Raw genomic sequence first — 72,089 nt, forward strand, 5'->3', positions numbered from 1 at the left:
ACTCAAGCAACATTGTATATGATATCAAGCATGCAGAAGAAAGCAGGCAGTGCTTCATAGTTCACAGCAATTCAGTTGAGGGAAAGTGCTGTTCTTATTGCAAAGTTTCAATTATCTAACAGTCAGCACAAAGAAGTGTTTCCAGTCTACAACAACAACAGAAGATCAAGGCAGTCTGACCTGCTGTTCTTGGCTTTTCACAAGGAAAAGCCATCCCCAAGTGGAGCCACTGTTAGCCTCCTATTGCAACAGGTGTTCATATTTCATGATTGACATTTTTACATGCCAAATATGTCATCTTTCATGCTGCAAGGTTCCATATTACCAGAAGAGGTCAAAGAAAAGGCCATGAAAGTGTGCTAGTCTAAATTCCACTACTGTATTCCAATTTTGATGAGTCATTCCATTTTTTATTAGTTTTTTCAGTTAAGGGAAGGCCAAACAGCTTAATCTTGGCCTCCCTAGGTTTCAATTTCTTGTTTTAGAATATAGAGAATGATATCTGTCCAAACAGCTTAATCTTGGCAGATTTATAGATAGGTAGAGAATCAAAGGAGCCCAACTGCTTAATCTGGGCCCTTGGCAGAAATAAGTGTAGATTTAGATAGCAGGGCAGTCAAAAAGAAAAAGGATAATCAGGGTCTTCAAGTCTAAGTGCACCCAAATCAAAAAGGAGAAAAAATGTTAGGAAGGTAGGCTGGGTAGGTAGCTGTGTGGTTGCAGAATCATGGCTTGTGATCCCTTTCAGGTTGTCAAGTGTCATATTTATTCAGATCACAAGTTGGAGGCAGTTTTTCATCTAGAGGAGCTCAAGCTGGACATGACTAACCTCCCCTTCTTCCTCTTTCCCCAAATCACTTACTAACTTCCCTGAAGAGGGCAAGATCTGCTTGAGCCTCTTAGTTTCATCATGTTTCATAAAACTTTTGCCTAAGTAAAGGTCCTCTTTGCTTAGGAGTACTGTTGTTCCACTCTCTGAGTCCTTATCCCCTTCAAATAGCCTAAGATTCATACACTTAGCACTTTCTTATCACTTGTCATATTAACTGCTAATTTTACTATGTAGCTCCCTATCTGTTTCCCCTTCCCCTATTAAAACTATTTATAAAATTCCCCTATGTACATATTCCCCATCCCCGGCACTATAGCCCTATTGTACAAGTTCTGGGAAATGATAGTCCATCCGGGGCTGTTCTTAGCCCATCCGTGTCCTAGCTGGAGTTGGTCTGATATCTAGTTAGACTAACAACCATTTCCTTTTAAATCCTAACCCTATAAAACCCACTTTTCGCCCTTATCCTAAAGTTTTGTTCATAAAACATTTAACCCCCGCTGGTGTATAAACCCAAAAAACCCACAAAACCAAAGTTTAAACCCCCTGTGATGCTGTATTAAGATTCAAATATTCGCGCGCGCCCTGGCTTTAACCCTCTGCCACCTCATCTATTCTGCCAGTCGTCTGATCGCCCGCGCCCAAGATCTACGGTGGGTGGGTCTTTTCACACGCCAACACGCCGAGGGTTAACGTCCGGGATTTTGGCGGTTTTCCTGTCGTACTCCCACCACGCGTCGCCCTCCCGGTTGTGGCGGAGCCCCCTCCTCCGAAACTGCCTCTGCTCAAAGGCGATGCGCCAGAAACCGGAAACTGCCTCCGCCCAGTGACGTCGTCCTACTGCGTCATCATCCTGCGTCGGCCTCCTGCCACCGTATTGCCAAGTCACCCTGGCACGTCGCTGCTGCCGTACTACCAAGTCATCATCCCTACCGTACATGCTGACGTCACCCGCCGTACATGCTGACGTCACCCTGCTGACGTCACCCTGCCACGTCACCACCGTACTGGGTCCCACCCGCTGACGTCATGCTGATGTCATCACTCAAAAAGGCGCGAAAGGCGAAATCGCTGCTTAGGAAGCCCGGAATCAGATTCTGAGGCAGTTTTTCATGCGCGATTAGTGCACGCTAGGCTACGGGAAATAGGCCGAAATGGAAAGCCCCTCACCGCTCGGCCTCCACAGGCCCGAAAGGCGCAAAATGACCAGAATTTCATCGCGCAACATTCATAAAGGGGGAAAGACAGTTTTTAAAAGCAACAGAGAGCCGAACAGAGACCATGAAAGATCGATGGGACAGTTTGGAGCATTCAGAAGACATGAAACGACCCAGTTCAATTGCGAAAGAGTATCAGAGGAAAGAGGAAGCGGCAAAGAGTATCAGTCAAATATTTTTAATGGAAACCTTCATTTCCCAAAGCAGCTTAACATTCAAGACCTCCATCAAAGTCAGCAAAGAAGTTAAGGCCATTTAAAGACTTATCTGGTCGGGATTAGTGCACATTAATGCCGCCGAACAGCAGCACAACTGACTTAGTGGTAGAGATAAAAGACAAATCACAGTTATTACAGAAGCACTGCACCAAGCCACCAGGACAGACATTAACTCATTTTTGATACAGCTGCCCTCAGCGCAGCTCAAAGATATTTTCTTGCATTAAATTTCTGGATAAGATTAGGTTAAAGTAATCATTTCCTTCAGACCTGTTTAGGTCAGCTGTAATAGATAATTTTGGATAGTTTTTCCTATTTATACCACCCTCTGTATTGTTTAAAGGGTTGGTTGATTGATAATCTTCATTAGAGACTCGCACTGTAGACTTAACATGTTTTCTTTAATCAAAGACTGCTGAAACCTTGGAGAACGAACTGTGTGCTCGGAATTAATGTTTTGAAGAAGTGAATGTGGAATTCTTGTGCTACAACATGAATCAATAAGTGCCTCCTACCTCTATTTTCATTGTTATGTGTTTATTTTATACATGTATCACCATCTAAATGGCAGAAAGGAAGATTAGCTTAGAACTTGTTTAACTGCACTCTATGCTCAATTTTTGCTGTTTATTTATGTTTTCATCTGAACTGAATTAGTTATGAATGTGAATTCCCTGTGGCTCATATTTACCCTAATTCACCCATGTTTGACAGTTATCTAGGGATTCTTTACTGCTCCTAGATAGAGTTCATTCATTTCTCCTCTGTTAAGCTGATTGAGAGATTCTTAGTTGCCTCTCATCCCTTAGCATTCATTCCATCCTTTTAAACCTGAAAAATTGTTTCATGTGCAGCTATCTTGCTCCATATTTCTCTCTTGTGACCAAGAAAACGCACCAGCAGTCCTCCTCCTTGACTCCATGCCCAATGGTTTGAAACACTCATACTATACCTGCCTCTTTACTTGAAAACATCAATCATCCCACCAAAATCAAAACAACCCTTGAACTCAATAACTAGCCTAAAATCATCTTCAACAAAGCTAAATCAGAAAGAGAGAGCCCTCTCTGATTGCAGGTGGGCTAGAACCTGCAGTCCAAAGATTGGTCTGTGGTTACCTCGGCCGTATCCTTTTGATGCTGACCAAGAGGACAACCTGAGTGATAACACTCAGTAAGGCTCTCTATGGTCTAAAATAGGCTCCAAGGGCCTGGTATTACCACCTTGACAAATATCTACACCAACAGGGTTTTTCGAAAGGGTCAGCAGATAGCAATCTATATACAAAGATTGACATTGATAAATTGCTAGTAATTGTTGTTTATGTTGATGATATCATTTTTGGTAGCAATGAAGAATCCATGAGTCAGAGTTTTGCTTCAGTAATGCAGCAAGAATTTGAAATGTCCTTGCTTGGTGAACTTACCTATTTTCTTGGTCTACAAGTTCAACAAAATAAAGATGGTATTTTTCTTTCACAAACCAAATATCTCAAGCAGATCTTGAAAAAGTATGGCATGGAAGATTCTAAACCTGTATTTACCCCAATGGTAATAGGATGTAGTCTCAACTCAAATGATGAATCAACAACAATACATCAACCAACTTACAGATCCATGATTGGCAGTCTGCTTTATTTAACAGGTACCTGACCTGACATCATGCATGTAGTAGGAATAGTTGGAAGATTCCAAGAAAATCCAAAGGAATCACACCTTCAGGCGGTCAAAAGGATTTTCAAATATCTTCAAGGAACACAGAACTTTGGTTTATGGTATCCTAGAGATACAGATCTTACTCTTCATGCATATAGAGATGCAAATTGGGTAGGAAGTGTTGATGACAAAAAAATTATTAGTGGTTGTGCATTCTATATGGGTTCTAGGTTAGTGTCTTGGTTCAACAAGAAACAAAGTTCAATTGCATTATCTACAGTTGAAGTAGAATATGTGACCGTTGCATCTTGTTGCACACAACTACTTTGGATTATGCAAACATTGCAAGACATTCAGATCACATGCACTCCACCCATCTCCATTCTATGTGATGATGCAAGTGCCATCAATGTTTCAAAGAATCTAGTCATGCACTCCAAGACCAAGCACATACCCATCAAATACCATTTTCTACGAGAACAAGTGCTTGAACAAAATGTAAAATTGGAATATGTTCCCTCCAAAGAACATGTTGTTGATATATTCACTAAACCACTGCCTAGAGAGACATTTGAATATCTCAGGCAAAAGCTAGGAGTTGTTGCTACATCATCCTACTACTAAATCAAACTTTTCAGAGAAAGGTGATTATACAGATGTTTCCTAAAGTGAAGTCATGTACACACGCGGGTTTCTGTGGGTCAAGGAGCGTATATGTTTTTCAGGCAAGAAAAACAGTGGGGCAGGCTCTGATATGGGTGCTTTGACTGATATTGATGATATGCTCTATTCATTGATTTTATCTAGATGCCTTGATCTTTGGCCTGTTAACAATGCACATGTAGCACCAGTTCAGGGGGAGCATTAGCCTTCATGTACATTTAGCGTTGTTGGCATTATGGTTGCTGAGTCCAGCTATAGCTTCAGATATTTATACCATTGGCTGCTCAAGTCATGTAAAAGTCTAGGGTGTGATATGTCTTCTCATACATTTGAATGGGTCCTCTTGGACAAATGATGTAATCCCCACTTTACATGGGATGGATGATGTAATATTTATTGTTTTTGTCATGTATAAACAATTGATATATCCCCACTTGGTTGGGAGATGGATGTATGTATGAGTCATTGGTGATAGGAAGGTCATTGGTGATGTATGTATAGAGTCATGTTATTCTTTTAGAAAATCCTTTTGTAGACTTTGCTTGTGCTTAGGGGGAGCATGGACTTAATCATGGGAGCTCAATCAGTACATTTCAGCATATCAGAGAATTCAACATGTACTCAAGGGGAGCATGACCAGCATAATGTATGTCAAAGGGGGAGCATGACCCTTTGCCCTTGATGTCAAAGGGGGAGAGTGACTTGGTGTTGTTGTTGCCATCAAGTCCAAAGGGGGCGATTGTTGGCATTATGATACAGGTGTTGTCCTTGATGGCAACTCACTCAAATGAAAGATCACAGTATAACAAGTTAACAGAAAAGAATTACAGATCAGACTACACAGAATGAAGAAAGAGAGGTATACGCAGGTTCACCTTGACCAAGTTGCGTATACACGCAGGTTCACTGACCACAAGTAGCGTATACGTACACACGCACTTTCACAGAAGGAAAAGCATGTATACCTTGGAAAACTAAGTTTTTGGTTTGAGGTATTTGGTCCATGGTATTTTGATCCATGGTATTGGTCCAAGGTATCTGGTCCGAGGTATTGACCCTAGCTATTTGGTCCAAGGTATTGGTCCTAAGTGGTTTTGTTACATGGTATTGAGAAATGCCTAAAACTATAAAAGGAGGAGAAGATCATTAGGCCAGGTGTGCAAGGATCGAATATCTAATGAAGTATGAGATCCAGTATGCAAGTTATTTGCTTATGGTGTTGTGCTTGATCTGAACCAAGGATGAACCTTAGCGGTTGATGAAGGATAAGATCTAATCATGGATCAAGATCTGAAGGCTTGAAATGAATTATCATTATGTGGTTTGATCATGTATAGTCTAGATCTGAATATTGATGCATGTGTTTTTCTGTAAATATTATGATCTAGGTATAACTGAAGTCTGGAATAGCTGCAGAATCATGAATTAATATTTGCAGATGTATACAATGGTTGGCTTTGAGAAAAGCACATATTCACGCAAGTTTGACACATGGAAGTAGCGTATACCTTATAAAGTATGTTTTAGTTGTTTCTGTTTGCTGTTGCAGAGTTCTGGGTTCTGGTTACTGTATTCTGGTGACAGTATTCTGAATGATCAGATTGATTGTGATTTAACGATGGGTTGTCAAAGTGATTGATTGATTCGGTTGTGGTTGATTCAGAAAGTGATGATTGAGTCTTAGTGATTGGTTGATGCAGATGACTGAATTGTAGTTATGATGTTGTTGATGGATCAAGTCTGAAAATTTATGAAACGTGGTCCTTGGAGGAAGAAAGAGGTTCGTAGCCTTCTGTACGTCACTGCCTACGTACTAGTAAACATATTGGCTAAGATAAGAGTTAGGGGGTTGTAGCTCCCTTCCAGTAGAAGCTAGAGAACGAGAGAAGGTTGTAACCTTCTGCAGGTAGAAGCCTGCGTACTGGTATAAGTCTGCACCAATACAAGATTGTAAACAAATTTTCTTATTATTAAAAGAAGATAGAGATGACAGTAGCAGGTGGTTTTCACCCACATTGGGTTTCCACCTTATACCTTAGTGTTCATGTGTGTTGCTTATGTGTGATGATTTATTCTTCTTTACTACACTGTCTAATAAATCTCTGATATACTAGTTAAAGTTCAATGCATGATACATTGGGTAAATCAAAAGTTCTCTACATATACGTTAGTTACTTTAAGTACAGTCGCGTATACACGCTAGTTCACTTACCTGAAGTAGCATATACAAATTTGTTTGGGAAATTAAATTATTGATCTGATAACACTGATTCACCTCCCCTCTCAGTATTATTTCCAACAAATGAAACATTTTGAAAGCCTTTCTATAGATAAATAAAGACCCAATATGATAATCATAACTTGACAATGTAGATTGCATGCACCCAACTAAATATGAATTTTGCATGCTTTTATTCATTGACAAATATCTCTTCCTTCTCTCTAATGCAAATTTGAAATCCATATGTTTCAAGAAATATTTTTGACAACATTCATTTGAAATGAGAGTGGTGATAGTACTTCTTCTTGTCAGATATTCTACTCTACCCCTTGTATAACTAGAACATCTTGCATTGATACGAAAAGGTCTGCTCCTACTCCTTGATACAATATTTCTTGGCAACACCTCCATAATTGGATCATCATTTGTATAAGCATTTTCATCATCATTAAGAGGAATGTTATCTACACTATGATCAGTTGTGCTTTTCAAATACCGACTTGGAGGATATTCATCATCTTCCCCTTCTTCAGTGCTACTGTCATAGTCCTTAAAATTGGGACTGAATGGAAAATTTGACTCAATGTTTATTGGATATTCTTCCTCATGTGCATTGTTAGTGCTGCTCTCATAGTCCATAGAATTAGGACTACGTCGAAAATGTGACTGTTTACTTACTAAAAATGCTACATCCTGTCCTTTGTCATTGCTACCTTTATAGTCATTAGGATTAGGACTAAGTGCTTCATCCTATTCTTCATCACTACTTCTCTCACAGTCCATAGGATTGGGACTAAGAGGACACCGTGACACTCCATTCTTTTGAAATTTTTCATCATGCTCTTCATCGCTATTGCTCTCATAGTCCATAAGATTAGGACTAAGTGGACACCGTGACACTCCATTCTTTTGAAATTTGTCATCGTGCTCTTCAGCACTGCTGGTCTCATAGTCTATTGGATTAGGAATAAGAGGACACTGTGACACTCCATCCTTTTGAAATTTTTCATCACACTCTTCATCACTGCTACTCTCATAGTCCTTAGAATTAGGACTAAGAGGACACCATGACACTCCATTCTTTTGAAATTCATCATCATGCTTTTCATCACTACTGCTCTCATAGTCCATAGAATTAGGACTAAGTGGAGATCGTGACACTCCATTAATTTGAAATTCGTCATCATGCTCTTCATCATTGCTTCTCTCATAGTCCTTAGAATTAGGACTAAGTGGACACCATGACATTCCATTCTTTTGAAATTCATCATCATGCTCTTCATCACTACTGCTCTCATAGTTCTTAGAATTAGGACTAAGTGGACACCGTGACACTCCATTCTTTTGAAATTTGTCATCATGCTCTTCATCACTGCTGCTCTCATAGTCCATTGGATTAGGACTAAGAGGATACCTGACACTCCATTCTTTTGAAATTTTTCATCACGCTCTTCATCACTGCTGCTCTCATAGTCCTTAGAATTAGGACTAAGAGGACACTGTCTAGTCAAATTAATATCTTAAATTGTTCTACATAAATTATCAATCCGGGTATCGTAAACTGATGAAGTGTGGTGCACCATATGTGCTTAGTTAACCTTTTTTCTTACTTCGTTGTTTTATAGTTTTTATCTTGTTTTGAGTTTTTTTCTTGTTGATCTCCTAAAGTGTCTAATGCAAATGGAAATCCTATTCTAAGGTATTAAGAATACTTTTAAAGGTCAAGTATGGATAGAGATTTCAAGACAAGGTTTATGTCCCTTATGGTAACTTCCAAAACTTAGCGCTTCAAAAGATCTCAAAACATGTTATTGATCAAATCAGTACTTGAACAAAAGTGTAAATATGTAGCTACTTAAATCAAACAAAAGATGAAATACTGATCATGAAATCACTGTCTCTGTTGTTTATCTAAATACAGAAATAAAAGTTAAGCTATTGCACTCAAACAAATCAAAAACTGCAAACTAATAAAAGTAAAATCAATTTACTTCATTCATAGTCCGATAGCTCGCCAAGTAGTCTAAGCTATGGCTTTAGGAGATAACGTCAATGATATGAAGAATTTGATATCTAATTGTAGAAAAATAAAGCTAAAATCAAATCACATCATTCATAGTTCGATAGCTCGCCAAGTAGTCTAAGCTATGGCTTTAGGAGATAACGTCAATGATATGAGGAATTTGATATCTAATTGCAGAAAAAATAAAGCTAAAATCAAATCACATCATTCATATTTCGATAGCTCGCCAAGTAGTCTAAGCTATGGCTTTAGGAGATAACGTCAATGATATGAGCATTTTGATATCTAATTGTAGAAAAGTAAAACTAAAATCAAATCACATCATTCATAGTCTGATAGCTCACCAGGTAGTCTAAGCTATGGCTTTAGGAGATAACGTCAATGATATGAGGAATTTGATATCTAAACGAACTAACAAAGCAAATGAATAAGACTGAAATCAAAGCATAATTGAAATTGAAAAGCTAAAAAGCAAAGTCAGCAGAGAGGAAAATATCATGTCACTATTTGATGCAAAAACATGTAAAGAAAAACTAATCTACAATCAACCGGTTGAACACACTTGCATGAATTAAAATTGCATGAATGGAAAATCTAATCTATCAAGCTTGAAAGCAATAAAATGACATAATGAAATCAAAGTAAAATTACAAAATAAAATCTACTCTACCTTACATTCTAATGTGCTCCATGACATCTACTTCACATCTCCTTCCATGTTGAGAACATCAAAGCTTTATTCAAATTCTTCAAAATTACAAAGTACAAAAAGCTTTCCAAAGCTTTTAAAAGCCATCAAGGAAGAACCACAAAGTCCAAGCTAAGCTAAGAATCACAAGCTAACAAGCTAAGCTCTAAACTCAAAAACTAACAAATGAAGGATAGAGATCTCCTATTTATACAAAAGGATGAGAAGCCATCTCATTAATGAGAGTCCATGAATCTCTCCCTCTACCTCTAGAGTCCTAATCAAAATAGGAACTGATAAGACACATGTCTTCTTAGAGTTTCAATACAATTAGGAGATGTGACACATATCCTCATGATTCCATGATTCTTTCCACTCAAATTCGAATTTGGCCTTAGAGTGCCACATAAGGGTCTTTTAGAAGCCTCCTTTTGACCTACACATGTCAACAATCTCAATTCACTTGTTAGGTATAAGCATATGCACATTATTTTCTAATCTTTAACCACAAATTCACTTAAAAAGGATAAGAATTAATAAAGTTTGGAAAAACATAAATGTGGCCTAATGATAATGAAAGTGGGATGAATGTAGTGACATAGTAGTGAAATGGAGGTGATATAATGGACATAATAGTGAAAGTGTAATGGAAATGAATGACATTTTCAAGACCCAATAGACACCATGACACTCCATTCTTTTGAAATTCAACATCATGCTCTTCATCACTGCTGCTCTCATAGTCCTTAGAATTAGGACTAGGATGACACCATGACACTCCATTCTTTTGAAAGTCGTCATCATGCTCTTCTTCACTGCTGCTCTCATAGTCCTTAGAATTAGGACTAAGTGGACACCGTGACACTCCATTCTTTTGAAATTCATCATCATGCTCTTCATCACTGCTACTCTTATAGTCCTTAGAATTAGGATTAAGTGGACACGGTGGCATTCCATTCTTTTGAAATTCATCATCATGCTTTTCATCACTACTGCTCTCATAGTCCATAGGATTAGGACTAAGTGGACACCGTGACACTCCATTATTTTTAAATTCGTCATCATGCTCTTCATCATTGCTACTCTCATAGTCCTTAGAACTAGGACTAAGTGGAATTTGTGACTCTTTATTTATTTGAAATTCTCCATCCCCTCTTTCATCAATGCTGCTCTCATAGTCCTTAGGATTAGGACTAAGTGGAAGAATTGACTTTCTATTCATAGTGGAAGAATTTATGTTATATTCATCAATATGATTAGAGTTGTTACGTGATGAAGATGTGATGTTGTACAAAGCGAAACTTCAATATCAGGAGAATCCATCCCTTTCAAATAGAAGAGGTTGAATGATACAAATGTAGACTCTCTTAAAGATATTATATAGCTTAGAGAATGAAATTTTCCCTCCAAAAAGTGTCGCCAAAATATTTCCCTCCAAAAATTTTGTTTTATGTATTTCCCTTCATTATTTTATTCTACAATTTATTGAAAAATGTTAACTAAATTTTTTTATGAAATAAATCTATAAATTTAAAATTGTAAACTAAAACTTTTACCTAAATTATTTTAATAGTTAAACTATATAATATTTACTAAACAATTGAATGTTTTTTTTAATATTACTAAACAGTAATACAAGGCGACTGTGAAGACATTGCTAAACTCATACCTAAAAGGGATTATGCCCTAGTTATTGCAGATATTCCCATGGTTTCAATATTCCAAACATTGACTATGATAGTGACCCTTATACTTATCAAGCTCTTAATAAAGTGGTTGCGAGATTTCTAGAAGTCACGTCATCACCATTATGAAAATTTGTGACATTTCATTTAGACACATAATTGGAAATGTTATTGTCAAGCTTCAAGGGGAAAACAAATTCAAGGATGCAGCTTACATGGTAAGACATTTAAAATGTATATTTGATTAATGTTAAAAAATTCATTTATGTACAAGAATTTAACTTTTACTATTTCATGTTACAGGCAAAAGTCAAATCTTCTTAACCGTGAAGATCAACTATTTATAAATGATTGTGAGTTCATCCATATTGATAGTTGGCAAAAGATGATAGCTATATGTCTATGATGTTTAATCGGGTAGATGGAAAGAGTCATAGGCAAACACTGACTTATGATGTTGTTGTGAGAAAACTAACATATGAAGACAAAGAAGCAAAAGGAGAGATAGTTAACATTTATCAAAAACCACAGTTATTGATTAACTATCTTATAGACATATGTTCAAATGAAGGAGATTGGATTCTGGATTTATTTTCTGGCTCAGGTAAGTTTTATTATATGGAATTGAATTTCAATATGTTATTTCTTAATTAATATGTCATTGTACTAATTTACTTCATTATTTGTTTTGTGCTTGATAATTAGGTACAACACTAGCATGTTGCCTTCAAAAAGGAAGAAATTGCATTGCAATTGAAAAAGATCCAATACATTGAAATTTCATTCAGCAAAGAATTAATGCTCTTCAATTTCTTCCAGATGCAATGCAAGAAATTGGGTTGAAGAAAGGGGACTTTATTGAATCACGTGTGGCAAAAAAGGTGAAAGAACCCCAACCACCATTACACGAAATGATTGGAAAGGCATACATTGGGAGATTTGCAGAGATAAAAGATCCATTAGAAGAGCAAAATGAGAAAAATGAAGTAGAAAATATTGTGGAAGAAGACAATGATGAAACTCTAGAGGACGAAGAGTTTGGATTACGTGACATTGTTAATTAAATTTAAGTTATACTTGGAAATCAAGCTCATTTTTTGTAATTATTAATTAGTTATACTTGTAATGTTTTGACTTTGACATTTTATGAGAAGAATATACACTCAGTTAAGGTTCTTACGCGTTCAATATTTGTATTATGTGATTTTCGCATTATTTTTTATGAATTAAAAAAAAGTGATTGCTATTATTTTTTTGACATGAAATTCATAAAAAAACTAGTATTTAACCATTTTTAGTTAAAAATTTCCTATAAAAATTGTGATTTTGACATGTCATTTCTAGCAAAAAAATTATCAAAATGTGTAGTTTTTTAGTTATATTTATGTTAAAAATGGTTATTTTTATGTCAATTGTAAAAAATTATTGTTTTTTAGAGACAATTATTTCATGTGGATTGAAAAATTAATTAACTATGTATAAATATGTAGAATATCAAAAATTCAAAATATCGACCTTCTTCTTTAAATATGCAAAACAATAAAAACCTCACTACAAAAAAAATTAAAATAAAATCAAGAAAATATGAAGAAGAAGACCACTTAAAAAATTATTAAATTTAGAAAATAATTATTTACATTTCATACATTAAAAAATTAAGTAAAAAAAAAAGGCCTTTTAAAAAAAGGGTCTAGTGTAGAATTACCACTTTTTTAAATCAGCATGAAAATCACTACCATTCTAAAATGCAATGTACATAAAAAAATTTATAGTGCCAAAAACTATGCTCTAAAAAAAACATGTGTGTTATGCATCACCCCTTGTTAAAATTGGTAACTAGGGAAAAACTCCATGTGGGTCATCTTATTCATGGCTGATAATATTTTTATTAGATTCCTCTCGCTGAAAGGTGCAGGATTGATCTAAATATCATCCGATTCCGATAAGTATTTATGAAGATATGAATTTATTTTGATTATGGAATAATTATCAAGATGACCAGCAACTCATGTAGGCTCAGAAGCCCAACAGTCGCATCTATTCAATCATCAATAGTTGTGTATAAATACAGAAGGTCTTTTCCACATTTGGACACACTCATCTGATCACATCTCTCTCTCTCTCCTGCGTAGAAAAGAGGCTCTTCTCCTACTACGCAGAAAGAGACTCTTCTCTCACATGTGCGGAAGGAAGGCACATAATTTAGGGCTGCAACTATAGATCAGAAGTTTGACCAGAGTTGACCATCTTTCTCTCTCTTTGAACTGCACTGTAGGTGGATATGACTCTCCTCTGAAGGCAGCATTATTTGGTGATGGAATCAAGCTGATCCGACGGTCGGTTTGCAAGATATTGTCTACCCTAGTTTGGTTGATTTAGGGTTTGCTGCTGCTGATGTAAATCAGATTTATGTACTATTTCTCTCTACTGAATTATTGAAGATAAAAGAAGATTTGATCAAAGGGTTTCCCCATATTGGGGATTGTCCCTGGCTAGCTACCACATCTTGTGTCTCTTGTCTTGGCTTGTTTTTTGTCAATCGTTTAATGTTCTATCTGTACTTTACTTTATGTACATGTGATTGCTAATCTATGGATAATAATAAGAAAGATAAGTAAACTACTATAAGCATAGAACATACCATAACTTAACATGGTATCAGAGCTGAGGTGAAGAAAAAGCCCGAGCAAGAGCAAGAGCAATCACCGAAGAGAAGATTGACAAGGCTATCCTAAAAGAACTATGGGGTCCTCAACACTCTTCCTTGCTGAAGACAAGCTCCGTGAGAAAGCTGATTATCACGAATGGAAGATGTCTATCGATCTAACCTTAGAAGATCAAGGAGTGTTGGACCATGTGAGAGGCAATATTGTTGAGCCTCCATTAAATGCGTCCACTGTTGCTAGGAACAAATGGAAAACCGGTGAAGTCAAAACAAAGAAGATCATCCGGGACTCTATCGACAAGCACTTGGTGGCCTACATCTCTGACCTGAACACCTCAAAGGAAATCTACAATAGACTGGTGAGTTTATTTAAAGTTAATGATGCAAATCAAGTTTAATTTCTTAGAAATAAGCTGAAGGAAATTAAGAAGGGCAAATATGAGAGTATGCAAGCATACTTCTTAAGAATCACCGAGATGAGGAACGATCTCCTATCTATTGGGGATACTATTATTGATTGGGAGATGGCACTCACGACTCTTGGAGGATTACCATCTGAATGGTATGCGTTCAAGACTACTCTCCTGAACAATAATTTAATTCCCGGTTTCGAGGAATTATGGCTAGATGCATTCAAAAAGAAACAAGGATAGAAGAGCAAGAAATGCCCATGCCTAAAGGCCCTCCTGCTGCCTTTTCTTCTCATGCTAAGAAAAGAAATAATTCCAAGACTAAATCAAAAAGAAAGGCTGGACATAAGGATGAAAGAAAAGGATGATGTTACATTTGCGATCAAGCGGGTCACTATGTGAGGGAGTGCCCTGATAGAAAGGACTCACACCGGGACGATGATCAAAATCCCTCTCATGGCAATCAAAGGAATGGCAAATCTAATAGCAAAGGTAAAAGGAGTGCTAGAAGTCAAGGACGAGGAAAATCATTCAAGAAGGCTAGAAATTCCAGGTATGAATCTAACATTGTTGACAATAAGCAGGATGAATATTATCTACCAGCTGCTCTATCTACCTCTGCTCCTTCAAACTCAATGGGAATTTGGCTCATTGATTGTGGTGCCTCAAGGCACTTCATTGGTTACAAAGAAGATCTCCATAATTTGATAGAGAAAGAAACTAACCTGGAAATTTTCCTTGGAGATAATATGAAATATCCCGTGAAAGGTGTAGGCAATGTCTCTCTTAAATTGAATCAAGGTAATACGATCCACTTACAAGATGTATTATATGTACCTGACCTCAAAAAGAACCTGGTGTCCATTTTGGCAATGGAAGACAAAGGCTACAAGGTGGCTTTCATCAATGACAAGGTAAGTGCATGGAAAAACAATATTAAAGATGCCTTCACTCTTGGGTTTCGGGTTGATTCATTATATCAGGTCGGAGGAAGTCCGCTAGGTGTCATGTATTGTGACACATCTCAAGCCTTGATCGAGAATCAAACTGAAAAGAAGATCAAAATCTTAAGGACTGATAATGGAACTAAATATGAATCTAATGAGTTTCATGACTTTTGTAAAGAGGTTGGCATTAAGAGGGAGACTACTACACCATATACTCCTAAACAGAATGGTGTGGTGGAAAGGAAGAATCGTACGATTGTGGAAGATGTCCATGCCAAGCTCCATGATCAAAGACTTTGAAGTTCCTTTGGGCCAAAGCTACAAGCACTACCGTATATGTACAAAACCAATGCCCTCATCAAGCATTGGGTTCCAAGACTCCTGAGGAAATGTTCACCGGTAAGAAACTTGACATATCTCATTTTAGAATTTTTGGAAGCCCTGTATATTTTCATGTGCCGAAAGAGAAAAGGAATAAATTGGGTGCATCTGGAAAGAAAGGAATCTTCGTGGGCTATGGTGATAATACTAAGGCTATAGAATCTATGTAGCCAGTCAAAGGGAAGTTGTGATTAGTCATGATGTCACATTTGACGAATATATGGCTCTCAACAAGGTGAACAATCTTCCTATAGTGAGGAGGTCTCAAGAACCTGACACCAGGGAACCGAAAGAAAAAGAATATGATGAGATATTTGCACCTATTGCCAGATATACCACCATTCGCTCAGTCATAGCCCTTGCAGCTTCACAAGGATGGAAACTACATCAGATGGATGTTAAGATCACGTTCTTGCATGATTCGATCAAAGAAGAGGTCTACGTGGAGCAACCCAAAGGATTTGAGATTTATGATTGAAAAACTCATGTATGCAGGTTGAAGAAGGCTCTCTATGGGCGGAAGCAAGCACCTCGAGCATGGTATGAGAGGACCGATAGGTACTTGATGAAGTTGGGATTCACTAGGAGTGAAGCTGATCCTAACCTTTACTTTTAAGGTTGAAGATGACAAACCTCTCATAGTCGTGTTGTATGTGGATGACCTCTTTCTAACAGGTGCAAAACATCTTATTCACAAATGTAAGAGGGAGTTGGCTTTTTAATTTGAAATGAAGGACCTAGGATTGATACACTATTTCCTAGGACTTGAAGTGTGGTAGAAGCCAAGGGAAATTTTCCTATCTCAGGGAAAATATGTGGTGAAGATATTGGAAAGATTTAGTATGGTAGACTACAAGTCTGTAACTACCCTGATGGAGCTTGACTTCAAGAAGTTAACCGATAGTGCTGCTGGACCTGTTTTATGAAATGCTACCGAGTATCGACAACTCATCAGAGCATTAATGTTCTTAGTGAACTCCCGTCTAGATATATGCTTTGCAGTCAACACATTAAGTCAACATATGGCTGAACCTCACCACATACATTGGATTGGTGCCAAGAATATGTTAAGCTATCTTCATGGCACAATTACATATGGGCTGAGATACACTGCCGAAGATGTGAGACTACTTGGATACACTGATGTTGATTGGGTAGGCAGTGTGGTGGATTGTAAGAGCACTTCCACATGTTGTTTCTCCTTGGGATCTGCTTCAATATCCTAGATGAGAAGGAAGCAGAAGTCAATGGCTTTGAGCACCGTCAAGGCAGAGTATATTGTTGCTAGCATGGTCTCCTGTGAGGCAGTATGGTTGCGGAAGCTCTTCAGTGAGCTGTTTGAATTTACACTAGATACCACCGTGATCTTATGTGACAACTAGAGTGGGATTCATTTGTCAAAGAATCCCATATTTCATGATCGCTCCAAGCATATCGATATCAGGTACCACTATATTCGAGATATGGTGCAGTGGGGAGCTATAAGGCTCCAACATATAGGTATAGATGAACAGGTCACCGACATTCTGACAAAGCCCCTAGGAAAGGTCAAATTTTTTACTTTTTGAGAATGACTTGGTGTTGTCTAGAAACCCTTTGATTAGGGTCCTGTATGATGTATTGAGCTCTGGGAGCTCCAGGGGGGCGCGGGGTACTTCTTGGAGCGACATATGACCACAGGGTGACTCACCATCCCCTGATGGTGTATGTGTATAGGGAAAAGGAATCAAACTTTCCCTGTGATACCCTGTGGCGACTATGTAGCAGGATGATTAGTTCTCCTGTGAGGTTTGGATGATGTGTTCTTTGTGGCGACTATGTAGCAAGATGATTAGTTCTCCTGTGAGGTCTGGATGATGTGTTCTCCATGATGATTGTGTAGCAGGATGATTAGTTCTCCTATGAGGCCTGGATGATGTGTTCTCCATGGCGATTGTGGATAGGATGATTCACTCTCCTGTGGACAGGATGATTCGCTCTCCTGTGGACAAGATGATTTGCTCTCTTGTGGGACAAGATGATTCACTCTCTTATGGGACAAGATGATTCACTCTCCTATGGACAGGATTGATTAGTTCTCCTGTCGAGGCATCCTACCCATGCAGTCTGGGACTCATGGGAAGTACCTATCATCTGATCAATGAGTAGGGAAATGAGGCAGGGGCCATAGTAGTACCGATGGATGCATCGATGTATCTACTGTACTCCCTATGCTAGGATGACCTTCATTAATCTGGGATCAATGATACTAGTCTGGGACTAGTGGTGGGAGTTGTACCCACTATGACCCTGACTTCGGGTCGGTTGAGACTGGTCTGGGACCAGTGGTACACACTTTGAGACTGACTTTGAGTTAGTGGAGGATGATACTGGTATGGGACCAGTGGTAGGAGTTGTACCCACTATAACACTGACTTCGGGTTGGTTCAGGACTAGTCTGGGACCAGTGTTACACGCTTTGAGAATGAATTTGAGTCAGTATGATACATCCTCGATCATTTCTTCTTCTTCATAATTCGTACAAAGAAGAGCAGAGCAGAACATAGCAGAGCAGAGCAGATCAGAACGGGGCAGAATAGAACAGAGCAGAGCAGAGCAGATCAAAACAGGGTAGAACAGAACAGAGAAACATAGGCAAGATAGAGCAGAGCAGAGCAGGGGTCAAGCTGTATAGGGTAGTGCATTTGCTGGATGAATAGTATCGACTGACATATGAATTGCTAATGGATTTCTCCCTAGTTGAGAGGGAGTGTTAAAATTGGAAACTAGGGCCAAACTCCATGTGGGTGATCTTATTCATGGCTGATAATATTTTTATTAGATTCCTCTTGTCGATAGGTGTAGGATTGATCTAAATATCATCCGATTCCGATAAGTATTTATGGAGATATGAATTTATTTTGATTATGGAATAATTATAAAGCCAACCAGCAACTCATGTAGGCTCAGAAGCCCAACAGTCGCATCTATTCAATCATCAACAGTTGTGTCTAAATACAGGAGGTATTTTCCTCATTTGGACACACTCATATCATCACATCTCTCTCTCTCTCTCTCTCTCCTACGCAGAAAAGAGGCTTTTCTCCTACTACGCAGAAAGAGACTCTTCTCTCACATGTGTGGAAAGAAGGTGCAGAATTTAGGGCTGCAACTGCAGATCGGAAGTTTGACCAGCATTGACCATCTTTCTCTCTCTTTGAACTACGCTGTAGATGGATCTGACTCTCCTCTGAAGGCTGCATTTTTTGGTGGTGGAATCAAGCCGATTCAACGACTGGTTTGCAAGATATTGTCTGCCCTAGTTTGGCTGGTCTAGGGTTTGCTACTGCTGATGTAAACCAGATTTAAGTACTATTTGTCTTTGTTGAATTATTGAAGATAAAAGAAGATTTGATCAAAGAGTTTCCCCATATTGGAGTTTGTCCTTGGCTAGCTACCACATCTTGTGTCTCTTGTCTTGGCTTGTTTTTTGTCGATCATTTAATGTTCTATCTGCACTTTAATTTATGTACATGTGATTGCTAATCTGTGGATAATAATAAGAAAGATAAGTAAACTACTATAAGCATAGAACATACCATAACTTAACACCCCTTTTCAAAATCGGGTCACTTTTTTGCTATCTCTATGAAACGGGTAATAGTATCAGTTCTTGTTTCAAAGTTTACATTGTTTATTTTCCACCTTTCTGTAATATGTAATTCTTTGAGCAAGAATAGAACATTCATAAATATGGTCTTAAAAGAGGAATCTTCATAATCCTAATAAGTTGGGCTCTAAAAAATAAACAATTTAATGTAGTGAATAAATCTTACATGGTATATTTCAGTGATTAAAATGGCAACTTTATTGTTAATCTCATTACAACAAAAATAAATTCAACCCTAACTAGTTGGGATCTAACAAATCAAGAATTTCATGTAGTAAAGTAAACTTACATGGTAGATCCCAATTATTTGCAATGACAACTTTATTCTTGATCTTATTACAACATAGATAAATTCAAGAGTCCATACATATTTCCTTATCCGAGACAAACTTTGAACACATTCCGAGATTTCATAGAAATATAATGATATGATTTACCTGTAGGATATGAGAAAGCTATCTACATCTAGCACCCGTCACTTGACAATAGTGTTATTTAGACACCATCTCATGGAATTAGAATCATGTATATAGATAATGTTATAGAGATACCTTGCAACACCTATTCAACACTACCTTCGAGCTTCAAATTCATCAATTGATTTACTTTAGCAGCAAATTCTAGTGGGATTTCATTAAATGCAAACCGACAAAATCCATTTATGATAGATGTCATTGCCTTCTCTGGATCTATCCCCCTCTGGAAATAGAATCACTGATATTCCCCAATTTTTGAGGTATTTGCTTCATGTTCAACATGGGCTATTGGTTTCTTCACGTGGAAAAGGTTGCAAATATTAGATGCATAATGGAAACAAGCATGCAATTCAAGGTTTCTCCTAAAGTCTCTTGGGTGAATTATAAAACACCATCTACTTAAAACATGATATACGGTAGTAACAAAAAGAAACCTAAGATCCCACTTAAGAATTCAAAATGTTGCAAATAGGAGATGTCTTAAACAATATCAACTATTTAATTGCATAATCACACTAAAATAGACAAATCTTTAAAATGCTGAAAAGAGTGAAAAAAATGGAGTTGGAATTTATATTTATGTTAGGGTAGATATAGCGATGTGAAATGTAACTTCTATCTAAAACATGTAAATGTAACTTCTATAGATACATGAAATGTAACTTCTATATAAAATAATGGAGTTGGAATATTATAGTTACGTTAGGGTAGATATAGCTTGTTAGGTCACTATAATACTAGTGATTCCCCCATTACTATTGTAATTGTAGCCCTTATGTTATTATTGTGCCCCTATTGTCCCCATATTGTTATTAGTGTGCCCCATAGAAGCCCATTATTTCTATTGTTGTGCCATTATATTATTATTGTTATGTCGCCTTTGATTATATTGTGACCCCTTAGACTCCTTTATATAGAAAGGAGGTTTAGTCATTTGTACCATCCAAGAATTGTTCATTTGTGTAATGTAAAGGAGGTTTCCCCCTCGAAGAGGTTGATTTTTAAGTTGTTGATCTATCATTTATATCTTTTTGTGAGCTGGTTCATAACATTTGGTATCAGAGCTTTGGATTCTAGTGTTTTGTTGCTCCAAACAAGTCATCATGGAATTTTCACTATAAATTTTTTTTCTGCGACGTTTCAGAAGAAAAAAAAATAAAAAATCATTTGAGCTGAAATATCAATGATCCTTGGGTCTAAATTCCAGATCTTGTATCACTATATTTTCATAGATATGATCTAAGGAAGTTAGGGTTTTTGCTGGCTCCCGAATTACATCCCAAACAAGTGACCTTGGGAAAATCGTCATAAATATCTCTGTGAGTATCAGATTGAAATTTCGTAAGCCGTTGCAGAAAGAGGATGGAATGTAGTTTTTTTTGCATCGTTTTCAGGTCCAAAGGTTGAAACAGTGACACGTGGCACATCGTACAAGTTTTCTCTACTAAAAAAGTGTATAATCAGGTCATCTTGGGAGATTGGGCATAACTCTTTCTTGGAGAATCCAATTTCAATCAGACTAGTGGTGTTGGAAAGAGGACTTAGAGTGATAGCACATTTATCAATTTCAGACCTTGGAGATCCTAAATTTCATAGATACATCAGATTCAATATCGATCTCCTACAAAGTGAAAAAAGGTGTGCAGTTTTAAAAAAAAAATCATAAGTTTGGTTTGAAAAATTAGTTTGAAGGAATTCAAAGGGAAGAGTGAAGAATAATTATCATTAATTGATGCCCTGAAGAAATAAAATGGAAACACTTAGTAAGAAACCTGAAATCTCTTGTATGAATCATGAAGAAGAGGAAGAAATGCAACATGATATATCAAAATTACGAGACCAGGTGCAACAAAATTCACTCTCACAAAATGTAACATAAGATAAGATGGATGGTTTAAAGAAAGGCATGGAAGATAAGATGGATGGTTTAAAGAAAGGCATGGAAGCTAAGATGAATGATGTGGAAGCTATGATGGATGGTTTAAAGAAGGGCGTGGAAGCTAAGATGAAGGCAAAATGGAAGATTTGAAGACATATTTGACAAAGTTGCTACATGAAATGTTTATTAATAGTGAACGGGTAGTAAAGGAAAATCAGGATGAGAACAAAAAAAATGTTAATCATGATTTCATAGACACTAACATTGGATTGAGGACCCACCATGTTCCAAATATCGATATGAGGAAGTTTGATTGCAAGGATCTCATAACATGGATACTACAGATGGAGCAATATTTCGATCTCCATAATGTGCAAAACACACAAAAGGTATGCATTGCAACTTTATATTTGGAACCAAATCAGTTTGTATGGTATCGATGACTTTGCTCTTGTAAACAAATTGTCACTTGCGCATTTTTTACAGAAGAAATGATAGCACATTATGAGGATACAAAAAGCAACACCTTTTTTAGCCAATTGATAAATCTCAAACCAAAGGGTTCAATGTTGGAGCACATTTTGGACTTCCAAAAATTGAATATAAGGTTAAAAGATATTCCAGAGGAGCATAGGATTGATGTGTTCATAGCGAATTTAAAGGATAATATCCAACATGAGCTTCACCTTTGGAAACATGATTCATTGGAGAAGGCATTCAGGTTGGCAAGAAAAATGGAAAGAACATTTTTGGCAAGTGTTGTTGCCCCTAGTCTTCCACAACCTACAAGGTTGACACCACAACAATTGGAAGAAAAAAGAGAAAAAGAGCTTTGTTACAGTTGTGATATAAAATACACTAAAGGTCATAAGTGTGCTGAGAAGAAATTATTTTACATAGATTGTGAAGAGGAGGAAGAAAAGGAACAAGAAACGTCAAAATAAGAGGATATACACCAGGAACAAACCCTAGAGAAATAAGAAATGAATTCGACCATATCTTGTAATGCATTGGATAGAATTACCACTCCTCAAACTATCAAGATAGAAGGACATATCAAGAAGAAAAAGGTAATAATGTTGATTGATTCGGGCAGTACCCATAAATTTATTCATTGTAAAATAGCCAAGGAATTAAATTGCTTCCTATATCCAGCACCAAAGTGTTAATTGATGGTTGCAAGTGGAGGAACCATAAATTTCTCTAAAAAGTTCCATAATATCAAGCTATCAATGGGAGAATATGTATTGAATATCCCAATGCTTTCCATTCCAATGGGTGGTGCTGATGTTGTACTAGGAGTCCAATGGCTACAATCCTTGGGTACAATAGCTTTTAATTTTCAAGAACTTTTCATGAAATTTTGTTAAGAAGGAAAGGAAGTTGAATTAAGGGGTATTGTAGGGAAATCGAGAAAGATAATCAACTCTAACGGAATGACAAAGCTTCTAAAGAAAGAACAATGAGGTGTAATTTCACAATTATGTTTGCTAGAGGTTCCCACATCGAAATTATCTATTTCTCCATATCTCCAAAAAGCCTCGGACAATCATTCCAAGGTATTTGAGACTCCTAAAGGCCTCCCACCTATTTGTGATCATGATCATGCTATTCATTTGATTCTAGGAAGTGTTCCTACAAACATTAGGCCTTATAGATATCCCTATGCCCAAAACAATGAAATTGAATGTATGGTTGCAGAATTGCTAGAGGCTGGTATAATTCAACCTAGTCAAAGTTCTTTCTCTGCTCCAGTAGTATTGGTGCACAATTCAACCAAGTCAAAGTTCTTTCTCTACTCCAGTAGTATTCGTGCACATGTGTCGGGATTATAGGGAGCTCAACAAGCTCACTATTGAAGACAAATTTTCCATTCCCGTCATTGATGAATTGTTGGATGAATTTCATAGATCAATTTACTTCACCAAGTTGGATTTTCATTCAAGGTATCATCAAATCAGAATGAAGACTAAAGACATTCTAAAAACAACATTTAGAACTCACAAGGGTCATTATGAATATTTGGTCATGCCTTTTGGCCTTAGCAGAGCACCTTCTACATTTCAAGATTTGATGAATTCCATTTTCAAACCCTTCCTTAGAAAATTTGTGTTAGTATTTTTTGATGATATACTAATCTACAAAAAGTCTTGGAAGGATCATGTTCAACATGTTGACAGGGTGCTCAAACTATTGGAGGAGAAACAATTATATGCAAAAAGCTCCAAATGTTTCTTTGGAGTACAAGAGGTGGAATATTTGGATCATATTGTATCTCATGAAGGTGTTAAGGTAGACCCTAGCAAAATTAAAGCCATTAAGGATTGGAAAATCCCGACATCCATAAAGAATTTGTGAGGATTTCTCAGGTTTACAGGGTATTATCTCAATTTTGTTAAGAATTATGGGAGAATAGCAACACCACTAACAACATTATTGAAGAAAGATGCATTTTCATGGACTCCAAAAGCAACAAAGGCCTTGGAACATCTTAAAGAGGAAATGTGCCAAGCACCGGTCTTAGCTATTCCAGACTTCACAAAAAACTTTATTGTGGAAGGTGATGCCTTAGGAAATGGAATTTGTTTTTTTTTAAATGCAAGAAGAAAGACCCATTGCTTTCGAAACTCGTCCAATCAAAGGAAAATATTTACACAAAGCTATTTATGAGAAGGAAATGTTGTCAATACTACACGCACTTAAAAAATGGCGATGCTGCCTAATGGGAAGACATTTCAAGGTAAAAATGGATCATGATAGTCTTAAATACTTTTTAGAACAAATATTATCTTTAGAATAGAAGAAAAAATGGGTCACAAAGATGTTGGGTTATGACTTTGAGATCATCTACAAAAAAGGGAAGCAAAATGTTGTGGCAGATGCACTCTCAAGAAAGGATGAGGATGTGGAAGCATTTGTTTGAGCCATTTCTATTATCCAACCAAATTGGATAAATGAATCAAGGGATGAATGGAAGAATGACAAAGAATTGCGAGCACTCATTCAAAAGATACAACAAGATCCCAGTACATCTGATACATTTAGCTGGAAAAATGATTCATTATGGTACAAAGATCGCATATACCTATGTAATAATTCCCAATTCAAACAAAAGATTCTTATGGAATTGCACACTTCTCCCTTAGGAGGGCACTCAGGATTTAAAAAAACTTACGACGGGGTTAAGAAGGAATTTTTTTGAGATGGCCTTAAATTAGATATTCAAAACTTTTTGGCGGAATGTTTGGTTTTCCAACAAAATAAAGTTGAAACAATTACTACCCCAGGTCTATTACAACCTTTATCCATTCCAATCCAATGCTGGGAGGAGGTTTCAGTGGATTTTATCACAGGTTTACCCAAGTCCGAAGGAAAGAGTGTCATCATGGTGGTAGTTGACAGACTTACCAAGTATGCACAATTTTGTGCATTATCTCATCCACTTAAAGCCAGTACAGTTTCTACTGCATTTATGGAAACAATTCAAAAGCTACATGGAAACCCAAAGATTATTGTAAGCAACAGAGATCACATTTTCACTAGAAATTTTTGGACAGAATTATTTTCTTGTCTAGGTAATCAGTTAGCTCATATCTCATCATCCTCAATCTGATGGGAAAACTAAGATAGTAAACAAATGTTTGGAATGATATCTGCGTTGCTTTGTCTTTGATAAACAAACACAATGGGTCAAATGGTTGCCTCTGGTTGAATGGTGGTATAACACTTCCTTTCATATTGCATCAAAAATTACCCCATTTATGGCACTTTATGGATATCATCCACCATCCATCACACCATATTTAAGAGAAAATTATAAGGTTCAAGTAGTGGAAGATCACAACGAGCATCAACAACAAGTTCTCCAACTCTTAAAGGATAACCTCACTTTGGTGCATAATAGAATGAAACAACATGCATATCAACATCACAGTGAAAGAAGTTTTGATGTAGGTGCCTGGGTATTCCTACAGCTACAACCATATAAGAAAATGTCCCTCAAGCAAGATAATAAGGATAATAAATTATCACCAAAGTATTATGGTCCATACAAGGTGTTACAAAAGATTGGTACTATAGCATACAAATTGGAGCTTCCTGTAGCATCTTGAGTGCACCCAATTTTCCATGTTTCATGTTTAAAGAAGGTTATAGATGAAAATCTCCCAGTTCAAACAATATTGCTAGAACTTGACGAGGAAGGAAAAATCATATTGGAACCTGAAGTAGTCACAGAAACAAAAACTTGACAGCTACGAAATCGATCAATTTTGGAGTATCTGATCAAGTGGAAGAACTTACCCACTGAAGATTCCACATGGGAGGATGATAATTTTATACAGAATCATCCTGTACTATGCAAGCGTTGAGGACAACACTTTTTTGAAGGAGAGGGGCATGTTAGGTCCCTATAATACTAGTGACTCCCCCATTACTATTGTCATTGTAGCCCTTATTGTTATTATTGTGCCCCTATTGTCCCCATATTGTTATTAGTGTGCCCCATAGAATCCCACTATTGTTATTAGTGTGCCCTTATATTATTATTATTATTTTGGCTTTGATTACGTTGTGACCCTTTCGACTCCTATATATAGAAAGGAGGTTTAGTCATTTGTATCATCCAAGAATTGTTCATTTGTGTAATATAAAGGAGGTTTCCCCCTTGAAGAGGCTAATTTTGAAGTCGTTGATCTATCATTTCTATCTTTTTGTGAGTTGGTTCATAACATAGCTGCGTGAAATGTAACTTCTATATAACATTCTAAATATCATTTTTTCAATAATTTAAGAGACTAACACTTTTTTATCTTCAGTTAATAACTTAATACTCCACCAAAAATAGCATTGAATTGGTTCTTCACCAACCAAAGGGAAATTTTAAACTAGTATGAAAATGCTTACTCATTCCCCTGCCATATTTCTGATATTTTATTTGTGTGCGGATTTAAGCTAGTGTAATGTAACTTCTACATATTTGACAATTTAAATGTAAAAAATTACCCAGATTGAAGTTATACAATTAACATATGCAAAATAAGATACAATATGCATGATTTATAAGTAATATGACATTTACATGTTATATCAAGAAAAACTTTTTATCATCTCATTAACTCTTATCTTATAGTTGGTGATGGATATAGCCTTTAAAATTATGAGCCATCCTTGTCATATCTTATATTTAATGATGGATATAGCTTTTAAAAGCATCAACCTTGTTTGTTATTTTATGTACGGTCAATTTAAATGGAAGTGCTCATAATTTTATTCAATATTATCTTGTACAACTGGAAATAAAATGATGTGGGGGTGGTGTTTCTAGTGATTTTCAAACTTTTTTTAATTACCTAAATTTAGCCTATTTAAAATAAACAGGGGTGGTGTTTCTAGTGATTTTCAAACTTGTTTTAATTACCTAAATTTAGCCTATTTAAAGTAAATAGTTGCATTGGCCATCTTATCTTCAAGTCAGTAACTTTGCTTAAGGGCATCTTCATGACATCCACCATCTCTGAAAATTATGAAATATTAGTAGTATCTTGCACTAAATAGACAATGTTGGCATAGAATCTTTTATTGTGTTTTTTACTTTGTGTCACAAATTTATTGATATTTTATGATTCTTGGTTTCGATTTCCATGTTAAGACTGGATTCATCATGCTTGTTAGGATTTTTAGTTGTGCACACATCATATTTGTCACTTCTAATTGTATCAAATATAGATAGTATGCACAACGACATGTAGTGACATGTGGGTGTCTATTTTACTCAATGATATGCTTGATTTTTAACCCATTCCAATACTACCACAATGAAATTAACAGAGATAAGGACACAAAAATAACTATCAATCAATGAAATTAAAAACTTTAGAATGCAACTCAAACTGTACCTGAATTTAACGATAAGTGTTTACAACTGTCTAGTCACCGATGAGTATTGAATCACACTATGAAAAATTCCTTTCATTATGAGAATATGGTTGCACATGCACTAATCCCCTGTAGTAGTTCCTTGACTTTCCTATAGATATAATTTTAGAAACAATCCTACTCCTACAATTCTTCCCTATATGGATCATCTTTGTGCTCCCTATTGATATTTATTTTTCAAGGCAATATAATAGAACTCTCAAATTTCATCATCACCTTTCAAAACAATGCTTGAGTATTTCCAAGTGATTATCGAACTAGTCTCTACTCAGGTCCATGAAATCCTTGATTTGTCTCCATCACACAAGCCTCTTTTCGTAATAAAATTATAAATCCCGCGTCTGCATTCCTCATCCTCGACATACCAATTCTTCACAGTGGAATACTTTATCGTTGCTCCCTCGGTGCAATAGAGATCCACTATTGTGGCATGGAGATGATTGGTGTCATAAAATGGTGCAGTTCATCCTTCAATATATGTCACATAACTCCTCTCATCTACAACAATAAGAGTCCTCTCAAGCTGCCTAGTCTCCATCTCATTCATCTTGGAATAAGTGGATATTTCCATGGGTGACAAAGTGTTCTTGGGGATTTAATCAAAGGAGATATCACTAAAAGAAAAAATACAATAAAACATAAAATTTATCAGTAGGAAGTACAACCATGCCAAGCTACTTCCTAACTAGATTAAGATACTCCTAAATTACCTCTTATAACGAACAAAAGATAACCTCAACTTCCTATAGAGTCTACCTATGCATGGGATCAATGAAAACACTGTCAAGAACAACATCTACAAAAACGTTCATCAATCTCTTCTTCTAGTCAAGGGCATGCCCAACTTTTGAAAAGTATCAAGCAAGTCAGGGTCCACCTCATCCAGGCTCCTCTTCTTCTTCTACTCTCTCTGTTTAGGTTCAAAATAATAGCAAAGGTCTTGGAAATTGATGAGTGGATAAAAGTTATCAGACCATTTGGATACTTTCATTTTTAATAATTTTCTATAAACATTGAGTCTAAATTGCAAAATCCATTCAGGTTCCTTCTTTTTAGCTGAAATTAACCTAATCTTTGGAGAGTTGTAAGGTTTAATGGATGTAAGTATATTCTATGTAAAATAGATTAAAATGGTTTAAAAAGTAGGCATTGAGATCAAAATCTAAGGATGAAACATAAAATATTTTATGTTCATGATTACAAGAAATTTTAATTTCATGTAACAAAGTTTGAGGAAGGTCTAGTATTTGCATCCTACCAGAAAATTTTCTTGCATCACTTGAGCCCTTTGAATTTGGGCATGGTAGAGTCCATTTCACAAATAATCAACCACTAAAAAATAGGTGAAAAGAAAAAATAAAATTTCATGCAATCTGACCCTAGAAAATTTAGGGAGGAGCGAACTGATCTATACAATAAGGACATGCAAAATGCTTACTTATCCATTGTCTTTTGATGAATTGTTGGCTGCAATCAAGATCTGCATTATCATAATCATTAAACCCTTTGTACAATAAGGACATGCAAAATGATTACTCGTGCACTATCTTTTGATGAATTGTTGGCCGCAATCAAGATCTGCATTATCATAATCATTAAACCCTCAACTCTAGATGAAATTTATGCTTTGATCATATAAACACTTGAAATTGTTTACCCATAAGAACAAAAATCATCTTTAGTAAAAAGGAAGAACTCTCCAAAGTCCAAATTCATACCCATGTACAAATGGCCAAAATATCCATGCCTAATGGCCTTGCCCTCCCTCCATCTAATTGTTGATGCCTGCTTTAGGTGTTTCCCATGCAAACTCCATTTGGGGTCCGAATCCCATGAAATCCATAGATCGCATTGATGGTCTTCCTTCTCGCATCTCCACAGAGATATCAAAAAGGCAAAGAAAAATGCAGTGCTACAATGTGATGTTGTAATCTATGAATATTTTATTTTACGCAACACAAATTCATACTCATGTACAAATGGCCAAAATCTCCATAGAAAATGACCTTTTCCTTCCTCCATCTAATCGTTGATGCCCTCCTAAGGCGTTTCCCATTCAAACTCCATCTTCCTTCTTCTCGCATTTCCACACAGATATCAACAAGGTAGAGAAAAATGTAGTGCTACAATGTGATGTTGTAACCCATGAATATTTTATTTTAACCTAGCGCTAAACTGGAAATGAAAAATAAAAGAAATATTTATAATGGAAAAAATAAAATAAATATTTATAATATAAAATAAAATATATAAATTGAAATTGGGTTAAATGATTTATTTTTAATAAGAATTTGCTATTTTAATTTAATTTTACAACAATTTTTTAATTGAATCTAAAAGGGAAAATGTTACAATTTGATATATATCTAAACTATATATATATATATATATATATATATATATATATATATAGCGAGAGAGAGAGAGAGAGCGAGAGAGAGAGAGAGAGAGAGAGAGAGAGAGAGAGAGCAGGCAAAGGATCCAAGGGATGAGAGCAAGCAATTGACTAATTATAATAGATTAAATATAGTGCATGATTTTTTAAAGTTTTTCACTATTTTATTTTCTTTGACATGATTGATCCAAAATATAGGTTTAATATTTTACAACCAATTAAGTTTTTTAATTTAGATAATTTCTTAAACACAATACAATGTGATCAAATTTAAGAACTAATTATAATATATTAAATATAGTGCATGATTTTTTAAAGTTTTTCATTATTTTATTTTCTTTGACATGATTGATCCAAAATATAGGTTTAATATTTTACAACCAATTAAGTTTTTTAATTTAGATAATTTCTTAAACACAATGCAATTTGATCAAATTTAAGAGAGAGTTGGAGAGGGGCTGGAGGGAGAGAGGAAGATAGTGAAAAAGTTGGAGTATAGAGAAAGAGAGAAAGAGAGAGTGATGGGGGGGAGAGAGAGTGAGGTGGAGAGAGAGAGAGAGAGAGAGAGAGAGAGAGAGAGAGAGAGAGAGAGTTGGAGTGGGAGAGAGAGGGAGGAAAGAACAAAGACATAGAGAGATAGAGGTGGAGAGAGAGCGGAGTCAGAAGGGAGAGATGGAGAGAGAGTTAGGGAGAGAGGAAAGGAGGGAAGAGAAATAAGAGGAGAGGATAGAGATAAGGAGAGAAGGGGAAGGGAGAGAGATGGAGAAGGATAGGGAGGGGGGGAGATAGTGATAGAGTTGGACGGAAGAGAGAGAGAGAGGGAGAGTGATTTGGGGGGGGGAGATAGAGGGAGGTGGGAGATAAGGGATAGAGAGGAAGGAAGATAGAGATGAGGAGAGAGAGATGGAATTGGAGGGGGCAGGAGAGGGAGGGAACAAGAAAAACATAAAGGGAGAAAGGTGGAGAGAGAGAGGGGGTGACAAGGGAGTCATGGAGAGAGAGTGAGGAAGAGAGGAGAGTGGGAGGGAATAGAGAGAATAATATAGATAGAGAGGGAAAGAAGGGGAAGAGAGAGATAGACAGAGAAGGGAAAGAGAGGGAGAGAGAGTGTGTGTATGTTTTGGAGGTGAGATAGAGAGAGAGAATAACAAAGATACACAAACAAAAATATAGATATTATATAGTATTATATAACCAACCTAGATCCATATTAACCCTATAATTATTAACTGCTGAGAGGGATCCAATCTCTCGAGGTGCAAACCTTTCCTCAAGTTTTGCACTAGAAAAAATGTTTGCTCCTCGAGAGATTGGATCCCTCTCGGCGCTTGATAGATCTGGGGTTAAGATGGATCTAGTTCGGTTAATATGAAATTAAAGTAATTTTTATTTGATATTATAGTCTTAAAAATTAAAATTTCTCTTCAAATTAATTTCAAATTGGAACTAGATCCAATTAGATTCAATGAATAGATTTTAAAAAAATACATAAAATAAATTTTTTTATTAAAGAATATATTTTTAAAATTAAAAATTATTAGAGATAAATAATGAAAAGTTGGCTCACCTATACACCATGTGAGGATAAATAAGTGTTTAAGGAAGGATAACATTTCAACCAATCTTTAACAACCTTTCAATCCCATATTCCTTGTAAGTTTAGATTGCTTGACACAATTAAGATGACTAACATTAAAAACTGATTCATATTATTGTAGTACTTGTTAGGTAGTTGTATTTTTGTTCTTAGACTAAATTAGTCATTCATGTTAGTCATTTTTAGTTGTATTACTTATTAGCTAGTCACATATTTTAACCCACAATTAAATTAGTGATTTATGTTAGTCATTTTTAGTTCGGTCACTTAAGATTGCTCAATTTTTGTAGTATTTCACTTGGAAAAGTTGTGGTAACTAACTTTTTTAGTCACCTGGCCACTAGTTTCCAATTTTCTACTAGTGAATGATGATGATCATGATGTTTGTCCAAACTATAACTCAAATAGTACTTGTGTCCATCACCTCTCCTATCCGTAGTGTCCAACAACTGCCATCTCTGATTGTGTTGTCTCTATCAGACCTGTGAACACCATAAGACCTGTTACCATATGCCCCATTAGTTATGTCCTCTTGCTCATGGCTGATCCAAAGTGGTCCTTGTCATTGCAATTCTGAAAAAATATGAAGTAGTATATTCTATCATTGATTTGTTCTAAAGAACGATGAAATCAAGAGGCGAATTCAGGAGTTGTTGCAGAAAGGGCACATCGGGCCAAGTTCATTACCCTGTGGGATCTCGATCGTGTTGGTAAAGAAGAAGGAAGGGACCTGGAGATTATGTATTGACTATCGGACGTTGAACAAGATCGATGTCCAAAATAGGTATCCAAACCCATGGATTGATGACCTTTTGGACCAGTTCAAGGGGGCCAAATATTTCAGAAAGATTGACTTGAAGTTTGGTTATCACCAAGTACTGATCAAATCCTATGATGTGTGGAATATTACCTTCAAATCCAAGGAGGGCCTTTTTGAATGGCCGATCATGCCTTTTGAGTTGACGAATGCCCTCGAAACCTTCATGAGGCTAATGGAAAACATCTTGCGACCCTTCACCAATTCATTTGTGGTCGGGTATTTGGATGATATTCTGATATTCATCCAGAGTTTGGTAGAACACCTTCACCATATTTGATAGGTCCTCCAAACTCTGCGGCAACACAAATTGTGTGCCAATTTGGAGAAATTTACTTTTGGTATTACCTAGGTTCAATATTTTGGGTACATCATTGATGAGCAAGGTGTGCATGTGGACCCAACTCAGATATAATTCATTCAAGATTGGCTAGCCCCAACCACTCTAACAGAGCTCCACATCTTTTTGGGTCTGTCCAACTTCTACCACAGGTTCATGTTGTGGTTCTCACATATAACTTGGTCATTAAGTCAAGTCACCAAGGGAGGAGCAAAAACAAAGTTCGTTTGTTCTGAATCCCAACAGAAGGTGTTTTCTAAGTTGAAGCATCACCTCTTCTCTGTACTAGTGCTCACTTTACCAAACCTACAACAACCATTTGAGATTGAGATAGATGCCTCTAACTATGCTATTTGTGCAGTTCTTACCCAGCAGGGGCATCCAGTGGAAAATCACAGTGAGACACATTCAGACATAGTCTGAAAGTATCCCACCTATGAAAAATATTTGTATTCCATTGTGTAGGCCTACCGACAATGGAATCATTACATTGGGGAAGGAGATGGTCATCCACACAGACCACTGACCCCTGTAATTCATATAGACTCAATGGAAGTTGCAGAATGATCACCAAAAAAATTGGTCCACATTCCTGCAACAATTCCATTTCAACATTAAGTAAAGGAAGGACAACACCAAAAATGTTGTGGAATACCTCAGCCGACCACCAGTCATGGCACTGACCACTGTGCTTGCCTCTCATGGGCATGAGACTATGGGGTGGCTGCATATTTACAAGAGCGATCCAGAATTTGAAAACACATACTAGATGTTCTTGGAAGGAAAGAAATTTCCAAATTTTCACCTCCAGGATGCATTGTTATGCCACTTGGGACACCTCTTTGTTTCTTCAAGCAAGTGTGCCAAGATGGTTTGGGAGGCGCACTACATTCGGGTTGCTGGACATTTCAGGGTAGAGAAAACAATGGCAGTGCTAAAAAAGCATTTTTATTAGGCGAACCTTCAAGAGGATGGTGCAAACTACATCAGATCATGCACTTCCTATGCCATCGCCAAACCTACTATCAAGAATCAAGGCATATATACTCCTCTTCCTACTCCTAGTTGACCTTGGGAATCCATCTCCTTAGATTACATGTTGAGCTTTCCTTCTACTAAGCATGGAAATGACCGTGTTTTCATGGTTGTCAACATATTATCTATGATGGCCATTCTAGCGGCCTGCAAGAATATTATCACAACAAAAGCCACTACTAAGCTCTTCTTTGAACAAGTGCGGGTACATTTTTGGATCTCACTATCCATTATCTCAGACCGAGACAACAATTTCCTAAGTACATTTTGGTAATGTCTCTATTCGATGTTGGATACCAAGCTCACTAAGTCGACAACTTTCTAACCCCAAACTGATAGCGAAACATAAGTCGTCAACAGGATGATCGTACACATTTTGTGTATGTACAATTACAAGCATCCACATGCATGGGATGAAAGCCTCCCCTATGTCTAGCACATCTACAATAGAGCTCTCCATAGCTCAACTGGCCACAACCCCTTTCATGTGGGGTTTGTATTCCAACCATTATGAGCCATTGATGTGGCCATAACATTTGCAACTACTCAGGAAGATTCGTCTCATGTCTAGTCCGAAGCTGGTAAGGCTAACAAATACTTTGAGCACTTTAAGCACATCCGTTAACAGGTCCGTAACATATTGGAAAAAGGCAATGTTAATTACAAGTAGTGTCATGATCAACATCAGGTGCCACACAAGTTCAAGGTAGGCAAAAAAGTTTGGTTACATTTATAGAAGGATCGCTTTGTTAGGTCCCACCGTAAGCTTCACCGACTCCGATATGGAACTTACAAAATCATTAAGGATATAGGGGACAATTATTTCTAGCTCATCATTCCACAATTCCTTGGCCTACACCCAATGTTCAATGTGGACCACCTTCAACCATACTTTCCACCATTACTAGACATATCATACATTGCAAAACAACTCGCACCTACAAAGTTAAACCCAGAGTGCATGGAATAGGAAAAAACTGATCGAATCATGAACACGGAGATCAAGCACACTTGCCAACATAATATCCAACTATATTGGTTTGTCAAAGTTGGCCAACTCCTCCATTAAGGCAAGTGGCTCACTAGTGACCAAGTTCAATAGAAGTTTCCCCATCTCATGGAGGCAATCAATGCAATGGGGACCATTCCTTCGTAAGGGGGGAGCATCGATTTAGGTGGATATTGGTGGCCACCTGCCTATTTCACTTGGACACCCATCATTGTTTATTTTCAGCTTCCTTAATGATAGCACAACTTACTATTTTTGGCAGTTTTTCGAGTCCTAAACTTCCAAAGCCATTTTGAGGGACTAAAAGTCGTTTTTAGGGAATACAGAGAGATTGAAAATTTCACAAACTAGTCTTCCAATTTTTTTTCGTACTCTTCTTCAATATCTTCGAAACGAGGTATTATGATAGCCAAACAGAGTTCGTATGCCAAAGTTACGACCTCGGAAAATTGATGTACCAATTTACCCAAACGGGGCCCACAGTTTTGGCACTTCATCTCTTAAGGTTAGGCATTTGGATTTTTAGGGTTTTCCATTGTTTCTGAATAATAAATATTCCTTTCAACCTCATTGTAACACAGTTCAGAGGCATGTAGCTGCCACATCTCTTCTCAGAGATAAGCTACCATCACCCGAGCTAGTTTATTTCCATTTATGTATGTAAGCATATTTCAGTACTTTGATATTAATGAAATGAAGTTTTATTTCTCTTGCATCTCTATGTTTATGTTTATAGCTGCATTTTTTGTGTTCTACATAAGTTTGGATTAGTGGTATCAGAGCGGTCTGCTCTTTCTCTATTTTTCTTTTCATGTCCCTAATGAGGTCAAGGGATAAGGAGTAAGGGATCGATCTAGTTCAACCTTTGTAAGACAAACCTTGCAAATGTTGATGGCCTCCTGTGGAAAAAGAAAATAAATATGAGGGGGTAGGAGATCCTTTCAAAATATTGCTCAAGCCCTCAAGTGATAGAGAAACGCAATGATGGATAGCATTGCCCAGATCCTTCGGCAACTACCCACAGGCGACACATCTTCATCCAGAAGCCACTCTAGAAGCGCCACTCCTTTTAAGGTATAAGTTAACTTTGATATTTCCCCATTTGAAGGATAGATAGATGCAGACATTGTAGATAGATGGTTAAATCTGTTAAAACGATATTTTTCAGTCCATGACTTTTCCAGTCAGGAAAATATTATTTTTGCACTCCTCAAAGCTGCCCCACATGTTAAGGATTGGTGGGAAACCTACTGTGAACAAAAGGATGAGAGGGAATCCTCACTGTTTTCATCCGCACCTGCATGGAATTCTTTCCGAGATGCCATAAAGGAACAATATTACCTTGTTGTGACCTATGAAGATAAATACATAAAGTGGACCATACTGCGGTAGGGAAGGGACCAAGATGTGCCAAAGTTCATAAATGTTTTCCATATCCTTTGCTCGAAGCTAGGTATCAACAATTTTGAGTGGAATTTGGTACTCAAGTACCACATCTATCTACACAAGTAAATCTAGGAGTTCTATTTGCACTGACCTCTTGAACACATAATGAAATAACAGATGGTTTGGTGACAATTGACCCAAAGATAATACCCAGAAACCGGCTGAAGACTTTCAATATGGTTTGATCAACTATTAGGCAAAGGATTTCCCAACCCAGGTGAATAAAAGTGTTGTGTTCAAGAGTGGTTACAAAGTATGACAAACAGGCTCATTTTTCTCTCTTTTCCCCCACCATTTCTGGCAAGTACCTCTTTATTTTTGACAAGCTTGAGGAGGATAACATTTGCTTGATTATAAGCTCATCCTTCGGATGAGTCCAACTTAGTTTAAATTCAAACCCTAAGAAGGAGTGGTCTGTTCCTGTTTGTAATTGAACAGGTCCTTTACTGTTAAATTTTAATGAGTCCAGTATAGGAGAAACTCGGCGTTTTTCAATTTTAGAGAGTCTGAAAAAACTTAAGAAGACTCCATGGTTGTCCTTTTTCGTAAATTTGTGTCTCCCAAGCCCGAAAAAGTATAAAATAATACTTGAGAGAACCGCTCGATCATTATGACCAAGGAATACTTTTCATAATTAGTGCCTCTGATTTGAAAAAGTAAAAAAACGACCAAAGACACTTCGTTTTATTACTAATATCAAACTTGAAACGACAAAAGTACAGCAATCTTTTCATGTTTATACGGTCATAAAAGAGTTGTAAGTGGACCGTCTTTTTAATTCCATTTTAACGAGTTTAAAAAGAAAAACTCAGCAATCTTTTCATATTTTGAGAGTCTGAAAAGGGCTTAAAAGAGAACTCCAAGGTTTCACTTTTTTGTAAGTTTTAACAAGTTCGAAAAAATGATAAAAATGTACTCATGGTTTTCAATTTTTCGTAAGTTTTAATGAGTTTGAAAAAGGGATAAAAATGTACTCATATGGCCGACTTTCAATTTAATTTATGAGCAGGAAAAGATGGAAAGAACTCGGCATTTTCATTTGTTTTACGAGAATGAAAGATAGCAAAATAATCTCGGGATTTTCGTGAGTTTAACGAGTCTTGAAAATAACCGAAATTGACTCGAGATAGGTTTCATTTTTACAAAAGCTTGAAATAGAGAAAAACTATGCTTCAGAGTAGTTTCAATTTTACACAAGCTTGAAACAGAGAGAAAACTGTGCTTGATGCCCCCTAAGCATAACTGCTAGAGCGCATGCCCCCCAGCTTCATTTCATTCAACCAGTTGGATGAAATGAAGGTTCAGTTACGAGATCATTTGAAAGACTCAACCTAAAACTGTAAGAAAATTATGCAAAAAACTGAAATAACTAACCTAAATATACAACTTAACATTTATGAGATTTAGTCAAACTCTCGACTCAATTAGAGGAGGATTTGTTTAATTTTTTAACAAGATTGACACAGGAAAAGAACTATGCTCGGATTCGGTTTCATGTTTACGCAAGCTTGAAACGAAAAACTATGCTTGTTATAAGTTCGCATGCCCCCAGCATAATGATGCAAATCGAGGTACATGCCCCCTAAGCTTCATTGCATTCAACCAGGTGGATGAAATGAAGGTTTACTTTCGAAATCTTGGAAAGACTCGTGGGAGTTGTTTCATTTTTTAGTGAGGTTGACACGGGAAAAGAACTATCCTCAAAACCCTTGTTTCATTTTTTAAACGAGCTTGACACAAGATAAGGAACTATGCTCATGACTCCTTGTTTCATTTTTTAATGAGCTTGACACAAGACAAAGAACTATGCTCATAACTACTCTCTACAATCTACCTAACAAGGAACTATGCTCTAAAAACCTTGATTCATTTTTTAACGAGCTTGACACAAGACAAGGAACTATGCTCTAAAAACCTTGATTCATTTTTTAACGATCTTGACACAAGACAAGGAACTATGCTCATGACTACTCTCTACAATCTACCTATATAACCTATGACTCCTTGTTTCATTTTTTAACGAGCTTGACATAAGACAAGGAACTATGCTCATGATTCCTTGAGACTAACTGATTCATTTTTTAATGAGGTTGACACAATAAAAGGAACTTTCCTCGAAACACCCTGTTTCATTTTTTAACGAGGTTGACACAGGAACAAAACTATCCTCACGGACACCTGTTTCATTTTTTAACGAGGTTGGCACAGGAAAAGGAACTATCCTCGCACTCACTGATCATGGCTTCCAACTGGAAGAAAGACATGTCAATGGACACACCTTGATCATGGCTTCCAAGAGGTTTTCATCAGAAGGAAGAATAGTTCTCTGGAAGGAACACATGTCAAGGGACTCAAAAGGGATAAGAACATCGCGTTCAAGTAATCCCATAGAGTTTTCCATGTCAATTACCGGATCTAAATCAAAGGAAGATGGGCAAACAGTGAGAGGCTCACTTACATTGGTAACTGAAAACATGGGATCAGTTGCCACATAATTAACCCGTGGCGGGGTAGATACCACTTTAGAATCAGGAACATTTAGGGGTGTCATATTATTGGTAGTTGAAACAAGACTAGGGAACAAAAGCTGGTCTACAGTCACAATATTTCCATTGTGAGGGAAAGACATCATGCGAAAGAGTGTCGATACGACAGCTTTCACTGCATAAACATAATCTCACCCAAGGAGTAAATTGAAATCCAAGGGACCTCGAACTACCATAAGATAAATATAGACAGTTTTACCTTCCAAGGTAATAGAAAACTTAGGAAGGATCCCTAAAGGTTCACTAATGGTTCTGTTAAAAGCTTTCAGATTTTGCGTAATAGGTGCAAGCTGAGGGGAACCCAAAGATTTCTAAGCAGTTGAGGATAAAATACTAACAGAAGCACCTTCATCTACCTGTGTGCGGTGTATGTCCCTACCACCAACCTTGACAATGATTTGGAAAGGGAAGGAGGAAGGAAGATGAGGTTCTGTCAATCTATTCCAATCAAAGGAAAAGACCTCAGTACTTGGAGGGGGTTTTGTAGAAACAGGTGAAATGCCCCCCGGCGTAGAAGAATCTAATGTAACAAAAAGAACCTGAGCGGTATGAATTTCACTCTCTAAAGGGAGCGTGGGATCGACTGAATGTGAAATTGAATCGACCACTTGATCAACTAATGGATCATCAACCTGAGTGATATGAGTTTCACTCTCCAATGGAAGAGTGGGATCGACTATACTTGAAATTAGATCAATCACTCCGTCAGTTGACAGTGGGTTGGGAGAAAGTTTATGGTAACCAGTTGGAAATTCTTGCTGTGGAACAGTAAGGTTTTCCAACAATTTCGAGGCTTCATCCATGTGAGGGCAAATGTGAGTTTGATGACTCCCTTTGCATAACTTACAAGGAAACCTAACTTTACCCTTTTTCCCAGGAACCTGACTATCACTGGTTGATGGATCAATGGAAAGTTGATGAGATTTTTCTTACCATACTTCCAAGACCTTTGAAATACCAGGACAATTGATAAGGAAGTGGTCACCCTTACAAAGCCTGCAAGGGTATTTGGGTTTACGATGCATGTCGGAGTTTTCCTCAACACAACTAACACTTACAGTCGTGGTTGGTTGGTTGAATTCTTTCTTATCTTGCTTCTTCTTCTTCATCTTCTTCTTCCCTTTCTTCTTCTTCTTAGCCACCTGGTTACTAGCATCGAGGCTTCTACCAAGTGAAGAGGAAGAAATGGAGGAAGAAAAATTAGGCGAAGAAGGTAAAGGGTCAACAGAAGGTTGGTGATGTTGAGATGGTGAACTCTATTGAGGTGAAGCATTCGGTTGAGGTGGAACAATTGGAGTATTTGGGGCCAACGAAGTTGAAAATAACCATATCGGTAAACCTATTGTAAATCCAGGTAATGACAAAGTAGCCATATAAGGAGGACCAACATTTCCAAAGTAAGGAAAAGTACTAGGATTCTCGTTAAGAGGGGTTCCTTGGTTGGTAAATTCCGGAACATTTGCCATTATATTCAACTTCAGTGAATTTTATTAACAATTTAAAACTAAAATTAACAATTCACAATTCACACCTAACAATTAAAATTCACAATTCACACCTATGGTCTCTAAAAGTAAAAACAAACAAATTAACACGCACTATCAAATCTAGGAGTCAAATCACACACAAACAGTAACTTTCCGTACTGAAAATGCTAGTTGGTGATGAAATCCAACGTCGCAGAATTCAATACAGAAATGGCGGTTGGAACAGTTACCCCGACAACTTGCTTAATGAATAGACTGGAACAAGTTTCTCCACTAAACTGTCTCGAGTGAAGAGAACCCCCCAGAAAATCCAAGTGAGTCTAGTCGACGTCTGCTCCAGGTACAGTGGGATCTTCCCTCCATAGTCACCTAAGGAAAGAATCCTACAGATTATGGTCACTATGGTTACCAACGGAAACAAATATACCTGGGGGAACAGTCTGTGATCCGATATGCACGCAAGGGCAGAGTAACAAGCTCAATCCCCTTGAAGGCTCCTTGACATAATCCAAGGTTTACCAACAAGTGACCCTAGGCTCCTCGACAATGGTTAATCCGAGGTTTGCTGTTTTTAATACATGTATATCTTCTATCATTCCCAATGAGGAAGGATTGATTACGTCACTGGTTCAGATATGATCTCGTGCTTGACTCCTTTAAGAGGAGCTTCCCAGAGCATATATGTAACAATTGGAATTTCTTTCCTATCGCGAGATCAACTACTTGTTTGTTTTACTGTCTTGGAGAGTTAACTAAAACCTATTCCAAGACACTAGCCTAAGCTAGATTGGTGGAAAGAGCCCTAAAAATGTAAAAATTACTAGATAATTTTTAATTAAGCGCTGTGTTATTTAGGCTGTTATTACTCAAAAGGGTAAATGGATATGAAACCAATGGTGTTATGACCCGACCCAAAACTGAATGCAATCGAATATGATAATGTAATCTTTTCAATTCGATGAATCCTAACCAAAGTAAGGAGAGAGTTTCCATTCACTTCCAACAATGCAAGAAATTGATCACTAAGAGAAAATATAACAAATTCTCTAATGCACTAATTTCATCAAGAAAAACTAATGCAAATCAATTCCAAAAAGTTTTTTATTTTTGTTTTTATTTTGTGTGTTAAAAACAAGAATAAAAATATGTAAATTCAAATCAAAGAAATCTGATCTAAATCTACGATTGATTTTTCATAATGTAAACTATGCAATTGTAATCTATGCACAATTCATTTGAAAAGTATGCAAATGTAATCTATACACATTTTTCATATTCTGAAAATGAGAATTCTAATTATGCAAGTGTGATCTATGCAAGAGAATTCTCAAACACAAGATGATTCTAATGTAATCTAAGAACCAATCAAGTGCAAGTCAAGAAAATCGGGTGAGAGTTCCAAAGATCAAAAAATAAAAACACTCAAAGGCAATTAACACTCATACACAATTTAGCCCCCCCGACGAATGAGGGGGAATTTTTTTTTGTTGCAAAAACAAAAGCAAAAAGATGCAAAATTGTGAAAAGGCTAAGACAAACCTCCAAGTAATGACCAAAGGAAATTAAATTAAGAATTTCTCAAAAAAGGGACTCAAAACACCCAATTGATAAAAGCTTAAAACAAGAATGCCAATGGAACTAACCTAAGAAAAATTCCTGACAAGTCACGTGCAGATCTGGGCAGTGGCTAAAAACACCTAAACAAATCCTAAGCTGACTAAAAGAGAAAATTTTAAGTTTTTCAAAATTTTGACAGGGTCCGCAAGCTCCCAGTTTACCCAGGTGCGGGACTGCTCTGTGTGTAAAGCAAAAGTGCGGATAGGTCCGCACTGTGTTACAAGCAGAGGGTATGGTCCTCTCCCAAAAGTATGAAAAACAAAAAATAATTCAAGATTAACTAAACCTACCCAATCCCACACACATCAAGCCAAAAACAGAAACAAAGACACAGTTTCTCAAGTCAAAGTACAAGCAAAGTAAAAACCAAACATTCAAGTCCCCAGTGGAGTCGCCATTTTGTCAGACGGATGAGTCATTCTTGCGGACAAGACTGACCTCCCTAGTATCTAATTATATCTAGCGACAAGCAAACCAAGCAAATTCTATCTTTCTCTAAATATGCAATTTATAAATAAAGGCAAACAAGTGTTTTAGGCCTACCTTGGTTCCAATGCAAGTTTGTGGAAGCCTCGCTCCATTGATCCAAATGAGCTCCCTTGTAGAGAATCTGCAAACACAAACAAGCACACAAATTAAATAGCACTTGAAAAGCCAATATAATAAAGCATACTTATCATGATGATCAAGGAATTCATGAAACAAATCACATAAGACAATTTGTTGAGAAAAATGAATCTAATTGTATTAACTTAAATCAAAGAAGAACTTTACAACCTTATGCCTTGATGCTGTACAAGCTCCTCCTAGGGTCCAGCAAGATGTCTCCTCTACTTTGACAAGTTTCACTCTCTTCCCAATGAAGCCAAAAGGTATGTGATCTCTCCTCTCAAGCTTAACTAGGAAGTCTCAATTCCAACAGCATTTACCCTAAAAAATGTTCAGCTTCTAACCTCCCTAGCAACCAGCCCAATGCCTTAATTTATAGTGCAATGGAGGCAAGTTACTAGGTCCTCCTTCAAAGGGATAAAGCCCTCCTTCAAAGGGATAAGCTCCTCTCATCAAGGGATTAGCTCCTTCACTTTTGGGATGCATGAACCACCTAGGAGCGAACCATCCACGTCAAGATTCCTTCTAGAATCATCTAGAATTAACCCAAAGTGAGTTTTTAAGAATAAACTTGCGCCTTTTTGACTTTCACATGGGTCCGCACCCACTCCTTTACACACAGAGTGGGCAGGTCCGTAGGTAACATGAACAGGGGTTGCAGGATCGCAGGCAACAGTGAGAGAAAGTGCAGAACTAGAGCTTTATTGATTTTTAAGGTCTTTCTCTCATTTTCAAAGCTTGAAATGAAGAGTTGAGGTTTGAGACTTGCTAATGATCCAGATTTAAACAGGAATGCAACAAATTATAGAGATAACCATCAACACAGATATGCAGCAGGAATAATACTTCACTTCATTAATGTAAAATACTGAAATATGCTTACAAACAGTAATGGAAATAAACCAGCTAGGGCGATGGTAGCTTATCTCTGAGAAGAGATGTGGTGGCTACATGCCTCTGAACTGTCTTACAATGAGGCTCGAAGGCCTATTTATTGTTGAGAAACAATGGAAAACCCTTAACATTCCAAAACCTAACCCTAGAAGATGAAACGCCAAACTGTGGGCCCCGTTTGGGTAAATTGGTACATCAATTTCCCGGGGTTGTAACTTTGGCATACGATCTCCATTTGACGCGTACAATAGCTTGTTAGAAAGATCTATCCGAGCACTACCACTTTGGGAGGAAACATTGGGTCCTTGGACCCATGTTGCCCTAGATTTCCCAAAAAACATCGTTTAGGGCCTCAAAACGGCTCTGGAAGTTCAGGACCCAAAAAACTGCTAAAAATAGTAAGTTGTGCTACAATTAAGGAAACTGAGAGAAACAATGGTGGGGGTCCAGGTGGAATTGGAAGGTGGCCACCAAGATCCACCTGGATCATTCCTCCCCCCTTAGGAAGCAATGGTCCCCATTGCGTTGAGTTCCCCCATGAGATGAGGAAACTTTTGCTGAACTTGGTCCCTGGTGAGCCACTTGCCCTGGTGAAGGAGTTGGCCTGCTTTGACAACTCGATACAGTTGGATATTCTGTTGGCGAGTGTTCTTGATCTATGTGTCCATGATCCGATCAGTTGCAGCTTGTTCCATGCAATCTGCATTCAATTCTGTGGGTGTGAGCTGTTCTGCAATGTCGGATGTGTCTAGCAATGGTGGAAAGTATGGCCGAAGGCGGTCCACATTGAACACTGGGTGTAGGCCAAGGAATGGGGGAATGTTGAGCTCAAATGCATTGTCTCCCACAGCCTTAGTAATGGTGTAAGGACCATATCGGAGTGGTCTCAGTTTCCGATAGGCTCCAGTAAGGCGTTCCTTTTGCAAATGCAACCAGACTTTGTCGCCCACCTGAAACTTGTGTGGCACCCGATGTTGATCATGCCGCTGCTTGTACTTGGCATTTGATTTCTCTAGAATGTCATGAACCTGCTGGCGAATACGTTGGATGTGCTCAATGAAGCTGGTTGCCTTATCTATTTTGGACTGAGCATGAGATGAATTTGTGTGAGTAGCTGCAAGTGGCATGGCCACATCAATGGGGCATAGTGGCTGGAATCCCAGGCCCACCTGAAAAGGGTTGTGGCCCGTCGAGCTATGAAGAGCTCGGTTGTAGCTGTGCTGAACATAGGGGAGGCTCTCGTCCCATGTGCGTGGATGCTTTGAGTTGTACATGCGCAGAATGTGTACAATCATCCGATTGAAAACCTCTGTCTGGCCATCAGTTTGAGGATGGAAGGTTGTGGACTTAGTGAGTTTGGTGTCCAGCATTGACCAGAGACTGGACCCAAATGTACTGAGGAACCGACTGTCCCGATCTGAGATGATAGATTGTGGGATCCTAAAGTGCACCCAAACTCGTTCAAAGAAGAGTTTAGCAGTGGCTTCTACTGTGATATTCTTCTTGCAGGCCGCCATAATGGCCATCTTCGAGAACCTGTCGACGACCACAAAAACACAATCATTTCCATGCTTAGTGGAAGGAAGGCCTGACATGTAATCCATGGAGATGGATTCCCAAGGTCGACTAGGGGTAGGCAGCGGGGTATAGAGGCCTTGCTTCTTGATGGTTGGTTTGGCAATGGCACAGGCAGTACATGATCTGATGTATTTCCCGACATCCTGTCGAAGATTTGGCCAATAGAAATACTTTTGCAGTACTGCCACCGTTTTCTCGACCCCGAAATGCCCAACAGCCCGACTGTAGTGTGCTTCCCAAATCATCTTGGCACGCTCGCTTGAAGGAACACAAAGGTGACCCAGGTGGCACAACAGGGCATCTTGGAAATGAAAATCTGGAACATGTCGACCCCCCAAGAGTGTCTGGTATGTGTGGCCAAATTCTGGGTCGCTTTTGTAGAGAAGTGGCCAATCAGAAGTCTCGTGCCCACAAGAGTTGAGCACAGTGGTTAACGCCATGATTGGTGGTCGACTGAGGCAATCTGCAACATTATTGGTGCTGCCCTTCTTATACTTGATATTCAAATGGAACTGTTGCAGATATGTAGACCACTTCTGATGGCGATCATTCTGCAATTTCCCTTGGGTCTGTATGAATTGCAAGGGTCGGTGGTCTGTGTGGATGACCGTTTCCTTCCCCAAAATGTAATGCTTCCATTGTCAGCAGGCCTGCACAATGGAATACATCTCTTTATCATAAGTGGGATACTTCCAGACTGTGTCTGAAAGTGTTTCACTGTGATATGCCACTGGATGCCCGTGTTGAGTAAGGACTGCCCCAATCGCATAGGCAGAGGCATCTGTCTCGACCTCAAATGGTTGTTGTAAATCTGGTAACGCGAGCACTGGTGCCGTGCAGAGGCGATCTTTCAACTCTATGAGTGCCTTCTGTTGAGATGCAGACCAAAAGAATTTTGCTTTCGCTCCTCCCTTGGTGACTTGACTCAAGGGCCAAGTGACATGAGAAAACCCCAACACGAACCTGCGGTAGAAGTTGGCAAGACCTAGAAAGCTGCAGAGCTCTGTCAGAGTGGTTGGAGATGGCCAATCCCGAATGACTTAGATCTTGGCCGGATCCACATGCACCCGCTGTTCGTCAATAATGTATCCTAGATACTGAACCTGGGTCATGCCAAAAGTGCATTTCTCCAAATTAGCACATAGCTTGTGTTGCCACAATGTTTGAAGAACCTGTCGGATGTGGTGGAGGTGCTCTTCACAACTCTGGCTAAAGATTAGAATGTCATCCAAGTATACCACTACAAATGAGTTGGTGAATGGCCACAAGATGTCATCCATTAGCCTCATGAAGGTTGCAGGAGCATTCGTTAATCCGAAAGGCATAACCAACCATTCGAAGAGGCCCTCCTTGGCTTTGAAGGCAGTCTTCCACACATCAGAGGGTTCGATTGGTACCTGGTGATATCCTGACTTCAGATCGATCTTGCTGAAATATTTTTCCCCCTTTAGTTGGTCCAAGAGGTCATCAATCCGCGGGATCGGATACCTATTACGGACAGTGATCTTGTTCAGTGCCCGATAGTCAATACAGAGTCTCCAAGTCCCATCCTTCTTCTGTACCAACACGATCAGACTCCCACAAGGTGATGAACTCGGGTGGATGTGACCTTTCTGCAACAGCTCCTGAATCTGCCTCTTGATTTCATTGTTCTCCAGAATGGAGCGCCGATAAATTGGTCCATTGGGTAGCGGTGCACCTGGGGTCAGATCGATGGAGTGCTTGACTTGACAGTGCAGAGGAACCCCCGCGGGGGAGGTGAAGATGTCCTCGTACTCCTTCATGACCTTATCCATCTGTAGTTGTCGTGTGTAGGGGTCCTGTCTAGAGGCCGTGGCTATCATATTCTTCTTTCCTTGCGGGCGTATCATTAGGAAAACAAATTTCCCAGTCTTGGAGATGAGCTTACTGCATTGTTTTGCAGTAATCAAAGAGATGGCGGTAGGCGGTGCTACCTCTGGTATCCTGTACAACTTATTTCCCAATGTAACAATAACAGCACGGGGCCTTCATTCATACACAGCATGTCGCTTCCACAAGTATGGTTGTCCTAATAATACATCACAAACTTCAAGGGGAGCAATGTCACACAATACCTCATCCGTGAAGGGCTTGATGTTGTACGGAAGGCGACACTGCTGGCTCACACGAAGATCCCGTCCTTGGTGAAGCCACCCAATGGTGTACGGTTGTGGATGTTTTGTGCTCGGTAAGCCCAACCGCTTCACAACCTCTGCCGAAATGAGGTTCTTTTGACTCCCGCTATCGACAATGAATTGTAGCGGGGAGCCCTTTACCCACATCTGGGAGTGGAAGAGATGCTCCTCCTCCTCTGGATCTTCAGGTTCATTTTTCTGGATCTTGGCGGTAGCAACAGTGGCGTTGGGATCCGCATCAATGATCTGCTTCCCTTTGTCATCCCCCTTGTCGGGTTCTGACTTAGTGTCGAAACATGCATCTGATTCTGGAACCTTTAGTTCAGCCACCAGTGACTGCTTGGCCTGACACTCACTGGTGTTGTGAGTGGAGCTCTTATGGATCTCACACCATTTTCCCATGTCCTTTTTTGTCTTCGCAGCGTTGTTCTTTTCCTACAGCTTTGACGGGTTGTCTTGGGCTGCCCCACCTTGGCTTTGTCCTTTGTTCTGTGTTTTAGGGGCACCTTTCCCTTGCTTCAGATTCGCAGATCCAAAGTCTCGCTTCTTTTGTTTAAACTTCTGCTCGACCTTGACGACATATTGGTATGCTGTGCCGAGCGAGGAGATGTTCAGGAATTGTATTTCTTCCTGGATGTACTTGTGCAGGCAGCCGCGGTATTTGAGTATCAAATGCTGCTCTATATCCTTGATACCCAACTTTGTGCGAAGGGTATGGAAAAGATTGGTGAACTCCGGCACATCTTGGTCCCTTCCCTGCCGCAGCGTGGTCCATTTTATGTATTCATCCTCAGAGCTTCCGACAGGGTAGTACTGCTCCTTGATGGCATCCTAGAATGAATTCCAGGTGGGTGCGACTGAAAATAGTGAGCCAGTATTTTCATCCTTCTGCTCGCAGTAGGTTTCCCACCAGTCCTTGACGTGGGGGGCTACTTTGAGGAGAGCGAAAACAATCTTTTCCAGACTTGAAAATTCATGAACAGAAAAATAACCCTCCAGCAGATTTAACCATTTATCTACAGCATCTGCGTCTATTTGACCCTCAAATATGGGGATTTCAAAATTAACTTGTACCTTAAAGGGCATGGTGTTTCCAGAGTAGCTGCTAGAAGATGATGCGTCGCTTCTGGGTAGCTGCTGAAGGATTTGGGCAAAACTGTCCATCATCGCGTTCCGTTGTCGCTCGAGGGCTTCTTCGAGCAAGATTTTGATAGGATCTCCTACCCCCTCGTCTTTCTTCTCATCCGCCATAGGAGGCTGTTGGGATTTGCGAGGCTGGTCTCGCAAAGGTTCGACCAGTTCAAGCCCTAACTCCTTATATCTCGACCTCGTTGGGGACATGCAAAGAAAAACAGAGAAAAAGCAGACCACTCTGATACCACTGATCCAGATTTAAACAGGAACGCAACAAATTACAGAGATAACCATCAACACAGATATGCAGTAGGAATAATACTTCACTTCATTAATGTAAAATACTGAAATATGCTTACAAACAGTAATGGAAGTAAACCAGCTAGGGCGATGGTAGCTTATCTCTGAGAAGAGATGTGGTGGCTACATGCCTCTGAACTGTCTTACAATGAGGCTCGAAGGCCTATTTATTGTTGAGAAACAATGCAAAACCCTTAACATTCCAAAACCTAACCCTAGAAGATGAAACGCCAAACTGTGGGCCCCGTTTGGGTAAATTGGTACATCAACTTCCCGGGGTTGTAACTTTGGCATACGATCTCCATTTGACGCGTACAATAGCTCGTTAGAAAGATCTATTCAAGCACTAGATTTCCCAAAAAATGTCGTTTAGGGCCTCAAAACAGCGTCGGAAGTTCAGGACCCGAAAAACTGCTAAAAATAGTAAGTTGTGCTACAATTAAGGAAACTGAGAGAAACAATGGTGGGGGTCTAGGTGGACTTGGCAGGTGGCCACCAAGATCCACCTGGATCAGCTAAGGAGGATAGTATGAATGATGATAGACCCATACTGACTGCAAATAGTCATGGTGACAATATTTTGTGTAACAGAAGCGCCACTACTTTTAAGGTATAAGTTAACTTTGATATTTCCCCATTTGAAGGATAGATAGATGCAGACATCGTAGATAGATGATTAAATCTGTTAAAACGATATTTTTCGGTTCATGACTTTTCCAATCAGGAAAATATTATTTTTGCACTCCTCAAAGCTGCCCCACATGTCAAGGATTGGTGGGAAACCTACTGTGAACAAAAGGATGAGAGGGAATCCTCACTATTCTCATTCGCACCTGCATGGAATTCTTTCCGAGATGCCATAAAGGAACAATATTACCTTGTTGTGACCTATGAAGATAAATACATAAAGTGGACCATACTGCAGTAGGGAAGGGACCAAGATGTGCCAAAGTTCATAAATGTTTTCCATATCTTTTGCTCGAAGCTAGGTATCAACAATTTTGAGTGGAATTTGGTACTCAAGTACCACATCTATCTACACAAGTAAATCTAGGAGTTCCTAGACATATCCTCGCTTGGCATCACCTATCAATACATGTCAAGATCGAGCATAAATTTAAACAAAAGAAGAGAGACTTTGGATCTATGAATCCGAAGTAATGGAAAGGTTCCCCCAAACTGAAAAACAAAGGATGAAGCCAAGGTGGGTGATGAGCTTCGGTATTACAACAAGAATGTTGCAACTCCCAAGGCTACCGACTTTAATTATCAACTCAGGGTTCGTACAAACTTAAGCGGTGTCAGCACTATATGTGCAACATACAATGTGTCCTTCCTTTGCTGTCATGACGTAATGGAGTGCATGTACTAAAGTCAAATCCTAAACTAATTGCAGAAAATGAAATGTTCGAAATGGAACCTTAACCTATTGCAAGAAAGAAAGTACAAGGAAAGAGATGGAAATTCAATGCTATATAACACCATTTCCTAATTAACTCCCAAGAAACTATGCTTTGCAATAATGATAAATTATCATGAACCAAATTCTACTATCTAATCATGGAATTAAGAAGCATCAAACATCACTAATGTGCAAGTAAAGGGACTGAAATAAATTTGTTTTTGTCTTTTTGTCTTTTCATGCAAAATCAAGTATGCAAACTAATTTCTTTTGGTGATGTGGCAGGTGAATTAAGGATGTTGGAAGTTGGATGGAAGGGTTAGGAGATGGTTGGATGGTGTGGGAGACCCTCGGGAGGCTTTTGGTGACTTCCTAGAGGTTTTCCATCAATTCGGCCTCAAAACAGTCCATTTTAGGAAAACCTACAGGATGTACTAGAAACCTATAGGATGATCCTGTCAGAATTACAATGAAACTACAGGATACAGCCGAGAGAAAAATGTGAGGTGTTGGAGGTGATGGGAGGCCTAGGAAAGGTGTGTGATGGGTGGAATGGAGTGGGAAAATTCCTAGGATCACTTAGAACTCAAAACCAAAGTTGGGAGATGGATGGATTTGCTCAAAAAGCTTGGAGAAGTTTCCTTGTGAAATGATGAAATTGGCGAGGGTTTAATGACCAATAAAATAAAATCCAAAGTGGATGGAACAAATTTTATTATTAACTAGGATGTATTACATCCCTATTCCAAGTGGAATCACTCAAAAATACCTATGTTAACCCACTCTACAAAAATAAAAACATTACTAGTCGAAAATCTAGAAATTTGAGAACTAGTGAGCTAGTAAATCTAAAAAATGCCTAACCAAATCAAGTGAAAATGCAATGGGGTAGTTTTTTTTATGAACTAGAATGTTTTTTTGATCTAATGTAAGTGGAATCAAGTCGATTGAATCTTGTTAGCATGCTCTAAAAAATAGCAGCAATTTATTGTTCTTTGCTAAAATGGAGGTCCAATAATCTAGATTTGGGAATAAGAAGACTAATCCAAGCAACTCAATGATTATTATGAACTTCCAAATCTTTTCAAGGATGAAATAATGCTTGTGATCCTGTGAAAGAATTTACATCAATCATTTAATTCAATCCTACAACAAGAAATCATTAATACTAAATGCAGAAATAGAAAGAAATAAAAACTAGAGATGCATGTGAATAAGCAATGACAAGAAGGAAAGAAAATGATACAAAAGGGCTATGAGGTTCCTGGGATGGCCAAGCCCAAGGAAACTCAAAGAAATATGGAGGAGAATAAGATTTAGAAGTTGAACATGACACCAATCTTCATTATTTTCATCAATAGAATTACATCCCTGCAAGAAAAGACAATGGAGCTGCAAAGATACAAGCTCTCTCCACAATAACACTAATGAAAATCTCCCCCTAGAGGAAAATTCAACTTGGTACTTATACAAAATGATTAAGAATCATTCCCCATGGATGGAGTAAGCTTTCCCCATCGAAATCCCTTGATTAGTGGATCTGCTACCTTGATTGGTGGATCTGCTCCCTTGATTAGTGGAACACATTCCTAGATTTTCTCAATCATTGGAGTTCCACAATTTGTGCCATAATTCCATAATATCTTTTTGACTTATTGTTTATTATTGATCCTCCAGTAGTAGGGAACAAGTCCCTAAATTATCTCCTCCTCCAACTCTTCATAATCTACCCAATATTCTCGTAGTATTCCACAAAAATAAATAACATTAGGCATAAATATTCAATTATTTATAAACCTTCCTCATGAATATATTAAAGTTAAAAATAAATTATCTAATGCAAAAAGAGAGGTTTAATGTGTTGAAGGATGGTCATAGGCCTTAATTTACGTTTTAAATTAGAGGCATGGGCCTTAATTTATGTCTAATTTAGAGGCCCATCATACCCCCCTGCTGAAAGTGTTGCTCATCCGATGAGAAACTTAGTGACCTCATTATGCCTCACCCATGGCCTTGGTGGCCTCTCTCTTGTGCATTAAGAATCTTGGCTGTAAGCTCTGCAAGGACAAGCCCAAAAACATATTTGTTCAAAGAAAAATCATTGTTCCCTGAGACCATTAACTTGCTTTCTTGCCCTTATTCAAGATAAGTTCTTGAATTTTTTTTAGTTTGGCAAGGTCTGCCACACCCTTATCAACCATCTGCTACCTTTTTCCACCATTTAGACACCTCTCATAAGACTTCTGGGTCACTGTAATTCCTATAGGATCATCCTGTAGAAAACACAGTCCCTTTGTAAACTGAAGTAAAGGAGTGGAAAAAATGATAGAAATGGTGGAGGAATGAATGGTAATGAGTGGTAAAATAAAAATGTGAGTGACAGGGGTCTCTTTGTGATCCTCCTTTGCTCTTTGACTATCCTTCTTGCTAACCTACAAATGGAAATTTCATGAAAATGGAGAGGATGCTCTCTTTGTTTTCTTTTTCAAGAATGAAATGGGATGGATGAATGATGAATAGATAGTGAATATGAAGTGGATGGAGGGATTGGAGTGCTGTGGTGATCTTGGTGTTTACAAAAATTTCTTCTTTTAACTGTTGTCCTCATTCCTTGAAATCATCACCCTTCATAATTTGACTTTTCAACATTGCATGAGTGAAGGAGTGAGTTGCAATTAACTAGCTAAAGGCGGCTAAGACTGTTGACCAATCCTTAGCTTATAAAACCTCATCTCTCATGCATTGACAACAAATTTCTAACTATAATATGCTCAAGAGAAGAGGTCAAGAATATTGCATACCTATACCTACCTGATGGTTGTTGGAGAGACATGCATGTTACTACTGAGTTGATGTTGATGTGCAGGTGTTGGATGACGATGTTGATGATCTTGATGCTGGTAAGCTCTAGAGGAGCTTCTTTGACCTCTATATCTCCTTTAAAACTGCTCAATACCAATCCTGTAGGTGTTGTTTTGTATCCTGTAGGTTTACAAGACAACGACTTGTTTTGTCCATATCTCCCAAACAGAAGACTGGATTGAGCTGAAACATTTTGAGCATTTTTCCATCATCATTATGCACCTCCCCATAGAAAAAATTTGGTCAATGGATGCATAGATCTCGAGAAAAACTAAAAATGGTTGAACGTGATGTAGGTCAATTTCTTGGTAAATGTGCACTAGAATTTGCTGAAATTGCTTAGGAATGTTACCATCATCCATATGCATCTCCCCATGAAACAAATTTTTAAATGGATGCACAGATATTGAGAAAATGAAAAAAATGGTTGAAGGTGATGGAGGCAAATTTCTTGGAAACTGTGCACTACAATTTGCTGAAATTGCTTGAGCATGTTACCATCATCCATATGCATCTCCCCCTGAAACAGCTTGGCAAATGGATGTATGGTTTTCAAGTTATGGAAAAACCAAATTTCTACTCTCTGTATATTTGTATCCTGTAGTAAAACAGAGCATCTTGTAGTTTTTTAGGACAGTAAGGAAAATGAGTGGTAGAAGCTTGAGAATGATGGGTGGATGGTGAAAATAGATGAGGGTGATGGATTGGCATGGCCTTGGCCTTGTTGGAGCATTTGAGTGAAGTAGGAGAAAGTCAAAATTTAACTTCTTTTGACTAGGCTTGAATAATTTTCCTTTTCGTACCAACTTGTTCTTGTTGCTTGCAGATGTTGGAGAGTACATGCATGCATGGAGCAAGGATTCTTTTATTTTTTTCTCTTTTCTTTTCTTCTAGTCCTACTAGCTGCCTCAATGAGGTTTTCAACTAGTAGGTCTGCCTAGGTGCCTCAAAGGAGGTTTTCACCTAGGATCTTATTTTTTCTCTCTCATTTTTTTTTTCTACCCTACCCTACTTGAAAAACAAAATCACTTTCAAGTATAAGAATACTTCCAATGGAGCCATGTGAGCATCAATATGATACACAAAATTATGTGGAGGCTGGAAATTTATTCTTTGACATGTACCTGGATTTCAGAGACCAAATGATTTGACTTTGAAAGGATTAAACATAGTTGAGGAAGAGAGTGATGCTGCAACTTAGTGACTGTCTGGAACCATATTTCAATATAGTTGTGATGTCCTTGGTCCTTTTGCTGATCTAGATCATTCTTCATGTCTTCTTCTACCATGACATTCAAATCTTCCTCTTTTTGCTGATTTTTTTATTGAATACATGGAGGATTTGATGGTAACCATGAGGGAGCTCTCTTGATCTCTAGTTTTGATGTCTGCTCTTCATCAAGTGCAGCCCATGGTTCTATGATCTTCTCATTTGAATCTTCTTCTTCTGGATGTGGGCCTCCAATGATATTAAGATAATCTTTTTTTTGCAATACTCTTCTGAGCTATGATGAATACCACCGATCTCAAGAGGAGTTGTTTGGAAGTGTTGTACCTCAGCATTGTAAGTGGGTTGAGCTACTTCAATGTGTGGGTTTGGAAATGGTGGTATAGGTAGTTGAGTGGGAGTGTATATTTGAGATGGATGTGGATGGGGTTGTGGTTGTGGTGGAGGTGAATGGTAAGGATAACATGGATTTTGGTATGGAGGATATTGAGGAAAATATTGAGGATATTGTGGATGGCTCCCATAAGTTCCTTGCCAACCTTGTTGCCAAGATTGGTTTTGGGGTTGAGATGGCCAATGTTGCCAAGGAAAGGGTGTGTTCCAATTACTTTGAGGTGGATGTGCATAAGCTTGAAATTGTGAATTAGGCTCTTGCATCATATCAGGCTGAATAGGCTGCCATGGTCCTCTTGGAGCTACATAACATTGTTGCATTGGCAATTGACTTGCTCCATTTTCCTCTTGGTGAACTTCCTTCAACCTTGGTAATGAGGAGCAACATTTAACATCATGTGATTCTGCATGGACAACACAAACATCTTCTTTTTGCTCATTTTGTATTCTTAACATTTCTACTTGTTTGGTTAGATTGCTAAGAATTTATGTTTTAAAGTCATCAAACAAATTTCCAAGTTTAGCTTGACTTACCGATCTTGATGTTGATTTACCTACTCTTTCTTTTCCTCTTGATATGTGTTTGCATGTTTCACAAATTTCCTCAAATGATAATTGATATACATCACCTCTACTTATGAGATTAAGGAGATCAATTCATTCATCCCTAATTGTTCTAAGTAAGAGAGTTTTTAGTGTGTTGGATACTAAATGATGTAGTTTTTCCCTCTTAACATTATACATGAACGTCTCTACTAGATTCTCAAGGCTCTCATCTTCTCTTTGATTCATTCTAAAGATTTCTTCCTTAAGATCATGATTTTTATATTTTTCTAAAAATATCTTTTTCGTATCATTCCATGATCTTATTGAATTAGTCCCTAAACTCATGAACCATTTAAGAGCTCTATCATTCAATTTTGCTGGAAATAATCTCAATTTTTGAGTTTTTAATAAGTAACCATAAGATCTAAAAACAATCTCAAATTGAAAGAGAAAGGTTTCCGGATCCTCTGACCTTAGACCATGAAATTTTGGAAGAAAATATGGAGGGATGTTCTTCATGTGCACACTTCCATCAGTATCTTGAATGGGAAATCCGATAGGATCTTCCTCATTTTCATCATCGCCATCAATTTCTTCTACATTCTTTGCCATCTTCTTCTTCTACCTGCAAAAGTGAATGGTGATATGGCTCTTACTACACCATTTGATCAAATGGGGGGGTGGGTTGGTGTTGGAGAATTTTGTTTTTGTTTTTATGATTGAATGAAAACTATAATGCAATGCAATTTTCTACTTTTGAAATTAAATATGCCTAATGAAAATATTATTTCATTTTTGCAAAAATTAAAAAGAAATGAATCAACTAGGGAATAAAACAATGCATACTTTGACACCTCCCTGACAACGATGCCAAAAAGTGATGGGCCTCGGTATTGCAATAGGAATGCTACAACTCCCAAGGGTACCAACATTAATTATCAACCCGGGGTTCGTACAAACTTAAGAGGCGTCGGTGTTATATGTGCGGCATACAATGTGTCCTTCCTTTGCTTTCATGACGTAATGGAGTGCATGTACTGAAGTCAAATCCTAAACTAATTACAAAAAATGAAATGTTCGAAATGGAACCTTAACCTATTGCAAGAAAGAAAGTACAAGGAAAGAGATGGAAATTCAATGCTAAATCACACCATTTCCTAATTAACTGCCAAGAAACTATGCTTTGCAATAATGATAAATTATCATGAACCAAATTCTACTATCTAAGCATAGAAGTAAGAAACATCAAACATCACTAATTTGCAAGTAAATGGACTGAAATAAATCTGTTTTTGTCTTTTTGTCTTTTCATGCAAAATCAAGTATGCAAACTAATTTCTTTTGGTGATGTGGCAGGTGAATTAAGGATGTTGGAGGTTGGATGGAAGGGTTAGGAGATGGTTGGATGGTGTGGGAGACCCTTGGGATGATTTTGGTGACTTCCTAGAGGTTTTCCATCAATTCAGCCTCAAAACAGGCCATTTCAGGAAAACCTACAGGATGTACTAGAAACCTACACGATGATCCTGTAGGAATTACAGTGAACCTACAAGATACAACTGAGAGAAAAATGTGAGGTGTTGGAGGTGATGGGAGGCCTAGGAAAGGTGTGTGATGGGTGGAATGGAGTGGGAAAATTCCTAGGATCACTCAGAACTCAAAACCAAAGTTGGGAGATGGATGGATTTGCTCAAAAAGCTTGGAGAAGTTTCCTTGTGAAATGATGAAATTGGCGAGGGTTTAATGACTAAGAAAATCAAATCCAAAGTGGATGGGACAAATTTTGTTATTAACTAGGATGTATTAGGTCCCTATTCCAAGTGGAATCCCTCCAAAAGACCTATGTTAACCCATTCTAAGAAAATAAAACACATTACTAGTCGAAAATCTAGAAATTCAAGAACTAGTGAGCTAGTAAATATAAAAAATGCCTAACCAAATCAAGTGGAAATGCAATGGGGTAATTTTTGTTATGAACTGGAATTTTATTTTGATCTAATGCAAGTGGAATCAAGTCAATTGAATCTCATTAGCATGCTAAAAAAATAGCAGAAATTTAATGTTCTTTGCTGAAATGGAGGTCCAACAATCTAGATTTGGGAATAAGAAGACTAATCCAAGCAACTCAATAATTATTATGAACTTCCAAAGATTTTCCAAGGATGAAATAATGCTTGTGATCCTGCGAAAGAACTTACACCAACCATTTAACTCAATCCTACAATAAGAAATAATTAATACTAAATGCAGAAATAGAAAGAAATAAAACTAAAGATGCATGTAAATAAGCAATGATAAGAAGGAAAGAAAATGATACAAAAGGGCTCTGAGGTTCCTAGGATGGCCAAGCCCAAGGAAACTCAGAGACCTATGGAGGAGGAAAAAATTAGAAGCTGAACATGAGCCCAATTGTCATTATTTTCATCAATAGAATTATATCCCTACAAGAAAATACAATGGGGCTGCAAAAATACAAGCTCTCTCCACAATAACACTAATGAAAATCTCCCCCTAGAGGCAATTTCGACTTGGTATTTATACAAAATGATTAAGAATCATTCCCCATGGATGGATGATTCTTTCCCCACCGAAATCCCTTTATTAGTGGATCTACTCCCTTGATTGGTGTATCTGCTTCCTTGATTAGTGGAACACATTCCTAGATTTTCTCAATCATTGGAGTTCCAGAATTTGTGCCATAATTCCATAATATCTTGTTGAGTTATTATTTATTATTGATCCTCCAGTAGTAAGGAACAAGTCCCTAAATTATCTCCTCCTCCAACTCTTCATAATCTGCCCAATATTCTCATAATATTACACAAAATAAATAATATTAAAGTTAAAAATAAATTATCTAATGCAAAAGGAGAGGTTTAATGTGCTGAAGGATGGTCATAGGCCTTAATTTATGTTTTAAATTAGAGGCATGGGTCTTAATTTATGTCTAATTTAGAGGCCCATTAGTGGGGTGACCCAGGGCAACCCACCGAAGCCTCAAGAAAAGAACAACACCATGAAGACAAAGAAGGACACAAGTAAATGATGTAAGTTCCATAAGAGCCCCACTCACAACACAAGTGAGTGTCGAGGCAAGAAGTCACTGGAGGCTGAGCTGAAGGCTTCTAAATTAGATGCATGTTCTGACTCTAAGTCAGAAACCGAAAATGAGAATGACAAAGGGAAGAAAATTATTGATGTGGAGTCGAGTGCCACCATTGTCACCACCAAGATCTAGAAGGATGAGCCCAAATATCCAGAGGAGGGAGATCGGCTCTTCCACTCATAGATGTGGGTGAAGGGTTCTCCACTGCAGTTCATTGTCAATAGTGGGAGACAAAAGAACTTTAATTTAGCAGAGTTCATGATGCGGCTGGGCCTATCGACCACACCATACCCACAGTCGCACACCATCAGCTGGCTTCACGAAGGACAAGATCTCTATGTCAGCCAACAGTGTCGCCTTCCCTATAGCATCAAGCCCTTCACAGATGGAGTATTGTGTGATGTTACCCCTCCTAAATTTTGTGATGTATTATTAGACCAAACATACTTGTGCAAGCAACATGATGTGTATGAGTCTAGGCCTCCCAATGTTATTATTACTTTTGGCAACAAGTTGTAAAGGATACCGGAGGTAGCATACCTACCGTCATTTCTTTGATCACTACGAAGCAATGCAGTAAGATTATTTCTCAGACCAAGAAATTTGTTTTCCTTATGATTCGCCCTTAGGGAAAGAAGAAGATTGTGGCAATGGCCTCTAGATAGAGCTCCTCCGCATGACAAAAACAGATGGACAAGGTTGTAAAGAAGTACAGGGACATCTTCAGCTCACCCACATGGGCACCTTGTTGGGTGCAACTCAACTTGGCCATATTTTGGGCAAAGAATCCAAATTTTTTCGATAGAGCCACGCAATAGAAAGGATGTCACGGAGTAAAAAGTGGATCGCACAGCAAAGTAGTAGAGCACAACGAGTATTACACAATGAACTCACCGTGCAGTATATGGGCTTCCCGGCGGAGCCCCTCCCTTTTTTTAAAATCATATTGTTAACACTCAGGTTGTTCCCTTTGACTCCTAAGGGAATACGACCGAGGTAACCACAAACCAATCTTTGGATCACAGGTTCTAGCCTACCTGCAATCAGAGAGGGCTCTCTCTTTAGGATTTAGCTTTGTTTTGTAATGTTTTAGGCTAGATATGATGCACTGAATTTTGTTTAAAGTTTTGGTTGAATGATATCTTCTAACAGCTGAAATGCAATGTTCAGGGGTTTTTAGTCCATTGGGCATTGGAGTCTGTGATTATGTGTTGCTTGACGTATTTAGTGAGAATGGTGATACTGCAGGGCCAGATGGGAACTCATGAAACAATCTTCAGATTTGGGAATATGGACTGTTACCAGCCAGTGAGAGGCAACTAAGAATCTTTCACTATGCTGGTGATATGGAGAAATGAAATATTACTCAGGAGCAATTCAGAATTCCTGAACAGTATTTACCATGAAAGATTCAGTGTAAATGTGAGCAATTAAGAATTTCACATTCATAACTAATTCTGAAGAAGACATAATTAATAGCAGAGATTGAGTTTAGGGTGTTTAATAAACAAATCCTGAACTATTCTTTTTCTCTAATGCTAAGACTAAGAAATATGCAGCATAGGCGGATTATGTAAGAGAAAAGAACATAATGACACGGTTCAGAAAACTTATTGTAACATGAAATAACGCAGGAATCCTGTAGCAGCAAGCAATCTCATCACAACACTTCAAACAACGCAGAACTTCAGAAATTCCACCAGCCTCTTGTATTAAAAGTCTGAAATTACAGTATAGCTCTTTTGAAGAGAAATCAACAACCCCAACAAGTTTATGCGTGGGGATATATATACAACTGTTTTACAAAAATATCTTAACGATGAGTCATTTGCTTAATAACTTTCTTTACCAACTCTCAAAAATAGTAGATGCAATAGTTATTGCTATTTTAAATGAACAATGAATGACTGTTCACTTCTGTCAGAAATCCTTTGACTTTTGGAGGCAACCGGGGTTGGTCGAGTGCTTTGCATTGATTTTGAGAAATCTGCCTTTTACCGCCTTCTCATGGTGCGGCTGCCTTAGCCCCGTCATCTGCATTTGTAGGTCCTGCTTTGGTCGCCAAATTTGATTGCTGAGTTGGCCTTTTCCGCTCCTTTCCCAGTCAGCGCAACTATATCAATATTCTGAAAATGCTGACTCGTGATTGATAGACACAAAAACCTGGTAAATAAACTTGTTTCTTCACAGCAAAGTTTGTATCATGCCCATCCACCATTCATGTGTAGGAAATTGGTGTTTCAGGATTTTATCTAAGGTCTCATATGCCTCAGTGTATTTGTAATAATTTGGAGGCACTTCAAAAAGATGTTTAATCTCATTCATAATAAAGAATAAATTTTCTAGCTTGTCATAGAGACTCTGCCCAGATGGAGGCCCTGTTTCCTCTGGGGCACTTGCTGATACAGTGATCTGGTTTGTGGCATAGCTATTGACCCTTTTGGCATAGTGCTCATGTGATAGTAACCTTCCTGCACTAGTTACCAAGCTGGGAAGACCTCTGTTATGCAATGGTGTGATTTTTTCAATAAATTTATTCACCTCTGCCTGCATTTCTTGACACCTTCTGTCCAATGTCTGCACATAATTTCTTAAGGTAAGCACCCTCTTTATTAGTAGAATAGTATCAGTTCTACTGGTGATACCCATTCCTGCCAGCTGGGGGCCAGTGCGATTGTTAAGGACATTAATCATCCTGTTGGCTATTTCAGGCATATTCCCTAGAGATGCCCTGGCTCTCTGATTTTCTGATTGGGCCTTGCCTATGAGATCCATATGCTCATGAATAGTTTCAATATACTGCCACTGGTCTGTAATGGATTGACCAATGTTGGCCCATAGGATCTTCTTAACTTCAATTATAACCTTATCAAGAGAAAGCTCTTTTTCTAGTTCCTTTATTCTTTTTTCAAGAGCCCTTACCTCTCTTGTTCTTTCAGCTATGCTCTGCTTTGATTTATCATATTTCTCTTCAATGGCAGCCAATTTTTCTTTAGTCTCATTCAGTTCAGCCATCTGTGCTTCTAGTGCTTCAAGCTCCTTCATCATATTCTGCATGCTAAGGCTGGGCACCTGTTCTGATGTTGTTGTTGGTGCTGTTACTTCTGTAGCTGGTGCTGAGCCTGAAGGGCCTGCCTCTGATGTTTGTCCGGTGGGAGGACCTGCTGCAGTAGTTGCAAGTGGCACACCTTCAGTGGATGCAGATGTCTGTGCTAGCTGAGTTGGTACTTCACCTTGTTTTGTTCTTAATGCTACCTCCAATGCACCCTCTATCTCCATCAACCTCTTATATAAACTTAGGAGTAAAGCAACCAGATCCTGATCCTTCTTTTGTTCTGCAACCTCTCCAGTCTGAGGGTGAAGGGTAGCTGGCAGCTTGATATGCTTTCTCAGAGCTGCTATGTCTTCATCTCTTTTCTTTAACAGTGCCTGCACACCCTTGGGGTCCTTTGGATCATGTCCCAGCTCTATAATAATTTCTTCCAAGGACTTGATTCTGTTGTCCTTGGCTTGAGATGATGCCTTTTCTAATTCTAGCTGAGCAGTAGTATTGTGTAGAGAATTTTGCAATCGGTGTGCCACTAAGGTTTTATCAGCCAATGTGGAATAGAGCATCTCCCCTGTTTTCCTGTGTAGCTCGATATGGTCCATGGGGTGGATGTCTTTGGCGAAAATCTCCAAATTAGTTCTGATATAATCAGCAACTGATTGAGGTTGCTGCATGGTAGGCCTAAAATGACTAAGAGTCATTTTTTGTTGTTGAATATCATAAGCAGACGTTAGCCTCTGCTGATTAGTTGGTGCCATCTTTAAGAGTTGATTGTATATCTGGTATTTGAGAGGCTCATTTCTTTTCTTGATGTCTATGAACTGCTTCTTGATACTGGAGTCCGCCTTGGACCGCTGCCTTGAAGAACTTACCTTTGTTCCATGTTGCATCTCTTGTTCTTGCTGCAAGGAGCTGGCCGATGTTTCAATTCTAGGAGGGAGCATAGTATCGGTTGGTCTTTCAGGCATTTCCTCTTCAAAGGAGGGATTTAGCCTTTGCCTTTTCTCACCTTGCTGATCTGTTGAAGTGGTAGGAGGAGTCTCCTCTTGCCTATCTCTTTTCCTCATTCTTTCCTCATTAGCTGGTGTTTGTAAAACTGTAAACTCAACTGTTACCTCCTGCCTTGGAGGGATTTTCTCTTGTGTTTGCTGCTCTATGGAGGCAGGTGCCTTAGCCATGCCTTCTTGCTGTTCTACTTGCTATTCCAAATTAGGAGGTGACTCCTCTTGTTGTACTGTTTTGCCTTTAGCCATGTTTGCTGCTTGATAGTTGTTTTAGCAGATTGCTGGGGAACAGTGGACGATGAGGCAATTTCTCCAAGATGTCGAGGGGCTGGAGAACAAACTTGTCCAAAATATTCCAAGTCAACTGCTTTTTCTAATGTCTTAAAGGCTTTTTCTGCTAATTCTTCTTCAAAATAATCCTCCACTAATGTGCCTTCTCTCCACTCTAGTTGGTTAGCATGTTTTTCAATTTCTGGAATGCTAAAGTGATCATAGGTAGCAAGCCTATACTTGATTCTTCTGAGGCTTATGAAATAGTTAAGGTCATACGGTGCCCAATAGAAGCTTGTCTTGAGGAGGAGGCCTTTTAGAATTTTGTCTGCCTCTTCCCAAGCTTCTTCCCTCTTGTTAAAGATAAATGGACCCAGCTGGTGCTTAATTTTCAGCTGTGCTTTCTTGTTTCTACTATGAAAGTGGATCATGTCTACATTGCCAAACTACCGGAAGTATTCTAATGCAAAAAGTCTCATGGGAACGTACTTTGGCAGTCTGTATGGGGCTAGCTCACAGCCATATATTCGGATCACTGTGTGATCTTGGTAGAGGTACCAATCTCCAATGCTATAGTTCTTTGAAAGCTGGAGGATTTTCTGCATATCATCGGTGAGTCTAGGAGGAGGGGAACTCTGCAGCAGGGACAAGGCTGGATGAATGAACATGTCATTGAACTCACAGTATTTGTATGGTGAGTAATGAATATGATGACAGACTGATGTCCAGAACACTACAGATCTTCTGTTTCCCTTTGCATCTAACTTCTTGAGAAAAACAGGAAAGCTATCAGGCTGATTGTATAATAGCAGATGATATATATAGGAGGTGTATTTGAATACCCTCTCTCTTTCCAGGTTTATGAACTGTTCATGAATCTTGTCGGCTATAAATGTAGCATAGTCATACTGGACAGGAGGGGGCTGTCCTGGAGTGAACATAGACAGCATTACCAAGGTTGTCTCATCCACAAACTCACTGGTTTTGAATCCTAAGATGGAGGATATCATGTCTACTAGCAGTCTCCCTATGTCATTGAACCAGACATGTAGATAAGGGGGAGGCTGCCGGGGCTGGAAATCTGGGAGCATGAACAATTGGCCAATTCTTGTAATTTGTGAGTTGGACAGTTTGGCACTTTGCTCCAGCAAACGTTGCATAGAAAGAGGAGTCAGTGGCCTTGTGGATTGAAACTGTAGCATTTGGTTGATGGCTTCAGGAGTAATATGGAATAATACAGAGCCTGAAGGACTTAGAATAGCCCTTTGATTGGGGTTATAACTTGTGCAGCATTGGTGAATCAAATCAGGGAAATCATTCGCCTGAGGGAGATAATAGATTGGTAGGTGGGACTTCCAGATTCCCAAGATGTCAGTACCCTCTTTGTGTTTTTTCTTTAGCTCACAAACAGTTTCTATGTGATATTTGTTACATAGTTCAACTGTTTCTTTCATTTGATAATCTCTGTCAGCAAGGGCCAACCATTCTAGGTCTTTATGTGGGGCATTCAGAGGTGCAATGTTCAATGCTACAGGAGTCTCCATTGTTCAGCTGTTATTTGGAGTTGTATTGAAATTGACTTTTGAACAAAGGTAACAAAGAGCAGTGAAATTTAATGGATAAGGTAATTTGCAGAGAGGAAAGAGGTAAATTGGGTGAAACAGAGGTAAAATGTTGCTGGGAGAGGCAAAAAGATCCAATGCTGGGAATGGGCGTTGCCTTTTTTCAGCAGAATTTGTCTGCTGATGGTTTTTAAGCCGCGAATGCGCGAGAGCTTGTGGGAGCTCCTTTTAATGATCTTGGGGCTAAACTGGTAGATAAAGGTTCTTCTTGCTTAGAAACTTTGCGCGGTTCTTATGCTTTTCTCTTTTCCTTTAATACATCGGACTTGGAAAACCAGGGTATACAGAGGAGATTGATAAATACCTGGTAACTATGTGGCCGATGGTGTTGAAGGTTGATTGAACTCACGGCGCCGGCAACTAGGGAGCGAACTTTGGAGTTGGCTAACAGACGACGTAAATGGCATGCAGGAGATACAGTGCGCGTTTGGTAAGAAAATGGGAAATAAAACGATTTTTTGCGCGATAATATGGAAAAATTGGTATTTGGCGCCTTTTTGATGGATGACGTTAGCATGACGTCATTGGTCTGGTCGGGTACGGAGGGATGATGTGTCAGCTGGTGATTGGGTTGACATGGACGAGTTACGTGGCGAACAGGTCGGAGAAATGGCGGAGGGGAGGGTAACGTAATGCTGATGCGGCAGTGACGTGGGGCGGAAAGGGAGAGCGGTAATGAATTCTGGTTGGCGGTATTATCGGACCGCTTAAGGTACGGGCCCGGTAATGGTCAGAGGTTGCCCACTCCAGTAACAAACGGGCACGCGTCCCAGGCCTTACGTCACCGTCTCACAGATTTCGGGCGGTATAGGACGGACGGAGGGGGTGGTCCGAAATTGCTGTGGACCGTCGGATCGGAGGGCCCAGATCCGATTGATGACGGGCTGCAAACATGTCAGCGTGATACGGCGGGACCCGGCGGGTATTTTTTAATATTTTCTGGTTTTTGGTGGAGCGCGCCGAAATATAAACATTGGGAAACGGCTTAAAATGGGTTTTCTTCAAAAATTCATATAATGAGCGGGGACAATACAATATTGCGGTTTATAAGGTGGATAAGGGTTATTAAACTAACCAAATGTTAATTTAATCCCCAATTATAGAATGAGCTCAATTCATGAAAACCCTTGATCCTGTAACGTTTGCCTAACTTTGAATATATGGCTATAATGCCCCAGGGGGGGGGGGGGGTATTTACATATTTTTTGGTTTTTTCACAATAATGCTATAATAGTAGGGGAAGAGGAGCACTTAGGGAGTTAGATAATAGGGTTAGAAGTCAATGTGAATTGGGGATGTGAAAGAGGAACAACGAACTAAGTTTAAGGAGTAAACTTAGATTTAGAAGTAGATGAGGGTGAGAAACGATTTTACACAAGAAATGTGGCTTCTTTCCGGAGAATAAGGTCACAATTTGTCATGAATTTCTTAAAGAAGAAATGCAAGGAGGGTTGTTTAGGCAGATCCCAAAGTCCTCAAGGGGATGTTAGAAAGAGAGTCTCTGGGGAAAACAGGGGAAGTTAGACATGCTTCCATAATTTGTCATCAAAATGCAACATAGATACCTCTGCGAGTGCTAATATGTGCCTTCTTGATCAAGGCCAAAACTGAATAAAATCAGGCTTCTGCAACTTCCGGCTACCTACCCAGCTTAGTACCTAGCATTTTTTGTTACTTCATGGAGGGTGCACTTAGACTTGCAAACCCTCATATGCTCTTTTCTTTTTGCTGCCCTCCTATCTAAATCTACCCTTATCACTTCCAAGGTCCCAGATTAAGTAGTTGGGAACCTTTATTCTCTACCTAATCTACTAATCTGCCAAGATTTAGACAGTTTGGACAGATTTTCTTTCTCTAGTCTAGAACAGGCAATTTAAAACATGGAATAGCCCAGCTTGAACTGTTGAGCCATCCATCAAGATAGCAGTGGCATTTGGGTTGGCCACTTTCCTGGTCTTTCTTTGGGGTTCATTTCAATTATTTTTTCTAACCAATTCATTTTCTTGCCTTTTGATTATTCTTTTAAGGCATACCCTCTTTACATGTTTTAACTGTTTGTTTCTTTCACAGAAAATGGAACCTTTGTATCACCAAAGATGGACATTTTTGGCACTTCCATTGTCAATCATGAAAAATGAAACCCTATTGGTATAGGAGGCTAACAGTGGCTCCACTTGGGGATGACTTTTCCAGATGAAAAGTCAAGATCAGCAGGTCAGACCGCCTTATTTTTCCATTCTTTTTGCAGTCTGAAACCTTCCATTTGTTAAAGACTATCCATCTGAATCCAAGAAACTTGCATGAAATACTCATTAAGCTGATCCGCTGTGAAACCATAGCACTTTTCTTACCTTGCTTCTCTGAGTGTTTCTCATCACCTAGATAGTTCCCAAGTACCTTCTCCTGCTTTCCCATGACAAGGTTAATAATATACATCAAAAAAGTGCAGCACCTTAGTCTTTCTCAAAATCTACTTCACTTGGACCTTCATCTATCCGCTGTAAATAAACACACTGAAAATACAAATATTTATGTACAATATACAATTGAGCAGTGCTTGATCAAAGGGGGTCAAAATAATGCTTGAGCATCCTCCCATTGACTGGGCCTTCCTCAGTGTTTGAGCCATCCAAACTCTTTAGAAAATAGGTGTTATTACCTTGTACAACATAAATTACATAAGGCCCCTTCCACAAGAAGTCAAATTTACCATGTTTTCCTTTGTCCTCCCTCCTGGAATCCCATCTCAGCACTTTGTTTCCTATAAAGAAGTCTTCAGCTTTGGTTCTTTTGTCAAATACTCTTTTGAGATTTTCTTGCAGTACTTGGGTTCTTTGATAGACTTCCTCTCTTGTTTGCTGTAGGTGGATTGTTTGATTGATCCTTCTTTGAATGTCATTGGGCTCAGCTTGTATTTCTTGCAGCAACTTGATTACAGGAATACCTAAAGATGAAGGAAACCTTGCTTCCATTCCATAAACTAGTTCATATGGACTTGTACCAATGGATCTCTTGGTGGTCAGTCTGTCTGCCCACAGTGCATTCACCAACTTCTTATGCCAATTCTTTTTATTTTCCTCCAAAACTTTCTTGATGATGTTGATGAGGCTTTTATTGGAAGACTCAGCTAGGCCGTTACCTTGAGGATAGTAAGCAGTGGAATGACCTAAGGTCATATGATATTTGTGGCAAAAGTTGATCATTTTTTTGGACTTGAAAGCGGCGGCATTGTCTGTGATAATTTTGTCTGGACAGCCAAACCTGGACAAGATGTTGGTTTCTAGAAATTGTATAATAATGGAATCATTGGCTTGCCTACATGGGACAGCTTCTATCCATTTGGTGAAATAGTCTGTAGCAGTCAAAATCCACCTATGCTGGCCAGAGGATGGGGGGTGAATTTCACCAATAAAGTCTAAACCCCATTGCTGGAATGGTCTCTCAGTTGAAACAAGTTTGAGTGGTAAAGGTAGCAGCGTTCTCTTGCCTTCAAAAATTTGACATTTGTGACGAGACATTACAAATTTTCTCACATCAGTAAACAAGGAAGGCCAATAAAATCCAGCCCTTAGGATTTTATCAGCTATGGATTTCCAGTATAAGTGTCCTCCACAGTCACCTGCATGAAATTCCTTGAGGACATTGTCAGTTTCATCCAATGTTAAGAAATTAAGTAAGATTCCTTCATGATTTCTCCAAAACAAAACATTGTCTATAATACAAAATTTTGATGCTTTCATTTTCAAGAACCTTTTCTTAGTTCTGGACAACCCTAGAGGAGCTTGCAGGTTTAACAATACAAAACATATATCAGCATACCAGGGAGATTGCATAAAGGCTTGGTTGATCTGTGGAGTCGCCATCTCCTGTTCGTTGTCCAGTTCATTAATGTCAAGGGCTTGGAAATTGGTTTCAGCCATCAGCTTGGCTAGACCTTGTCCTTTTATCAGTTTGGTAGGCTTGATTTCCATGTCATATTCTAAGATTTTGGCAATCCACTTGCCCCTCCTACCTTCAATTCCTTCTTGGGTTAAAATGTCCTTAACCACTGCATTTGGGACGTAGGAAATTACATGAGAGTACAGGATATAGATTCTAAAGTCTTTGATTGCTTTTACCAATGCATAGGCTTGTTTTTCCATAATCTGATACTTCAAGGGGGCATCTCTAAGGGCTCTGCTAAAGAATGCAATGGGTTTTTCACAGCCTTGGTCATCTTTTTGTAACAGAACAACAACAATTGTATGCTCAGATGCAAAGGAAAAAATGATGAAATCTCTATCAAACCTAGGGCTTGTTAGGACTGGTGTGTTTGTCAATGCTCTTTTGATATCCTCAAAGGCTTGTCTAGCTTCCATGGTCCATTTGACCTTGGAATCCTTTTTCAGCATATTGTTTAACAGTCTTGTTAGCTCAGCCAAATTAGGAATGAACCTTCTCAAGAAGTTAATTTTTCCTAGAAAGCTTTGTAGTTCTTTGATGTTTCTCAGATGAGGTACTTGTAGGATAGCTTGAATTCTGTCCGGATCGATCCTAATACCATATTTTGAGATTATATGCCCTAGGAGTCTACCTTCCTCCAGGCCGAATAGTGATTTCTTTGGATTTAAATGTTGGAAATAATACTGAGAGGGGGGGGTGAATCAGTATTATCTAGCAATTTAATAAATCTTCCTTATTTGATCTTTGAATTATTTTAGCATGTCAGTACCATAAAATAATGAGCATGAAAAAACAGATAGTCACACCAAAGAACACAAGATGTAAGGTGGAAACCCAATGTGGGTGAAAACCACCTGCTGTAATATGTCTCTATCTTCTTTCAATTTAGAAACTTCTTTTACAATGATTTTGTACTGGTGCAGTCCTTTACCAGTACGCAGGCTGCAACCTGCAGAGAGCTACAACTCTCTCTCTCTCTCTCTCGTTTTCCAGTCTACTCCTGGAAGGGAGCTACAACCCCCTACTTCTTTTCATAAAGCATCAGATAATCAACAAGTACATAACAGATATAGATCACTATAGATATCAGATCAGCAACAACAGAACTAACACAGAACACCTTATCAATAGAGAAATTCAATCAACAGAACATCTTAAAACAGAGACGCAGTTTTTCTTTCTGTGGCCTGCGACCAGACGCAGTTAACCTTCTGCTACTCTGCGTCCACACGCATATATCCTTCTGCTCCGCTGCGTGCCCACGCACTGTTCCTTTGACTGCTCTGCGTTCTATTGCTTCAGGGACGCACCCAAAGATACTATCGCGCCGCGTCTTTCGCTACAGAGACGCACCTGAAAACACTATCGCGCCGCATCCTTCTGCTTCAGAGACGCACCTGAACCTTGATCGCCCTGCGTCCCCACGCAGGTCTCTCTCTACTGTGCTGCGTTTCGGCGCACTTGCCCTTTACAGTACCTGCGTCCCGGCACACTTTTCTTCCACTGAACCTGCGTCCCTTCAGATATAAATGATATGAAGACTTCAAGACTAACCCAAACAGTCAGATCTACAGATCTGATCATGCGCCATAGAGATCACAGTCCATTAGAAGATTCGCCCTCTTAGATCTGGACTAGATCTTACCAAATAAGATATTCAACCAAAGACAATGCTCAATCCAAATGAACTCCTTTGCTTTATATAGGCAAGCTCCTCCCCAAAACATGGAACAATACCACGAGCCGACACCATAGAAACACAAAACCGTACACAAGAAACCCCCACATGCTTTTTCTCTACCTTGAAATGTGTGCACTGGGTGGACGCACCCCCTGAACGGCTGGCCAGCGTCGCTGGACGCGGACCCTGCATGGTGTACCTGCGGGTACGCACCTCCTGAACTGGTTTCCTGCGTCTTTCTTAATTTTCAACAAACTGAGAGCCTTGCCACTGGAGTTGCCATCAAGTACAACATCTGTAACATACAGTCATACCAGAAAACATAATGCCAACAATCTCCCCCTTTGGACTTGATGGCAACCTTACAAACTTCAGCTTCATTCTCCCCCTTTGACATCAAGGGCAAAGGGTATGCTCCCCCTAAGCTCATGCTCCTCCAGATCTGCAACAAATAACCAGAGATCCACCATGAAAGAGATAGAGACATATTGCAGCTATTTCCAAGATCTCCTTCTCCATAATGCCAACAATGCATTATGTGCTCCCCCTGAGCCTGTACCACCAATAAGAAGATGTTCAACAATAAGATGATGCATCAACAACCCCCAGCTTTTGCCTGAGGTATTCAAATGTGTCCCTGGGCAATGGTTTGGTGAGAATATCAGCAACTTGTTCCTTGGAAGGAACATACTCCAACTTGACTTTCTGTTCAAGCACTTGTTCCCGGAGAAAATGGTACTTGATTGGTATGTGCTTGGTTTTTGAATGCATAACAGGGTTCTTTGAGATGCTGATTGCACTTGTATTATCACATAAGATGGGGATTGGTGGTGTACAAGTGATTTGAAAATCCTGCAAAGTCTGCATCATCCAAAGAAGTTGGGTGCAACAAGATGCAGCAGCAACATATTCCGCTTCAGCTGTAGACAAGGCGATCGAACTCTGTTTCTTGCTGAACCAAGATACCAGTCTGGAACCCATAAAGAACGCACCACCACTTGTGCTTTTCCTGTCATCCACGCTTCCGGCCCAATCTGCATCTGTATAAGCATGAAGAGAAAGATCTGTATCTCTAGGATACCATAAGCCATAATTTTGAGTCCCTTGAAGATATTTGAAGATTCTCTTTACTGCCTGAAGATGAGTCTCCTTCGGATTTGCCTGAAATCTTCCAACTATTCCAACTGCATGCATGATGTCCGGTCAGGTACCTGTCAAATATAGTAAACTTCCAATCATAGATCTGTAGGTTGGTTGATGTACTGCTGCAGATTCATCATTTGCACTGAGACTACATCCTGTGACCATGGGTGTACATACTGGTTTTGCATCTTCCATGCCATATTTCTTCAAAATCTGTTTGAGATACTTGGTTTGAGATAAAAAGATTCCTCCTTCCTTTTGTTGGATTTGCAAACCAAGGAAATATGTCAGTTCTCCTAGCAAGGACATTTCAAATTCTTTCTGCATGACCGAGGCAAAACTTTGACTCATAGCTTCTTCATTGCTACCAAAAATAATGTCATCTACATACACAACAAGTATTAGCAATTTGTCATTTTCAACTTTTATATACAGATTGCTATCTGCTGAACCTTTTGAAAAACCTTGTTGATGAAGATATTTGTCCAACCGGTAGTACCAAGCCCTTGGAGCTTGTTTGAGACCATAGAGAGCCTTTTTCAATCGGCATACAAGATTTGGATCATTTCCAAGAATGAACCCATTTGGCTGTTCAACGTACACTTCTTCTTCCAAGTCTCCATTCAGAAAGGCTGATTTCACGTCCATTTGAAATACTTTGAAGTTTTGAAAACTTGAGAGAGCAAGGAACATTCGGATGGCCTCAAGTCTTGCAACAGGAGCAAAAGTTTCTTCAAAGTCTATTCCTTCTTGCTGCGCATACCCTTTACAAACAAGTCTGGCTTTGTTTCTAATTACTTCTCCATTTTCATTCAATTTATTTTTGAAGACCCATTTTGTTCCGATAACATTCTTATCCTTTGGTCTAGGAACCAGCTCCCAAGTGTTGTTCTTTTTGATTTGCTCAAGTTCTTCATCCATTGCTTTTACCCAACATTCATCTTTGCATGCTTCTTTCACATTTTGTGGTTCAGTAGAGGATAGTAATGCCAAATAGCTTGAGGCTTCTGCAACTGTTCTTCTTGTTTGTACACCTGCTTCTTTCTGCCCCACAATCTGAGATTCTGGATGATTCTTTTGAACATATCTGGATGGAGTTTTCTCTTCTATTCTTGTCTGCTCCTCTGGTTCTTCTTGAGGTTCTTCTTCTTCATCATTCTGTCTTTGAGGGTAGCCTTCATCTTCTTCGATATCTTCCCGATGTACTTGCCTAGGAATGTATCCCTTCTCATCAACCACCACATCAATGCTGTCAACAATTCTGCCAAGTCTTTTATTGTAGCACTTGTATGCTTTGCTATGTGGAGAGTAACCAAGAAGAATGCCTTCATCTGC

Source organism: Pinus tabuliformis, chromosome 6 (assembly GCF_031772625.1).
Source record: "Pinus tabuliformis cultivar Carrire ecotype Pingquan chromosome 6, CPIR1, whole genome shotgun sequence".
Lineage (NCBI taxonomy): Eukaryota > Viridiplantae > Streptophyta > Pinopsida > Pinales > Pinaceae > Pinus > Pinus tabuliformis.